The sequence below is a fragment of the Mytilus trossulus genome, chromosome 1 (genome assembly GCF_036588685.1).
Source record: "Mytilus trossulus isolate FHL-02 chromosome 1, PNRI_Mtr1.1.1.hap1, whole genome shotgun sequence".
NCBI classification, from domain to species: Eukaryota; Metazoa; Mollusca; class Bivalvia; order Mytilida; family Mytilidae; genus Mytilus; species Mytilus trossulus.
This window is the reverse complement of record NC_086373.1, coordinates 66,281,941-66,352,471: the sequence shown is the minus strand read 5'-3', so window position 1 is coordinate 66,352,471 and position 70,531 is coordinate 66,281,941. Positions and strand designations below refer to the sequence as shown.

The window sequence follows — 70,531 nt, the reverse complement described above, 5'->3', positions numbered from 1 at the left end:
GAAGGCAAACGTACCTGAACACTTGCAAACTACTGCTGTAACTTTACAACCGGAACATTTACATTCACCACAGCGACAACCGTCACCGCTGCAGCCAGTTTCACAGATACACACTTTTGCTAAAATAAAAAATTTATATTAAAATACAGTACATTTTGATATCTTTAATAATCATGAAAACAACAATTTAAACCAATTTAGTATTTGTTATAATAAACGGTATCAGCTGCATAGACCAAGGCATTATTGATCTTCTTTCATTTGGGGTTCCGTCATAATTCACAGTATTTCCCGTTAAATTACGTCATTTTAAAGAATTCTTTCCTTTCTAGTTACGTGTCAAAAAGAACGGCATCAGGTCCGTTCGCGCCCAATTCACTTTCGGACCCTACACGTTCGCCCCAATTTTAGTTCAAATTCCATGATTGTTGTTTTAAATTGCTTAGGTTTAAATACTGAATGTATTTATTTAGCTTGGTATGAGTAAAACATTGAAGATTTTTAATGAAAAACACAAAAAAAAATTAATTGTTTTTAACAGCTTGGTCCCTTTGATCTGAAACAATGAAACAATAAAACATAACCAAAATATGATAAAATTTATTCAACCCGTATAAACACGTAGAAAAAAACCGTGTAGTCAGAATCTCACTTTATTTTGAAACAAGTAAATGATTGAAACAAAGTTATAGCGATACACTATCAAAACATGATTAAGAGTTATTCTACACAAAATAAAACGTTGACAGAATCCCACTTTGTTTAGAAAGGATTGTTATTTTTTTTTATCAATACACTATACAAAACAAAAAAAGTCAGTATAGTAAATCGTTAAATGAAACATATAAACTAATCAGCATAAAGTATACATTAAAACATGTACTTACTTTCGATACAGTTACAAGGTGCAGGCATTTTTAATTCGTAGTGGTCTCAGTGGTCGTAGTATTCTCATAAGTTTAAATAATATTAATTGGCGCTTTCTGATTTATATGATGTGATCCGTGTGCAAAACATATGTTTGTTAATATGTTCGTGTGAAAATTCGTTCGTGTGAAAATCCGATCGTGTGCAAATCTGAGGTTCGCTATGTTGCGTCATAGCATCTCCCTGAAAATCCGATCGTGTGAAAAAATCTAATCGTGTGCAAATCTGCGCTCCGACATAATATTTTCGTCATAACATCATCTATACGACTATCCCATCTGGTGTTGTCATCTTTTGGTTTAATAAATCGGTCAAGGCATATTAATGATGCTAATGAAACATTGGCGGAACCAGGGGGAGTGTTCCGGGGTTAGAACTCCCCCTTTTTTCTGGACGATCAATGCATTTGAATGGGGACATATAGTTGGTGGAAGACCCACCCCTTTTCAAATGGCTGGATCCGCCCCTGTGAAACGCATGTATTATTATTTAATATAAGTAATGATTTCTCGTTAGGCAGCAACCATTTGATTTTCTAGGGGGAAAGGGATTTTTTTCTGGACGAAGTAATTATTTACTGTCAGTGTGGATGGTATAATGTATTGTAATGGTTATTTTAAACACCTTTAGTGAAAATAAATAATTGTGTCGATTCGTCCACATGTCAATTGAAAGTGTTATAACTTAACAATGTAAACTAAATACTGTATCTGACTTGCAACTCTGCTAAAAAAGGTGGAAACATGTAACATGTGCGACCTTTGAATATTTGGAACAGAATGAGGTAAATTCTGAGAGCGTAAAGCTTTTTTGTTTAATCGTGTTTTGGCAGTGCAAAAATTTTGTAGAAAGACACCAGTTCTTAGATTGTGAAACCTTGCTTAACAGAGTTTTTGTAATAATCTAAAAATACTTTGACGAAATCTTTTTAAATTTAAATGCGAAGGTCAAGCTCGGTTTTCACGTTGTTAGATTTTATTGTTGTTTAGATGTAGACCTTTAAGTATCAAAACGTGATACTTCTATTGGATTTTTCTTTTCTACTTCTGAACCCTACACAAAAATCATTTAGTTTTGGGTTTAATCTGAATTTGAATTTAATCTGACTTATCTCATATCAAGCATTTAGATTATTGAAAATGTTCAATAGATATAGGAAGATGTGGTGTGAGTGCCAATGAGACAACTCTCCATCCAAACAACAATTCAAAAATTAAACCATTATAGGTTAAAGTACGGCCTTCAACACGGAGCCTTGGCTCACACCGAACAACAAGCTATAAAGGGCCCCAAAATAACTAGTGTAAAACCATTCAAATGCATGTTTTTGCTGCATCATAGAGACAAACCAACAATATGTTAAAAAGTTAAAATGGTTGAAATGGCCCCCAAAAAATACATCAAACAGTATCATTTTCAGTAAGCAAAAAAAAAGTATTGTTGTAAAAACATACTATCTATGTGTTTGTTCAACAGCTAGAATGATAAAGAGTTACAATCTTATGAGTTTTGTCGGCAAAACCCTACTCAACATTATCTAGCAAACCGTAAAGAGCTTTAGGCACAGGAGACAACAATTAACACCAATACTCAATAGTGTTTCTTTTTCCTAGAAAAGTACAAAAACGTTCGAACATTACACTACCACTGAGGTTTTCCTAGAGACGTACAAAAACGTCCGAACATTACACTACCACTGAGGTTTTCCTAGAGACGTACAAAAACGTCCGAACATTACACTACCACTGAGGTTTTCCTAGAGACGTACAAAAACGTCCGAACATTACACTACCACTGAGGTTTTCCTAGAGACGTACAAAAACGTCCGAACATTACACTACCACTGAGGTTTTCCTAGGAACGTACAAAAACGTTCGAACATTACACTACCACTGAGGTTTTCCTAGAGACGTACAAAAACGTCCGAACATTACACTACCACTGAGGTTTTCCTAGAGACGTACAAAAACGTTCGAACATTACACTACCACTGAGGTTTTCCTAGGAACGTACAAAAACGTCCGAACATTACACTACCACTGAGGTTTTCCTAGAGACGTACAAAAACGTCCGAACATTACACTACCACTGAGGTTTTCCTAGAGACGTACAAAAACGTCCGAACATTACACTACCACTGAGGTTTTCCTAGAGACGTACAAAAACGTCCGAACATTACACTACCACTGAGGTTTTCCTAGAGACGTACAAAAACGTCCGAACATTACACTACCACTGAGGTTTTCCTAGGGACGTACAAAAACGTCCGAACATTACACTACCACTGAGGTTTTCCTAGGGACGTACAAAAACGTCCGAACATTACACTACCACTGAGGTTTTCCTAGAGACGTACAAAAACGTCCGAACATTACACTACCACTGAGGTTTTCCTAGAGACGTACAAAAACGTCCGAACATTACACTACCACTGAGGTTTTCCTAGGGACGTACAAAAACGTCCGAACATTACACTACCACTGAGGTTTTCCTAGGGACGTACAAAAAAAACGTCCGAACATTACACTACCACTGAGGTTTTCCTAGGGACGTACAAAAACGTCCGAACATTACACTACCACTGAGGTTTTCCTAGGGACGTACAAAAACGTCCGAACATTACACTACCACTGAGGTTTTCCTAGGGACGTACAAAAACGTCCGAACATTACACTACCACTGAGGTTTTCCTAGGGACGTACAAAAACGTCCGAACATTACACTACCACTGAGGTTTTCCTAGAGACGTACAAAAACGTCCGAACATTACACTACCACTGAGGTTTTCCTAGGAACGTACAAAAACGTCCGAACATTACACTACCACTGAGGTTTTCCTAGGGACGTACAAAAACGTCCGAACATTACACTACCACTGAGGTTTTCCTAGAGACGTACAAAAACGTCCGAACATTACACTACCACTGAGGTTTTCCTAGAGACGTACAAAAACGTTCGAACATTACACTACCACTGAGGTTTTCCTAGGAACGTACAAAAACGTCCGAACATTACACTACCACTGAGGTTTTCCTAGAGACGTACAAAAACGTCCGAACATTACACTACCACTGAGGTTTTCCTAGGGACGTACAAAAACGTCCGAACATTACACTACCACTGAGGTTTTCCTAGGGACGTACAAAAACGTCCGAACATTACACTACCACTGAGGTTTTCCTAGGGACGTACAAAAACGTCCGAACATTACACTACCACTGAGGTTTTCCTAGAGACGTACAAAAACGTCCGAACATTACACTACCACTGAGGTTTTCCTAGGGTCCGAACATTACACTACCACTGAGGTTTTCCTAGAGACGTACAAAAACGTCCGAACATTACACTACCACTGAGGTTTTCCTAGAGACGTACAAAAACGTCCGAACATTACACTACCACTGAGGTTTTCCTAGGGACGTACAAAAACGTCCGAACATTACACTACCACTGAGGTTTTCCTAGGGACGTACAAAAACGTCCGAACATTACACTACCACTGAGGTTTTCCTAGAAACGTACAAAAACGTTCGAACATTACACTACCACTGAGGTTTTCCTAGAGACGTACAAAAACGTCCGAACATTACACTACCACTGAGGTTTTCCTAGAGACGTACAAAAACGTCCGAACATTACACTACCACTGAGGTTTTCCTAGAGACGTACAAAAACGTCCGAACATTACACTACCACTGAGGCAGTATTCAATCTCTTCTCTGTTTGTCATCTTAATCAAATGAATGTTGTTTTTAATTGATTTTAATTCTTTGTTTTTCGCTGTAGTTTTTTACTATTATTTGGGTTTAGTTTTTGGTTTATTTTCATGTATAGTTGGATCAGTTTTATTTAATGTTTAAATTACCTTAATGGAGCTTGCATGATGACTTTGTTATGTGGGTTTCGTTTTGCTTGTTTTCGTTTATCGTTGAAGATTTTTATTTTAATTTTTATGTGTTTTGTCTTATTGTCTTTGTCAAATGGTTTTGTTTTGCTTTTTATTTTAACGTTCTACTTATTTCAAATTTGTATTTATTTTAATTAAAGTAATCCATTGGGGATTAAAGGAATTATTGATTAGATTTATACAGCTACAGAACTGTGAACACTAACGTTTTTGTGCATAAGAGGCCCATTCAGTCGACACGATTCCTGATGAAATCTTAAATATTTAATGAAAATAAAATATAATACATATTGGTGATGCCATGCATCATTTAAATAAGTTAGAAATTCTGTTTAGTGTCTGATCGGATTTCTTTGGTAGTTTACAAAACTAAAACATCATCACATGTTTTTAAGAAAAAAAACTTCCAATGTTTTTGTTGCTTTTTTTCGCTAATTTTATGAGTATTTCTGTAACAGCGAATTCTGAATACGACAATGCTCGAAATTTGCACGCATTTCTAATGACAAATTATTCCAGGATAGTGACACCACGTTGAAACCAAAGTGAGTCTGTCGACGTGGTCTTAGATTTGTTTCTTAAGTCCGTAATTAGTTTTCATCCTGTATCTGGAGTTATGACATTTAGTGCAGCCTTTATTATTAGATGGAGAGACGAAATTATTGAATCGAGATGGCGAAACTCCGGTTATGCAGATATAGATGTGACAAAGATAAGTATGCACAATGTATGGCTTCCGAAAATATATATTAGTAACATAGCAAATATTGGCTCTATATACCAGTTTCTTAGCACATTAGATAGTGAAATGTCATTTGTAACCTACGAACGTACCGGTGAAGCAATCATCTCGTGTTATGCAATATTACAGACCACTTGTAAGACGGATGTGACGTATTACCCATTAGATGTGCATACTTGTGATATTACTGTGGTTAACATTGATTGGTATCAAGGTATTGATTTACACACAAGTGGTGGAGACGTTGTGAATGAATATACTTATCCAAATTCGGAATGGATCCTAACATCTAAGATGACAGCAAGTTATGATTATGACTATACAGAGGTTCGTTTTGCCGTGATTTTGTCAAGAAAACCAATATTTTTTGTCACAAATTTGGTGTTCCCAATTATGATCATAACTGTGGTAAATGGACTTTCCTTTTTTGTACCTATTGAATCTGGTGAACGTCTGTCATTTGGAACAAGTCTTTTACTAATGTTCATGGTGTTTTTGACAACGGTTCTTGACGTTTTACCGTCAACAGATAATGAACTAACTTATTTTAATATATTTGTATTAATACAGTTGAATTATAGTTGCTTTATAGTTTTCGGTACAATAATCACACTATTTCTGTATCACCGTTCAACTACGCAGAAAGTTCCGTATTTGCTTAAAAAAATTACTTGGCTGGTGGTCAAAAGACACAAATCGCTTCCAATAAAAGTTGTTACCATTTCAAAACTGAACACACCAGCGAATACGAATAGTAATAACATGATGGACCTTCATGATCAAACTCACGATAACACTATTTCCGAAAACCAGACGGAAGCCGTAAACGATAATGATTTGACACATAGAGTTAATTGGAAAGATGTAAGCATTGCATTAGACATAGTTTTAAGAACTATAACAACCTTTTTTACAGTATGTTTACTGATCGTGTTTATTGTATTCTATGTCTGGGTTCGAAAAAGAACCGCAGAATGACAAACCAGCTTGCCGATTTGAATAGTCGCATATTTTTTGTACTGATAAAATTCGTATATTTTTCAAGTTTTGCTTGGATTTAAGTGAACAATTTTCTTTTCATCTGTGATATTTGTGATTACTGATACATTCTACACCTAAATATACCAAAATATGGAAGGATTAGCCATTATTGAGTTCGATCCATTGTGTACCGAGTCCGCAGAGTCCTATGTTGAGTCCGTTATGACACCAAACATCAACAAAGTTGCCACAGCAGAAATTGAAACTGCAGCGAATACTTCAGAGCTCGTAAGTAACTTTAATAAGGGTGCTAGTCTGAAGAGACCACTAGACTCAGATTCTTCTAATAAAGAAAGTGTCAAAAAGTTGAGATCAGACGATAGAATTCTATAGGTACTAAAGTTTGTAGTAATACAGATATGAGTGATTTAAAACATTTAGTATACAGTCTGACACAAGTATGAATACTATGCATATTTCACTAACAGAACGCATTGATACTTTGGAAAAGAACATGTCTAAAGACTTAGCACAGCTCATAGAACAAAAGGTGAAACATGAAGTCAGTCAGGCAAAGAAGGAGATTAACGGTACACTATCCAGCTTTAAAGATCAAGTTAATGTGCTGGAGGCTAGGGAAAAGTTAACAGTATGGAACAATCGTACGCCTCAGTAGTTAAACAACCGTCAGTAAATGATGAAAAGAAATTCAATATTGTCATTAAAGGTTTGCCCCATGGCTAAAACGAAGAGAATAATCCACAATGTACATTAAAACAAAGTAAATTCCTTAATAAGAGATGGATTAAAACTGTCGAACATCAAGTTTTTAAAGGCTGAGCGCAAAGTGTCACGTGATTCAAAACCTGGATTGATTATTGCAAAAGTACAATCTTTAGAAGACAAGAAGTCCATTATGAAGGCAAAATCCAAATTAAAGGGAAATAAATCACTCAGCAGCGTTTATATAAAAAACGATATCCCGTTGGAGGTGCGCTCTCAGCAAAATAATCTCCGCACGATTCTCAAAGAAATTGGAAAGTCCGATAAATATAGAGTGGTTGGATCTAAAATTGTACGTAATCAGCGTGACGGAACCGACGGAAAATAGGAATTTCTTCATCTAAGTTCTTGGAATGTAAATGGGTGGTCTATATATGACAATGATAATTCAGGGTTTAGGAAAAGCGTTCTTCTATGTGGCGATTATGATGTCATAGCTTTATGTGAAACATTCTTAAGAAATTCTGATACCATAAGCGTACCTGGATATAGATTTGTAGGGAAAAACCGTTCGGTGTTGCATCGCAATGCTAAGAAAGGCGCAGGCGGTGTATGTTTTCTTATCAAAGATAGCGTATATAAATTTTTCGATGTGACCTTGCTAGATTGTTCAAAAGAGGATATTCTGTGGTTTAAATTACAAGAAAAGGGATCAACTTTATGTTTCTGTTTGTGTGTCTGTTATTTACCACCGGAAGGTTCTTCAAGAAGGTGTGACCCGGAAACCTTTTTTGCCGACCTTCTCTATCAGGTTTATATGTATCAAAATGAAGGAACTGTGTGTATATCTGGCGACTTCAACTCACGTATCGGATATAATACTGACTTTATTGAAGGTGTTGATCGCATCCCTTCTCGTGAGGTAATCGATAAAACCGAGAATCACTATGGAGATTTGTTTGTGGATTTCTTAGTCGATAGTATTTTTTGTGTTTTGAACGGCCGTATAGGAAACGAAAACAATTATACATGCGTTTCAAAGAAAGGAAAGTCTGTTGTGGATTATGTTGTGGTACCGCATGAATCTATACCTTCAGTGAGCGATTTTAAAGTGAATACGATATCCGACCTGATTGACCGATACAACATGGACGTGCCAGATAAAACACCGGATCATTCGATTCTTGAATGGAAATTAGCTGTTATGAACGAACGTCCGAATGATGAACCAGCATTTGAAACACAATTCAAGGGAAATAAAAGATATGATACGTCAAGGTTAACAACAGAATTCTTGAATTCGGAAGATTGTGTTAAAAGAATCAGCGAAACTGTCAACCGTATTGAAAATGAACTTTCATCAAATTGATGTATTAACGAAGCATATGGGTCCTTCACTAACTTTTTAATGAACAAAATGGATCTAGCCGGCCTTACTGTAACCAGTCCTATCAAATATGAATGTAAATCGAAGCAAAGTAAGGCAAAGACTTTCTTAAAGCCTGATTGGAGTGACTTACTACAACAGAAGTGGGACGCAGCAAGCAAAAAGGAAAAGTTATGGCTTCAATGAAGTGACCACACAAACATTAAACGTAAATTAAAACAAGAGTATTGTGCTGCTCGAAACGATTTTGACAAACATTTACGGAAAGCAAAACGAACTTATCAAAATAAACTTCAAATGGATTTGATGACTTAACTTGAAAAACCGAACTCTCGAGATTTTTGGAAACATCTAGATTTGGAGATTGGTTTGAAGATTCGGGTGTATTGGTTGATGAACAATGTGGATTTCGAAGAAAGCGAAGCTGCCTAGATCAAATATATAGTCTGTACTCTATCATCAATGACCGTAAACTGTCACGTCTTTCAATCTTACCTGCTTTATTGACCTGAAGAAGGCGTTCGACAATATGAATCGGGACTGTTTATGGTTTAAATTACAAACGTTTGGTGTTAACGGAAAAATCTTGAATGCTGTTAAATCTTTGTATGACAACACAACATGTTCTGTACGTGTTAACAACGTTTTTACGTCAATGTTTCCGGTTTCATGTGGTGTGAAACAAGGGTGTCTGATTTCTCCGATACTTTTTGCTTTGTATATCAATGATTTAGCTACAGAAATTAAGTTTTTGAATAAGGGTATTGATATTGATAGTATAAATGTAAGCATCTTACTATATGCAGACGATATCGTCTTACTGGGTCCAAGTGAGGCAAGTTTACAATGTATGCTTGATTGTGTTAATGCTTGGTGCCATAAATGGAGATTAAGTATCAATTGTAGTAAATCAAATGTCATTCATTTTAGGCCTAGCTCTGTTGAACATTCTACTTTCAATTTTTTCTGTGGAAGTCATAGTTTAGTATATGTAGATTCATACAAATATTTAGGCATTTGGTTCAGTGAACATGTAACATGGAATAAAGCCGTCAAAGAACTCTCTAAATCTGCCAGCCGAGCTTTGAGCTGTTTGACTGTGAAATTTTACGCTTATGGTGGTATGACATATCAAGTGTTCACAAAACTGTATGAAAGTTTGGTACAACCAATATTGTTATATGGTGCATCGATATGGGGACTTACTGAACATAGACTCATTAATAACGTTCAAAATAGGGCTAGTAAAATATTCCTTGGAGTGACTAAATTGACTAGCAATACGGCAGTACAGGGTGATTTAGGATGGCTGCCATGTCATGCTAAACAAAGACTGGAAGTTTTGAGATTCTTTTATAAACTTGAAAATTCAGATAATTCTCGTACTTTCTATAAGATACATTTATGGTCGAAACGAAAACGTAGATCCTGGAACTGTAATGTGATTAAGTTATTTCGCAATATGTCTGTAGAACACTTAATGCAGCCCGGAATTAGCAAAGAACTATTTTTTAAAGTGATTAAAAGTAAATTACGAATACTAGATGAACAATTGTGGTTTACCAAACTTTGGAATGACAATTCGAATGTGAATGGAAACAAATTGAGGCTATATAGACGTTATAAGAAGGACCTTCAACCTGAACACTATGTTAATTACGCAATGCCACGCCATTTACGAATTAATTTATGTAAACTTAGATGTGGAACTTTACCTCTGTCTGTCGAGATTGGTCGTTATACGAAACCACCAATACCGTTAGAAGAAAGAATTTGTCCATTTTGAAATAATGCTGTAGAAGATGAAATATACTTTTTGATTAGTTGTGACATTTACAGTGACTTAAGGTTTAATTTGTTTCACAGAGCTATGGTCATGGATAATTCTTTTTGTACAAAGTCAGATTTTAATCAATTTGTATTTTTAATTCAAAATGCTGAATTACAATACGAGTTATCTTTCTTGGTGCATAATATGATAAGAAGACATCGCGCTCTGAAAAGTAATCTAGTCTTAATTGTATATTTTCGTAAAAGTCAAAGTTATATTTACTTTATTTATTTTTTGATTCATGATTGTATATTTGTGTAAAAGTCAAAGTTACAGTTATTTTCTTTTTCTATTTGTTTTTAATTCATTTCAATCATATTATTTTTATTGGCTATTTTACTGAGAGGGTTTTAATAAAACAAGATTCGTTTTATTCTTCACAATCTGTTTATATAACCTCTTTAAAATATATTCTTTTTATCACATATCATTAATTTTTTACGTCATACTTAATTTTGTCATATCTATTTTTAAAAGATATGTTTTTTTATGTTAATATATTTTTTTTTATGACGTGTAATATCCGGATAATTTTAAACATTTTTAACATTTTATTATGTTTTTATTTTGTATTTGTTAAATAGATATATATTTGTATATATAGTGTCTCATAAGCCTTTCTAGGCTGGGTATTTGTCTTATTTTATTATTGTGCAATGTATATTATGTAAACTGTATAAACAATCTGTAGACAAGTATGTGACACTTTAATAAAATAAATTATTATTATTATTATTATGTAATTCGTAATGACTGTAGGGACTGTAAAACTTACAATTATTTGTCTTATTTATAAGCATGTTCGCTCCTTTTGTTTTGTAGTTTTTGTCAATTATTCGGAATCCTCTGGTTTAACCATGCAGTTCGATTCAAAAATTGTGCACGCTAACGGCTTTTTTTCTTTTCATAATTTAAAAAAAAATGAATAAAGCCATATTTGAAATCTTATAAAATCTTTGTTATTTTTTTTTTATTGTTTTTGAAATAAAAGAGGTGCCTATATTTGAAGTACGAAAAACCTAGAGAAAATGATATCCCTGTAAGTTATCTTGATAACAAGCACACGGACCCTTCCTTTTTTCTGTTTTTTTAGTTCTATTATTAACAAACCTAAATTTTTAACAGTCTTTTAAAAAGCTTGTTATTTTAAAACAGAGTATCGAGCATCTTTAAACAAATATCAATATTTTGTTTTACTTCAAATTGATAGTTTCAATATTCAAAGTGCATCCATGTTATTTAAGTATCATTAATATTTACATGTGTGTTACTAAGTTTTAGATATATTTTAATATTTATTAGTTTATGAATTATTGCTTCAATATCAATTTGAGTAACATTGTTTTTTAATATTGAAAGTGTTAGTTTAAGAAATATTTAATATTTTTGATTTTCACCATGTACATATTAGTAAGAATTGACGATAAATTTTGAAGTTTCTGTGAACAAATAAATAACCTTTATATATATTATATAGCTGCTGTTATACCATCTACGCGTCTGGCGTATTTACTAAATTTAGTCCTGGTATCTATGATGAGTTTATTTACAATCACTGGGTCGATGTCACTGCTGGTGGAGATTTATTTCCCCGAGGGTATCAAAAGCCCAGTAGTCAGCACTTTTGTGCTGACATGTATTGTCATTGATATGGTTATATTTATAAATTGACTGTTTACAATTTTTTTTTTTTTTTAAATACTTAGGCTATTCTACCGCAGGCATATATTGACTTAGCTGTATTTGGCAAAACTTTTAGGAATTTAGGTTCTCAATGCTTTTCAACTTCGTACTTTATTTGGCATTTTAAACTTTTTTGGATTCGAGTCTTTAGTAGACGAAACGCGCGTCTGGCGTATATACTAAATTTAGTTCTGGTATCTATGATGAGTTTATTTACAACCACTGGGTCGATGCCACTGCTGGTGTAGATTTATTTCCCCGAGGATATCAAAAGCCCAGTAGTCAGCACTTTTTGTGCTGACATGAATTGTCATTGATATGGTTATATTTATAAATTGACTGTTTACAATTTTTACCATTTTTTGAAATACTAAGGCTTTTCTACTTCAGGCATAGATTAACTTAGCTGTATTTGGCAAAACGTTTAGGAATTTTGGTTCTCAATGCTCTTCAACTTCGTACTTTATTTGGCATTTTAAATTTTTTTGGATTCGAGCGTCACTGATGAGTCTTTAGTAGACGAAACGCGCGTCTGGCGTATATACTTAATTTAGTCCTGGTTTCTATGATGAGTTTGTCTATATCACCGAGTATTGTATCGGTTGAAATTGAGACATCTTGTCTGATGATGAGGCATATTTAATTAATCATGCCATGTTTTGTCTTAAACGCGAGTTTTGACTTCCGTTTAAACATTGTGTTGAATATGTTGTCCATGCATATTAATACAGATTGTATTTTGTTTGATTGGGATGACAGTTACGGTGACCGAGCAAGAAAAAGTCGCCTATTTAAAGAGTTTAATTGTCATTCGGACTATATGGCTAGGTTTCGGACCATATGAGTATTTGGACCATACGCGTATGGTCATGACCATATGGGTACTAGTATACTATACTTGTTCCGGACCATATGAGTATTTGGACCATACGCGTATGGTCATGACCATATGGGTATATACTCATATGGTCGGGTTAATTAACACTCTGTTACAGTTTACTTTTAATACTTCTAAATTCTTCACATGGTATGACCGTTTAATAAAAAGACGATATCACATCTGGTAATTTTATTTTTATATTAAGTTAAAAAGATAAACTAAATAAAAATAAGAAGTTTCACAAAGTTAATTTTACATTATTGTCAAATTTAGAGTTAACACATTTTATACCGATGGTCATTACCGATAGTAATAACCGCCGGTCATTACCGATTTTTTATAACAACTGAATGGCAATTAATATTTCGACTAAAAAAAAAAATTCCAAAAATTTCTTAATGAACTGTTAATCAAGAAGTCACTGGAAAGTAACATAGTTTATTTAAGTTGTCTTGTGAATATTGTGTATGGCAGTAATTTTACGATATTTGACATCTAGAGCTAGCTTCTCAAAAACACCGTAGATATCAGAATGGCCAAAGACCTCGGTAGAACTTTCCGCAGCTGTAAAAAGGCTAGCTTTTCACTCGCAAACAAAAGGTGTAAATAAAAAGGATCGTGCACAATTTCTTGCAAATGTAAAAAGCTATGATACCGTTTGAAAGTGAGTGTCACACCAAGCCTAAATGCAAGAATGTAACTAGCGATGAAAACTAACTATGCATGACATCAATACTTAATTTTTTACGTAGCTTTTGGATTATAAAATTGATAAATTGTCATGCAACCATCACTGATTTTTTAGATAAAGTTTTTGTATTATTGAAACGTTTATAATGTGAAAAAATTCTCTGTATGGTCCAAATACTCATATGGTCCGGCCCGTTAATAACCAAACGAGTATTATACTCATATGGTCCGACCATACGCGTATTTGAAGTTGAAAGGTTAAACTTAACATTTTGACTTGTCGTCAAAAAATCGTACGGTTGACTTTAATACTACTTTAAAGTCGTTTGAGTGACACACGTGTTTCAAGCATAGTTTCTACGTCTCACCTTTTTTCACTTACGATGGTCAAGAAAAGAAAACTGTCGTTATGAAGAAATACATCAAAAAGGTTGAGAACAACCCCTAGAATGAGAGTAACCCTTCTCTGTAATCTTTACACATGAAATGCGGGATCAATTTCATGCGATTAAAGCTTTTGTTTTGTTGTAAAAATCACTTCTTAGTAGAAAAGGGCACATCAGTATTTTTCTTTTTAAGAAACTTGCCCTACGAACTATACTGGTACATTGTATTATATGATAAAAACATTTCCATTAATTTGTTATATTCCAGGACTTATATCTTCTTTATTAATAAAAGAATAGTGGCACCTTTTGAGTTTGAGAGAATAATCATAGACACAATGGGAAAAAAAACATCTTAGTTAAGTGAGGGGGGTAGTAAAAAAAGTAAATTTTAAAACGAAAAATATATTTATGTTACTTGGCGAAAAAAATAAAGTGGCAAAAATTATATTGTTTTGGCGAAAGAGGTGGCGAAAAAAAATAATTGACCCAGGGGAAACCCTGGTCTTGTATGATTTTTAATTTTAGTTTCTGGTGTTTATTGCAGAGTTTAGTATGACGTCCATTGCCACTAAACAAGTATTCAGTTTTGTTTAAGGGCCGGCTGAAGCACGACTCCGTGTGCGGAGGATCGCACTAAATCGGGGACCCATTGGTGGTCGTCGGCTATTGTCTGGTCTTTGTCGGGTTGTAGTCTCTTTGACACATTCCCTATTTCCATTCTCATTTTAATTTGATTGATTTTCGAATCAAGATCGATAATGTTCATTTGATAAGTGATTGACTGTTTTAGTTGTGACTATTTCGATTTATCTGAATTTCGTATGTTTGTGTGATTTATTCTTATAATTTTGTATTTCTAACTACATGCAGTTCTTTACATAACGTAAATCAATCAGTTATATGATGAAGTATCGACTAGATTTGTTATGGAGCAGAACTATGGACAATATCGTCATTTTTTATGTCTATAAGAGATCCATTAAGTAAACATGATTCCTGATAAAATCGTATGTAAACAAAATCTAATAAATCCTGATGATGTCAAGCATCAGTTAGATAAATCAGAACGTCTGTTTTGTTTTCTGATTGTGTTTCGTGGAAGGTTTATCATTTAAAATGCCATCAAATACAGGTAGACCAAACATATTTTCGATACAAATGTTGCTGTTAGTAGCTACTACAATGATTATCGCTGGATCTACAAGTTCTGAATACGAAGATGCTCAAAATTTGCACGCATTTTTAATGGCAAATTATTCCAGGATACTGACACCACGTTTTAATCAAAGTGAATCTGTCGACGTTATCTTAAGTTTGTTTCTTAACTCTGTCATTGATTTTCATCCTGTATCTGGAGTTATGACATTTAGTGCAGCTTTTATTATTAAATGGAGAGATGAAATTATTGAAGATAGATGGCAAAACTCCGGTTATGTGGATATCAATGTGACAAAGATTGCTATGCATAATGTATGGCTCCCTAAAATTTATATTCGTAACATAGCAAATATTGGCTCTGTCTACCAGTTCTTAAGTACTGTGGATAGTGAAATGTCATTTGTAACATATACACGTACCGGTGAAGCAATAATGACGTGTTTAGCGGTTTTACAGACCATGTGTCAAACGGATGTGACGTTTTACCCAATAGATGAACATACCTGTGATATTACTATGATTACCATTAATGATTATCAGGCTATCAATTTACAAACAACTGATGAAGATGTTGTGAACGAGTTAACGTATCAGAATTCGGAATGGACTTTAACGTCAGTGGTTACAGCCAGTTGTTCTGATAAATTTTCCGAGGTTAATTTTGCTGTGAATTTGACAAGAAAACCAGTATTTTTTGTTACAAATTTGGTGTTCCCCATTATGATCATAACTGTGGTGAATGGACTGTCATTTTTTGTTCCTATTGAATCTGGTGAACGATTGTCATTTGGAACAAGTCTTTTACTAATGTTTATTGTGTTTTTGACAACAGTTATTGACGTTCTACCATCAACAGATAATGAACTGTCATATTTTAATATTTTCGTATTTATAGAGTTGAATTATAGTTGCTTCATAGTTTTCGGTATAATAAGTACACTCTTTCTGTATCATCGTTCAACTACAAAGAAAGTTCCGAAATTACTTAAAAGAATCACTTTGTATGTGTTAAAAATACACAAAACGCTTCCAGTAAATATTGATACCATTTCAAATATGAACACACCAAGCACAAATTGTACTAAACTGATGGACCTTCATGAACAAGGAGATGATAACCAGATCGAATCCGTGAACGATGAACATATGAAACCGAAAGTTAGCTGGAGAGATGTTAGCATAGCTTTAGATAAAGTTTTAAAAACTATAACAACGTTTTTTACGGTATGTTTGCTTCTTGTTTTTATTTTATTTCATATCTGGATAGAAATAAGAACTAAAAGATGAAAAACAGTATTCTCGATTCGAAATAAATGACAGGAATTTCGTTTTATCGTTAAATTTGAAGGGATAATTTCAATATGGCATCCACGCGCTACTTGTATGGTACATATACATCTATTTGTTGTACATTCTAGTTGTACTTGAAGTTTTGAATATGTTTGAGTATATAATGAGCTATTTATCTGTCTATAATTTATTGCTTCAATATATATTTTAGATTCGTACAAGTGTAAGTTTGAGAGAGATTTTTTTTATTGTTAATTTGTAAGATTCCCAAGATCGTCAGTTTTCTAGTTTTTGTGAACGAAGTGAACGTCTGTCTACTAATAAACGACGAAGCGTCTGTCATCTGCAGCATTCCGTATTGTTTCAGTTAACTAACAAATTGAATGTAATACTATTCTGAGATGAAGCATGTTTAACTTACTGTATTATTCAATGTTTTGGTTTTATTGACTACCAATCCAAGTGGGTAGCTTTGTTGTTCTTACTTGGATATGATGTTACTCATGACTTATTGATTGAATTCCTCACTTTGTGAAAATATTGGAATTTTAAATTTTTTTGTTAAAATCTACCTTTCAGTTAGATATCCGGTATTGTCATGATTTACAGCAAAGTATTCTTATTTCAATCGGTTGTCAGTTAATTAAATATAAAGAACCGTATGTTCTTACTCCCACAATAATAATTAACAAAACATGAATTCGATGGTCTCTTTTATCTGAATTATTGTAAACTATCACGTATTGAGGTATAACTAAAAAAAGGCGGGGAATAACACGACAGGAGCAAGGGTAATAATAAAAAAAAAAACGATAAAAATTGACTATGTCATGGCAAACACAGAAAACGACGAAGAGACGAACAATTAAAAAAAGAAAAAAACACTGCATAGATGAAAAAACACTAGATTCCTCTGTATTTAAAATGTACCAGTCGTGATACTCATAGTTAAACAAATTTAGAGATGATTTTCATTCGATAATGCTAAAATCGAGAATATGTGATGATATAAAGATGTTGCCAATTAACATCTGCATGGTCATATGATGATTTTCATTCGATTGTGGTAAAATCGAGAAGACGCGATGATATTAAGGTGTTGACAATTGTCATATTCGTGGTCATATGTGACACTGATGACATCCCAAACATTTTTGTAGAAGTTGTGTCAACTTTTCCACTGTATTCGATGCTTCATTGTAAGCCACAATTCTTCTTTTAAGAAAATCGTCATGGATACATAAGTTCCTTGTATATGTGTTCGCTATGTGCAGGTGTTGATTGAATGTTACAATATAGAAAGAGGAAAATTACAATTGGTTACATTTAATCTTCACTTCTGTTGCATAGTTTTATTTGCAACCGGCATTGATTGCCAATTACAAGAATTAAGACATGAGGCTCATAGTATTAAATGTATTAAGGGTTTTTGTGTTCTTGGCGAATTATTTCCAGAATAGTATTTTGAACATACCAAATTTTAAAAAAAGTTATTTTTATTCAATTACGAAGTACACAATTTCAATCCTGGTTTCTATGATTAGTTCATCTACACCAATTAAGAATATGACGTATTCAAGATATGAATATTTTTTTTCGAAAAAAAAATTTCCATATTACTGACAAGATGGTGAATCTGTTGATGTTTTTTTTTAAAATTTACTTTCTAATTTCTTATATAAAATTCATTTGAATAAAACTGTCCATTGTTTTTATCTTTTTTTTTTAGTATTAAAAAAGCACAAACAAAACAATACAAAACATACCAAGTTAGATCAAGTTATAATATGTAGGTTCTTCACAGTGTCATTTATCATAAAGAACAATGTAAATTCGTATTAACTTCGTTTTACGCTCTTATTATATAAAATTTTATCACTTTTAATTTCGATTAACCAATAACGCCAGGAAACACATATTGTTTAGCTTTAGTTAAAATACAGTAAACATGTGAAATTAATAACCCTAACAGATGGAAAGACTCGGGATTATCTCTTGCTGGGAAATATTAAAATTTGTTTATATTTATATCAATATCGTTAGCAAAAAAACATATATTTACCATTAATGAAATATACCATAAACCTGGCACGGTTGTGAATAAATGTTTGTGAAACACGCGATTCATTATCATATTATATTATATATTTTGTTTTAACTTATACAACATATTGGGAGTTGCTTACAAGATTTATTGACAGACGGATAGACAGATTTAACCACGTAATGTATCCACTTCGAATATACGTATGGGAAGTTTATTTTCTTTTTTAAGAGTAATAAATGTGTATTCAGTCAAATGTAAATATAAGTATATTTGCCAATTTGCCATTAAACATTCCTGAATATTATTTATACTTTTGGCTTTTTTTTCATTTACATTTAAAGCTGTTCATAACAAATATGCATAAACCGAGCACCCTTTTTGTATAAGCACTACATGTATTACATAATTATTTTCCTAAAAAAAATCATTCCTGGTATCTATGAAGAGTTTATTTAGTAGTCTTGATTTTTATTTTTGCTTAATATGTGCTTTGTTTATATGCTGTTTTAGTTTTCTTTGTTGACATCTTCCTTGGTTATTGTAGTGATTGGGATTGTGACACAATGTTGACTGCTGTACCCCTTTCCAAAAAAAAATTACCAATTATCTCTGTTTTTTTTCCTCAAAGTTGGTTTATTGTAATTTGACTGTCATTTAAGCAAGAGGTTTGGAAAACTATTAGCCAAGTTTGATCCATCATTTTTTCTGGTGAAATACCTGTGTCAAGTCGAGAGTATTAACGTTGTTTTTCATTCGTTTCATACTTTGAGCTTTTCACTTTTTGTTTTGCCATTTGATAAGGGACATTCCATTTGAATTTTGCATGGTGTTTTCTATAAGAAGGTGGTAAAGGGTTATTTTCGTGCAACTATTTTTGCAAATTTTTTTTCACGTGCAGCCGTAAAAAGGTTCTTTATTCATCGTGTTTCGCTAAATCGGGAAAAAAAGATCCACGGGCAAGAAATATTTAATTGATCGTTCATCGTGAAATGGCAACTTTATTTCGCTTTCTTCCGTGCATATACCACTCCCTTTACGCCTCTCCTATAAGATTACTTTATACTCAGGAGGATTTTTAAGAATATATTCCTTTTTTCTGTTTTATACTTTAAGTTATAGAAATTGTGCTGAATTGCTAAAGATTAGGGGGTCAATTGATCATTTCGGTCAAGTTGATTTATTTGTAAATCTTACTTTGCTAAACATTATTGCTGTTAACAGTTTATCTCTATCTATAATAATATTCCAGACAATAACCAAAAAACAGCAAAATTTCCTTAAAATTGGCAATTCAGAGGAAGTTACCCAAAAACGGACTGTCCATTTTATCTGAACATTTCAGGGCAGAAAGATCTTCACTTGATAAACAATTTTGACCACATCATATTTGCTCTAAATGCTTTAGTTTTTGAGTTATTAGCCAAAAACTGCATTTTACTCCGATGTTCTACTTTTAGTCGTGGCGGCCATCTTGGTTAGAGGGCCGGGTCACCGGACACATTTTTAAAACTAAATACCCCAATAATGATTGAGGCCAAGTTTGGTTTAATTTGGCCGAGTAGTTTCAGAGGAGAAGATTTTTGTAAAAGATTACTAAAATTTACGAAAAAGTGTTGAAAATTTACTATAAAGGGCAAGAACTCCTAAAGGGTCAACTGACCATTTTGGTCACGTTGACTTATTTGTAAATCTTACTTTGCTGATCATTCTTGCTGTCTACAGTTTATCTATAATAATATTCAAGGTAATAACTAAAAACAGCAAAATTTCCTTAATATTACCAATTCAGTGGCAGCAACCCAAAAACGGACTGTCCAATTTATCTGAACATTTCAGGGCAGAAAGATCTTCACTTGATAAACAATTTTGACCACATCATATTTGCTCTAAATGCTTTAGTTTTTGAGTTATTAACCAAAAACTGCATTTTACCCCAATGTTCTACTTTTAGTCGTGGCGGCCATCTTGGTTAGATGGCCGCCACGACTAAAAGTAGAACATTGGGGTAAAATGCAGTTTTTGGTTAATAACTCAAAAACTAAAGCATTTAGAGCAAATATGATGTGGTCAAAATTGTTTATCAAGTGAAGATCTTGGTTAGATGGCCGGGTCACCGGACACATTTTTAAAACTAAATACCCCAATAATGATTGAGGCCAAGTTTGGTTTAATTTGGCCGAGTAGTTTCAGAGGAGAAGATTTTTGTAAAAGATTACTAAAATTTACGAAAAAGTGTTGAAAATTTACTATAAAGGGCAATAACTCCTAAAGGGTCAACTGACTTCGCTGAACATTATTGCTGTTTACAGTTTATCTATAATAATATTCAAGATAATAACTAAAACAGCAAAATTTCCTTAAAATTACCAATTCAGTGGCAGCAACCCAACAACGAACTGTCAGATTCATGTCAAAATTTCAGGTCAGATAGATCCTGACCTGATAAACAATTTTATCACATGTCAGATTTGCTCTTAACGCTTTGGTTTTTTAGTTATAAGCCAAAAACTGCATTTTACCCCTATGTTCTATTTCCAACCATGGCGGTCATCTTGGTTGGTTGGCCGGGTCACCGGACACATTTTTGAAACAAGATACCCCAATGATGATTGAGGCCAAGTTTGGTGTAATTTGGCCTGGTATTGTCAGAGGAAAAGACTTTTGTAAAAGTTAACGACGACGGACGACGACGGATGACGGATGCAAAGTGATGGCAAAAGCTCACTTGGCCCTTTGGACCAGGTGAGTTAAAATAAGCTAGAAATTTGCTCATTTCAGCAGGTGTAAACTATATAAGCATTTATTATAATCTTCTAAGATGGTTCGATTGTATTTGTAAATTTTATGTGACACATTGTAGTTGTCGGTTTTTAGATCCAATATATCATTCACAGTCCTCATGTTTTCAAAGAATGACCGATGAAATACCTAGCAACAGACAATTTTGGCTAAATCAAATAATGCTTATTGTAGAAACACTTTCAGATGGCAAAATTTTATAGCTGACTATGCTGTATGGGCTTTTCTGATTGTTTAAGGACGTACGGTGACCTATAGTTGTTAATCTCTGTTTCATTTTAGTCTCTTATGCAGAATTCTCTCATTGGCAATCGCACAACATCTTCTTTTTTATATATAAAGTCTATATGTTTCATGATTACTTAGCAGTTTGTTTTTTAGTAATTGTCGCTTTATCACCCACCATAGGGTGCTTTGTATTGATATATGATACTATAAAAAAAAGAACAGTCATTTTGTTTTTTTAATCAAGTAATAAATTATCTCTTATACGTAACTAATTGGTGGAGATATATATATGCGTTGACTCTATGGTGCTGTTGTTTCGCAAGGAAAACTCTGAAATGTGAAATCATTAGAAATTGAATATTCTTTAAAACATTCAACCGGCAGTAAACTGTTCTATTGTTATATGTCAGATCTGTAAAGTCTATGTCCAACTGTAATTCCTTTTTGTTTCATACAATAAAAAAAATAATAACAAAAATTATCAATTAAAAAAATGACAAAAACAAACATACAACGTTATTAATGAACAGAACAAATACACAATGATTACCATATTCTTAATTTTTGTCAGTGAAAATCAAAGAAAATCAGATGTTTTAAATCTATTCTAAGTTTTTTTTTAAATGACTTTTTGAAGGTAAAACTACACATACCCTTTCACAAACACATTTCCCGCCAAATTCACAACTTCTAAAAACAAACTCTTGTTCATATCTAACACAGTCATATCTTGGACCATCACCTCCTACAAAAACAAAATGCATTACCTTGTATTCCGCTGAAGAGAACGAAACAATGCTGATATATCTAACCACATTTTGTGCTAAATTTGTTTTGTTTGCAAAAAAAACGTCAGCGCATATAAAACAAATTTCGTTGTAGAAGGGTCTAAATGCAGCACAAACAACATTTTCCAAAACAAACAAAAAAAGTGAAAAAAGTATATTTAAACAAAACGCATTTGACTAACAGGTCGAATAACTGATGTTCTTTAAAATATATATAGTTTGTTTTACATGAACACGTATAAAAATTGCGGTTTTTATCCAGTTTTCAATTTAGACTTTTTCGTTTGGGCTTGTATCATATTTTCCCTCCGCTTTATATGATCCGTTCATCCTATGAACTCTTAAAATTCAAGAGTCTATCTGAAATTGAGGGTAAATTAAATGGCCTTCCAAATACTGTTTCGATCCCTTAACATCACTGAAAAGACATATATTGTCGAAATCTAGATCTTGTTTACAAAAAAAATATTGACACCTTGTGTTTGTGGCATAACATCTTGGCCACAGGTTTATTGTTTTTATGTTTAATATTAAATTGATATTAAGATCCATTTTGTTACATCTCGTGATCAATTTTATTCGGCAATCGCCAATGGAAATCAGCAGGGTTTAAGACCATCAGTTGTTCGACCTGCTAGTCAAATGCGTTTTGTTTGAATATACTTTTTCACTGTTTTGGTCTTTTGGAAAATGTTGTTTGTGCTGTATTTAGACTCTTCTACAACGAAATTCGTTTTATATGCGGTTTTTATCCAACGCAATCATAGGTCTGAACGTAGTTTTCAATTAAGACTTATATATTATAATTAATTTTTATACGCGATTGCCAAATAAATTGACCACCAGATGTTGCGTTGATCTTAATAATTTATTTAAATACCAAACAGAAAATAATAAACTTGCGAAAAGATGGTAAATCGCAAACATGAGGTGCAAACAATTTTGATACACCATATTCGGATTTCGATAATTAATGTCCTTATAGCGATGTTAGAGATCGAAACATATATACATATCTGAAGAGACATTAATTGCTTCTTCCTATTGTGACTTTTCATAGAGACAATCCTAAATTGAGGTAAATCAAATGGCCTTCCAAATACTTTTCGATCACTGAAGAGACATTAATTGTCAAAATCCGGATATGGTGTAAAAAATTTAGCACCTCATGTTGTAATTACCATCACGACCATCTTTGCCGCAAGTTGACTGTTTTCTACTTGGTATTAAATTAATATAGAGCTCCGTTCTGTTACACATTGTGATCAATTTATTTGGCAATTGTCAATGGCGGTCTTTTGGAAAATCTTGTCTGTGCTGTAAGAAGACCCCTCTACAACGAAATTTGTTACACGCACACGTATATCCAACGCAATCATAGGTTTGAACGTTGTATTCAATTTAAACTTGTTAACTCATTATAGCTATCAGGACTTAAACTGTGTGCGCTAGACCCACTTTTTATCTACAAAAGAATAACCAGAAATGCCTGAATCAAACATGTTAAAAAGGACAAATAAAGTACAAAGTTGAAGAGCATTGATAACTCAAACTTCCAAATTAATCAATGAGACGCCACTTTGAATTCCAAGGAATGCAATTTTGCTCGATTTTTGTCGTAAGAATTACATGCCTCTGTCCATTAAACTCCACTTTTAACTGAGTACCTTTCATTCCAAACTCCGTCGCAAAGCTCACATCCGTTCCATATTTACTTCGTATAATTACACTGAAGGTAGCAATACACAGTTAGGAGTTTAGTTTCGCATTTTGGCCCCCTGTTGATTTTTCAAATATAGGAAAGTTATTGTGTAATAAAATTCCTTTTTAGACAGCTGAATCTAATTTAGCTTTCAAAGATGGTTTATAAGAGCATCATGATTGTTTTAAAAATGTTTCATGGGCTATTGTCTGTTTGACAATCCGTATTTTCATATCTTGACCGGCCATTAGTCCAGAAATTAATGTAATGTTTACAAACACTTTTTTCTACACGAAGTTTTGACGCAATTTTACAAGAAAAAATCAGATGAAAGATGTATGATTTTCATTGGATCTACTGAATGATATATGTACACAGTTTAAGAAAAGGTAATACTTCAAGCGATTGAAATTCTACTTAAAGCCAAATTTTGGGGAAATATGCGACATCTTTTCCTCCCTTTTTGCAATATTTTATAGCAAATAAGTGCAGATTGTTGCCATGGATACACCCGAAAGAAATTATATTTTACCATTTTATATACTGGATATAAAATCTACGGAAGATTATGATTACATACATATGCACATATATGAAACAAACAGTAAGCTTAGTATTGCAAGAAAGCGATGAAAAGGGGATGGTAAAATTTATGAGGGCAAATTTAATATTTTTCCGAACTGTTTAGTGCTACCGAATATGAAATAGTAATGTATTGTGCTGTTTAAACGGAACGGAAGCGAGCGCTGTTTGGCGATTGTTTCGGTCATATATTTACCACATGTCCTTATCATCACACATCACCAGGGAACTATATACTTTGATTTGTGATTCGGAATTTCTGATTTTATTCATGTAGTAAAATTAAAAAAATAACTCACTGGCTGATAGATTAAACGGAAGTCCAGAACCTTGTTCAAAAGTAGGTATGATATCTTCGTTAGCCTGATCAGAAGCACCTGTCCAAAACCAATCAACTGTAAAAGAACAGTTTAAGTAAATTCAGAAAAGATATATATTACTGAGAGCTCTCGAAAACGTAAAAATTAACAACATATTTACAGTCCTTGGATGGTGTAAACTTTCCACTAACACCATACACCAATTCACCAAACACTCTGTGCCATTACACTATATACATTACACCTTTGCACCACACAAAATTTTATAGATATGTTGTAGGCAAGAAAAGAAACATCTTGATAATGTCGGTTTCAGTAAATAAACTCATTAAAGATAACAGGATTAAAATTTTGTATTTCGGACGCCGGTTCGTTTGCAGAATGTCAATTTCTTCTGTACTCAAAGCACCCGTCGTGATCAAACCAGCTAAAGGTCGTATTCGTAGTTAGACATGAACGTGATTAGAACAAGATTACTGTAACGACTAATGCAAATCATGCGCAGTCGTCTGTGACACAATTCACCTTATATATATATATATCATCTTTAAGTCTTCTTAGATTAAACTTTTATTAAATCTTGAAATTTATACAATAAAAATGTCAAATCGAACATCAATTAAGACGCTTGCACCATTGTATAAAAATGTTAAACATGACATAGGGTATATGGCTTATTACAACAGAGAGCTAACACATATGCTTTAAGGGACGTTTGGGATTCCGTTTACATGTTTAACCCCGCCATATTATTTATGTATGTACCTGTCCCAAGTCAGGAGCCTGCAATTCAGTGGTTGTCATTTGTTTACGTGTTACATATTTGTTCTTCGTTCATTTTTTTTTACATAAATAAGGCCGTTAGTTTTCTCGTTTGATTTGTTTTACATTGTCTTATCGGGGCCTTTTATAGCTGACTATGCGGCATGGGCTTTGCTCATTGTTGAAGGCCATACGGTTACCTATAGTTCTAATGTTTGTGTCATTTAGGTCTGTTGTGGATAGTTGTCTCATTGGCAATCAATCCACATCTTCTTTTTTATATTTAAATACAAATAATAATGTGCGATTTGAACTAGCACAATTCTCAAACGTTATCGGGAACGACAATTATGATTATATAACATGTATAAGCACGATAACGTCTGTAAAATTATCAAATAGACCGCACTGAACGATCTAAATATTTGATATTGACAGAGTAAAGTAGCTTCAACAGAGTCTGAATATTTACCTTTTAATTATTTATAAATATTTCGGATAACAGATATCCTTCATGGGTATATATGATTGTGATGTTGAATGAATCAATTATCAGTCTACTTAGATTTAGCTGTTACAATCTTGAAATTTATTCAATAAAAATGTCAAATCGAACTTCAGGTAAGACGTTTGCACAATTCTAAAAAAAACACGACATAGGTTATGTGACTTATTACATCACAGAGTTCAAATATATGCTTTAAATTAAAGTAATAATGTGCGATATGAACTAGCACAGTTCTAAAGCTCTAACGGTGTCGACAATTATGATGTTACAAGAAAGAGTGCGTCAATAAGAATTCCAAATAAACAGCACTGAACGGTCTAAATTTGTAAATATTTCAGATTTAACAACGGTAGTGTAGTCTGCAATGTGTAAAACAAACGGCCGTTAAAAAATAATATTGAATTTTGCCTTAAGTAGACTAGTTGAACGTGGCTTGGAACTTATACATCCCTAAAAAAATTAAGCACTTTAATTGTTACATTCTACAGATTTATTTTAGAGATGAGTAAGGTAAAGAAATAGAAACTGAGACTGTAACAATAAGTAATATAACCCAGATGTGAAGCACTGCATGGTGTCGACTTACATTCTTCATTTATCCCATTTGGTGCCAAAGTTGTTAATTTTCTTATCCAAAGTCTTTCTCGAGTAAGTATATCATCCCTAGACCAAGCAGAGTTGTGGTCAATGATTGTTATGGTCAGTCAATTGATATCTGCCTTAGTGTGGCCAGGGGATCTCAAATGTTGACTAAGAGGGAGGTCTGGCTTGCATTGGTAGTCGCTACGATGGCCGTTTATTCGTTTGTGAAACGGCTGTTCTGACTCGCCAACATACTGTTAACCCCATTTACACTGTAGGAGATACACAACATTTGTAGTCTTGCAATTAACATTGCAAAATATGTTGTATTCTGTACCAGTGGAGTGACTGTTAAAAGTCTGGGTAATCAGTATTTGTTTGCAAGTCAGACATCGTTTGTTTGCACAACCATTTGAAGAGCCCACTGACGAAGAGCCTGCTTCAAAGGATAACTCAGCTCTCACCATCAAGTCTTTAAGGCTTTTTGGTCTACGGAAAGCAAGTACAGGTGGCTCGGGAAAGATCTTGGATAGTTTAGGATGTTTTTCGATATCTTTCCAACTTTTGCGGATAAGGTGAGATAAGTTTTTAAATTTTCGATGGTAAGTCAACACAAAAGGCACCCTCCTGTTGACCTTTTTGAATGTATATTGCAAAAGTTCATCTCAACTGATGTTGTTAGCACGAGAAAAACCTTTATCAATGTTTTTTCTTCAGAAGCCTTGATGTTTTAGTGGAATTAAATTTCAAAATACTCTGAAAGTCCTTTAATTTTCTACATTTTTTCTCCAACCGGTTTCACATCTTTGTGATAATCATGGATTATAATGAATGTAACTAACGGTAATAAGTCCGTAACAATACAATAAAGGGACGTAACCCTTACAAAAGAAGCGTCTTATCTGTTCAGACTTGGTTTGCACTTTTGTATAAACATCTTTTCCTTATTGATTCTCATTTCTTCGGTGAATTAGTCGTCACACTGGTAGAATAGGAAAACATAGTATTTGGGTAATTTATTGTTTGCTCATAAATCCTAGTGTTCACTAACGTTAATCATTTTAGTTTCTTTATGTCGGATTTGTTGACGATAAATCTTTTCCGTAAAGTGTTTCCTGTTTTGTGACCTTCTGTTGTTGTTTTATTATGGTCGGGTTGTTGTCTCTTTGATACATTCCCTATTTCCAGTGCCAAATTTATTGTCAAAAATAATCTTTTTGGCACCCATTACATTTAATTACATAGATTAAATTGCCCGATGCGCATGTTAAAGAGATCGTAATAGTGAAAATCTCTCCCGATTTATATTCATATGACTCTACTTCCATAACATTTTGACAAATACCACGTCCGCATTTTTTGACAGAAGGAATTGTATCATCTTTGTTTAATTTCGCACTGGTGATTAATTTCTTTAAAAATTTTTTACTGTCTTTTACTCTTAATAATTTTCTGTATTGCATGGGGTCTTTTCATTCTTTGATCTTTCACCAGTGTTGGTACATTTTGATATATAATGTTATACGCTTCTGTATTTCTCGGGTAGTACGATGAGACGTATGGTAAACCTTGATTCGTATTAATTACAGTGTTTTTCGGTTTTGTTAGTTCTTGAATATCTATAGCCGTTGCACGTTCCATTCCATTATTTATTAAAGTTTTTGGATACTGTCTTTCTAATAGTATTTCGTCTAATTCTTGAAATCTTTTATTTCTCATTTCAATACTGGATACAATAGTTCAAATTCTTCTCGCCAAATTGAACGGTATGTTTGTTCTTGTGTGTTTAGGATGACAAGAATTGAAAAGTACGTAATTGTTTAGAGTATGTCGGTTTGAAGTAAATATTGGTTTCAATTTCAGTGTCTTTTGTTATTTTCTCTTGAATATAAAAGTAAATTACTTCCGTTTCCTAGTAGCTCTCTTATAACATCATTTGCTTCTTCACTAGTATTTGGTTCCCAGAGGTATGCATCCTTTCCTTTGCATTTTAGCTGTAAAAACAATCAAGAATAAAAAAAAACCGCAATGATATTGATTAAGGAGGTATCAAACGCTTGTTTAAAATAGTATGGCTCGTTTGAAAATTTAAAATGTCGTTTAAAATGTAGAAAATGTGTCTTATTTGACACGCTGACAAAAATGTAAAAATAAAAATAAAAATGAATCTAACAATTTCTAGAGTTATTTTATTTGATAATTAGTATTTTGACAATCATTGAGAAGCATGATTTTTCTGAACTTATATGAAGTATACAACTGATGTTTTAATACTTAACTAAGGTGTTACATACCCTATCAATTTGCTCTTAATAGCTTGCTAATCGGTGTTTAAATGTGCCAAACAGAAGTATTGGTAAATAGGGAAATTTCTTGTTACATATGTTAAATTCGTCGACATAACCAAAATAATTGAAATACCTCGCCTTAAATACATAATACACTCGTCGTCTGGAAAATTTTACGATCTCGGTATTCTGGAACAACATAAATAACTAATAGGAAAACTTTTAAAATCAATAGTGAACGTACGTCCACCGATTTAACAACAATGTACAGTTCAACTCGAAAACATCTGGCTTCAAGATAATAAAAGTCAAATAACACTTAAAAGCCAAGTCATTTATCAATCAAAAATAAAAAAAATCGCGATGATATTGATTAAGGAGGTATCAAACGCTTGTTTAAAATAGTATGGCTCGTTTGATCTGCTTAAAATGTAGAAAATATGTCTTATTTGACACGCTGACAAAAATGTAAAAATTAAAAAAAAAATAATCTAACAATTTCTGGAGTTATTTTATTTGATAATTAGTATTTTGACAATCATTGAGAAGCTTGATTTTTCTCGAACTTATAAGAAGTGATTACAATATACAACTGATTTTTTAATACTTAACTAAGTTGTTATATACCCTCTTAATTTGCCCTTAATAGCTTGCTGATCGGTGTTTAAATGTGCAAAAATATTGGTAAATAGGGAAATTTCTTGTTTCATATGTTAAACTCGTCGACATAACCAAATAATTGAAATACCTCGCCTTAAATACATAATACACTCGTCGTCTGGAAATTTTACGATCTCGGTATTCTGGAACAACACAAATAACTAATAGGAAAACTTTTAATATCAATAGTGAACGTACGTCCACCGATTTAACAACAATGTACAGTTCAACTCGAAAACATCTGGCTTCAAGATAATCAAAGTCAAATAACACTTAAAAAAGCCAAGTCGGATAATTGTCCAAAATCATAAAACAACTTACTTTTGAAATGTACTCCTTTTAAATTTTAATGATAACTTTGGTAAAATTTGATTACCATATCTTTGCGTTCTCAATTTGCAAGTAGAAAATAAATCATGCAAACTGTAGTTAATGCACGATACGTGAAACATATCTTCAATCTGACGGTAAAAGTTTTGTTAATGTTACTATCGAACGGATTGACCAAAAAATACTATAATACGGACAGTTATGAAGTGTGTATGAATAACTATACCTGTGCTCGTTGCCAATTCGTAAATAAGTCACCTTTGAAATAACAATTGCCACTATCCGCTGGTATCCTTGTAAACCCAGAAGGACAACCACAAACAACTGAAAGAATATCAAATGTATCGTTTTCATAATATGTATACAGAAAATAATGGACTCATCCTAAACAGTATGAATCGACAGTACTGTTTTTTTTTCTTCTATTCAGTTAGGTAATGCTAGCTCGAAATAACCGCGATTCGTAAATACATAGTTTAGTTCCCTGGCACTACAGATTAATAGCAATAAAATCATATGTAAACTGTTCAAGAATTGAATATTCAAAGGCATCTACATTACATCTCCTATACTCTTCGTGACAGGGTAAACCAAACTGATTTAAAAGAAAAAGGTAAATCGTTCTTTTTGGCTTAATATCCTGACAGTTAATCATTAATAGGCTTATTTAGTTGAAGGAAAAATCGTTACATCAGTTTCAGCATTCCCCATATCGAGATACCGGTTACTAAATAAAGGCAACAATAGCATATGCTAAATAAGGTGCAAAATATTCTAAATCTGCGGCCATAGTGTTAATCCGATGATCGGAATAAGTCAAGAATCAGTGTTTTGGGCTTTGCGAACTTTTAGTATAACAATTTACGATTTGCATGATTTATATGTTTACTTACATTTACAACATGGCCTTCTATCACAACATTTTCCTTTATCTTTCCATCCTTCACCGAACGCATCTTCGCAAGTAGAATCTTTTCGTCCACAGGTTCCATTGGAAGCCAGACAATTTCTAGTGAGTCCTAAAGTGTATAGTTCTTAAATACAATTTGACACTATGAGTTCAAACTCTGCATTATACACCAAATAGTTAAAGTTTTTTTTAGGAAAATAACCTGTTTTAAGTCATAATCTAAAAGTTAAACTTGCAGTAATAAGTTAATGGAAGAAAAGGTTCATTTCGATTGAAAACCAAACCTCTCATTATAACCGCCCGTTTTCATATAAATTAAAGGTGATTTCTTCATATGAACAGCTTTTCTCTGACAGATTTAATGGACAGAAACACTGAATTTAGTGTTTTATATTGTTTCCTCGAATTTAGTTGAAGGAAAAATCGTTAAATCAGTTTCATAATTTCACTACGCAAAAAAAAATCCAGATATCAAATTTAAACCCATGTAAACACATCAACTATGAAAGAAAAAAAATCCAGAAACAGCAGTATCACTGAACTATAAACAAAAGCAAGCGTCAACCTACATAGAAACGAACTATTTGATACAACTGCTATATTCCTGACTTGGGAGATGACATTTAAAGACAAAATGGTAGGTAGAACCTGGTTTTATGGATCTTCAAACCATGTTGGCGAAATTTCGCTAATTGACAACACTACGAGACAGGACACACAAACACAAGAACACTCAGCATATCGAAATATATGAATAAATAATATAATAGTAAATTTCAATTAATTAGTCTTATATTAGTTTCTTGTGTACAATTTGGAAATTAGTATGTGTTCATTATCACTGAACTAGTATATATTTGTTTAGGGGTCCAGCTGAAGGACGCTTCCGGGTGCAGGAATTTCTCGCTGCATTGAAGACCCGTTGGTGACTTTCTGCTGTTGTTTCTTCTCGGGTCGGGTTGTTGTCTCTTTGAAGACAGCACACCAGGACACCAAAACTAAATATAAACTGTTAGTTTAAACTAAAGTTACGGTTTTGACATTTTCATATTGTGTCTTTCAAACATCAACATCTGTCGACTTTGGTTTTAATTCCACTTTAAATGTCTCCTAACCTATATTGTATACATTCGTTGTACACTTTGACATGTTATAAGTTTAATTTATTTATTTAAAGTGGTCTTGCTTGTAAATACAAATATGTATTGATGGGAAATCAGGTTCAAACTTATCGTTTATGCGGCTCTGGAATTGACTTTCGACGTATTCCCAGTTGTGAACCACTCACATAATAACCTTTTTAGCAGTCAAAAAAAGCAGTCCAAAAACATCTTGTTTAGTCATTTAGAGCACATGGTGTATAAGTAGTGACAGCACCTACCTGTATACGATAAACATAAAGAATACTTACTTGCGCCATAAGAAACACGTATTGTGCTGAGGATGATTACAATTGAACAACCAACGTTCATCATGATACTGTAATACTATAAAGAAATTTTGTAAACATCAATTATATTCAAGGTTATTCAGATGGGAATCGCCACTCATTAGCAGGCGCGTTTGTACTTGTGTTTATTAAAAGACAAATTGTGATTGTTCGCTTCAAGCTTCTCAAATATGATCATACAAAAGTTCGAAGTTACCACCAACAACCGGACAGACAGGTTGGATTTTCTGTAAGGCAACTTATGCCTGAGGGTGTTTTTTTTTCAGAATATGCACTATTTTCTAGGATGCCAACAACAGTGCTATATGTTGTAGAAAAGTGAATTTGACTTTCCGTACAACGACATATCACTCAATGCTAAAAATATCATTGCAATATCTTTTTTTTTGTCCGACATTCAAATGTCTGTATGTGGTTCTATTAAGAAAAAGAAATCCGATTTACTTAGTAATTTGGAAGAATTATTAAAGAATCACATTTCCTGCGTTCTCTTTCTACTCGTGTTCATTTATTTAAACCATAGAGTATTTTATTCTTATGAGAAATAGAATTCTAATGTATTTGACTTATTTTCAGGTCGGGTTCTCATGTAGCCGATTATACGGTATGGATTTTTCTCGTTGTTGAAGGCAGTTTTGTTGTCTATAATTGCATACGTCCACTTAATTGAACTTTGGTGGATATATGTCTAAATGGCAATCATACCACATCTCCTTGTTTTTATATAAATAGTTTAAAACAATCACAAAGCCAATTGAACGTTCAGAAAATAATGCATCGTCTTCGAGGGTAAGCAAAGAGAGAGAAAAACTACCAAGTCAGCTTTCCATTTAAACCAATAAAAAAAGATAAAATCAGTACATAAACAAAAAAGCAACGAAAGTACAAAAAACAGAAATTTTAAAAACTTAACATAGGACAAAAGTAAATTAAAAGGTTATGTAAAGTATAAATTTTGTCAATCAACTTACGTTCTTTGAGAAATGTGATATTTTTGTTTTGAGTGTCTTAATATTTTAGCCAACACTTACCAAAGTGTGTTATATCAGACCTGATGATGAAAAGATTTTTTTTTAAATGAAGGGGCTACTTAAATAGCATGTGCAGTTAAATACTCGAGGAATGTTGTGGGTGTAAAATCATTATTACATTATTACATATGATTTCTTTGTTAATTTTTACTAAATATGTAAAATGGCTTGAGTGTGCAACATCTTTCATCATTTGTACTTCCTCATAGATATTTTACATTAGCATTTTTTACTTGTACTTGTAGTCTTTAAAACAGAAATGACGATATTAAATTATGTATTAACTTAATATCCACAATATGTGAAAACATTCGTGAACGTTGAATAATAAACGTTAAACTCTCTACATAATTTGATTGATTAATTTATTGTTATTCGTCTACATTTTGCGCACTATTTTGTTATTTCGTGACTGTCAACCATCCAACCCTCCAACCATCCAACCCTCCAACCATCCAAGTCTTATAAGGGAAGGATTCAAACTCACAACGTGAACTTCAGTGTTGGTAGGCAATAACTACACTACGTAGACCACTTGACAAATGTCGACTCCAACAAAAAAAAAATACGTGAAAATTGAATATGATTTTCTCCCTTTGACAGGCAAAACTTAAAAAAAATTAGTTTGATTATAATTTTGTAAAATGTTTATTTTATCATCAAACTTACTGTCAATAAAAGTTTAAATGGTAAGACTTAAAAGAGGGACGAAAGATACTAAAGGGACAGTCAAACTCATAAACTTTGTTGCATTTTTTTCCATCTCAATATTGTCACAAAATTGAAGAAATTCATTTTTTCTAAGCCGAAAAACTGGTTCATGTTTAGAATACTGCATTACTCATTACAGATATAAGGTCCAGAGGAAATATTCTGTGTGAAGTCTTATTCTACTATGGTGTGCATATTCACAAAGTTTTGTGAAGATTTGAAGACCCCTCATGTGTCACTTAATGGTTTTATGGTGGATTGGGTGTAAAATACGGTTAGACTAGGTAAATTCTAGTTATGATGCTCATATATCAAGACAGTTGTATATTTTTTCAATGGAGTTCATTGTAAACAAATATGAATTTCTTACGTTTTTTTTGTTGCGTATCAGTGTTTCTGTTGTGTCGGGGTTTTTTTTCTTTTAATATGTGTTGTGTTTCCCTCGGTTTTGGTGTGTAACTGAGATTTTTTTCTCTCATTCAATTTATTTTTGACTTTTGAACAGTGTAAGACTACTGTTGCCTTTATTAAAATGTATGATACAGTAATATTTCTTTAAACTAACATTCATTAAGATACAGACTAACAATAATACATACAAGTACGCTGCGGTTTGCACGGGTGAAGATAGAAAGCTATGAGAGTCTCCCAATAGATCAACAAACGTGTTTTGTTTGTGACGATCACATTGAAACGAAGGAGCATGTATTGATATGTTTATCCGTAGCTCGGCGATCTTAGAAACAAGCTATATAAGATTTTTAACTTTGAAAACAAATATATTGGTCTTTGACCGAATTATTTTAGCGAATGACAAAATAATCACTAGTTATGTGATAAAAAATGTGCCAAAACCTGCAAACTTATTTTGGACCGGGGAGACGTATTTTATACCGATACTAGATGTAAATATAATCTATGATTTTACTTTTGTTTAGGTTTTTGAGAATGTGTAAATATAACTTATTTTTGAATCCGTCTCTCATAGTTCTTTTTATAACGGCATGAATATGTTTTTTAAAGTTTAGTTTTACAATGTGAAATGTGTATTTTGTAATATTGATATTGAAACGTTAGTAAATTGTTATTGTGTAAAACAAAGATATTGTCAATAATACTAACAAGTTATGCAAAAAAATGATTACGCATATTTTGTACTTTTTTATGTCGCAATTTTAACATCTGGCACATATTATGCATACATTCTTAATTACTTCTTCATCAACATATTTGTTGTGATGTTATCAGAAATATTGTACATGTCTGTTTTTAAGAGTACCAGTAAATAGAATAAATGTATATGTAAAGTGCAATGATATATTTGTATTTGGAATAGACCATACAATTCTCAAGTCGTGAGCTTTGGAAATTTCATAATTCATTAATTTTTGCATTAATCATTATAATTGTCTCTACATCCATTGATAGAAAATATGGTTTACACAAGTTGTGATCATTCGTCTTACATATTTCATCATTGGTACAAATATAGTTGCCAGATCGTTACATGATATAGATATAAAGTTTTGTTTTCAGAAACCGTGATCTTTCCTTTCTTCATTAATTTAATATGTTGCCCAAACGTTGATAGGTATGTGGTTTACATAATTTGTTATCATTCTTTTGTTATATTTAAGCAAATATTTATACAAATAGTTATTCTTGATATAGACGAATTATACCCAGAAAAATGACGCAGAGATTTAGGAGAACTGTGATTAAAAAGCCGTCTCAAGCAAAATATGAAATATGGTCCAGAAACAGTATCAAAGAAATTGTATATTTGATATGTTTCGAGAATCTGTACACCAAGAGGATATAAAGAATTCCATTTTTTTTCTGAAGTGTTGGTTCTATTTCAAGAGACAAACAATGGACATCGAGTCAATAAAAAATATCAAATTACTTAATGTCCATGGCTCCATATGGTTGTCTGTTTATACTGAACACAGAGTTTAAAACATACAAAATATATATATATATATATATATATTACGAGTCTAAATTGAAAACTACGTTCAAACCTATGATTGCGTTGGATAAAAACCGCAATTTTTATACGTGTGCATGTCAAACAAATTTCGTTGTAGAAGGATCTAAAAACAGCACAAACAACATTTTCCAAAAGACCAAAAACGTGAAAAAGTATATTTAAACAAAACGCATTTGACTAACAGGTCGAACAACTGATGTTCTTTAACCCTGCTGACTGCCATTGACGATTGCCAAATAAAATTGATCACAAGATGTAACAAAATGGATCTGAATATGAATTTAATACGTCACAGAAAAAAAAATTGTTAACTAGTGGCTACGATGTTGTGCCACAAACATTCGGTATCAATATTTCTTTAGTACACCAGATCTAGATTTCGACAAAATATGTCTCTTCAGTGATGTTAGGGATCAAAACGGTATTTGGAAGGCCGGTATTTGGAAAGTATATATATATAATTTTAAAGGGGATGATAATCAATGATATTGATTCAACAAAAATCCCCTCATGAAATGGTTTTTTTCAACACCATATATATCATTTCCGTGAAAATCCAGTGTTATTGAAAGTCCAAAGATGACATTGTTCAATAAAGGGTACTATGAATCGAGGATAATTCTATGCATTAAATTTTATCACATGTAGGACAGTTCGAAAAATAAGATATAATATAAAAAATTAACCGTTGGCCAATACTTTTGCCATATTAATAATTGTGTTAAAAAAGTGCGATTTTTCAAAAATTCAAATGTTTCATAATTTCACCTGCTAAAGTTATTTTTACTCTTTTATGCTTTAGTTTCTCTAGAAACAAAATTATTTTAAATTAGCAATCATTGATTTTGTATTTGTTAAGCATTTTTAACGGTTCTCTTGGATTGATTTATCTGCCCCTTTCCCTATAAATCTCCAGTGTGTAGCCTGTAGATCCATATACTTAGGAGGGAAAACCCAATCAGCAGATGACATGTAGAAATGTATGGAGACCAACTCATCTTTCAAATTTATCCTGTTTTAAGCCGTATTACCCATGACTATCTCAATATATGGTTTCTATGGAAGAATATGTATTACAGCTTTTCATGTACTTGCATATAAAACGAAATTAAGGATGTACTAAGGTGAGGTTTTGGAATTTTTGTCAGATGTCCGGACTCCTTGGTTGTTTTTCTATACTATAAAAGGTAAAAAAAAATTCCCAATAACATCCATTCATCTTTTCAGATAAGACTAAATAACTCATAATAGTTATAAAAGGTAGCAGGATTATAATTTAGTACGCCAGACGCGCGTTTCGTCTACATAAGACTCATATTAGTGACCAAAATATAAGCAGATTCTTGATTTCTTTTCTTTTGATTTAAGACCAAAAACATTACGAGGTAAAAGTCCAAGTCAGCCTTTTCCCGCCATATTTAAAATATCAAATATCTTGAAAAAGAGCTCCATGACGTATCACTATTTTAGGCTTATTGTGTTCCTCAATTAATGCTCTTCGACTGCTAGAATTCTAGATTTATTTAATTTCACCTTAGTATATCATATCTCCTTAGTCATAATAGATCATAATAACATTCCATCATTACCGAACTGAACAAAAAAATAACACCAGGGTGCCGTATACGGCGAAGGAAATGTTTACACTTCCGAAGCACCTGATTTCACACCCGGTTTTTGGTGAAGTTCGTGTTGTTTCTTATTTATTGCTTATAACTGTTGATGTAAATGTCCTTTTGTTTTGTGAGTCTTTGTTTACTCCTTGGTGTTGATAGTTATTGTCATCTTCATATCTAGACTAACATCTAGAAATTGACAACGAGGGTCGGTTAAAAACAAAACTTAACGACAAAAGAGATGATTTCATCTTTCCAATTGTGAACTTTCCATTTCTAAGTAGCAACATTCCAGCAGCACCTGCATACGGTGTATATATCTCCCAATTCATACGACATTCCCGTGCTTGCATTTCCTAGCATGATTTTCTTGATAGAGAGTTGCTGCTCACCAGAAAGCCATTAAACCAAGAGTTCCAAATTGGGAAGTTGAAATCATCACTTCGTTAATTTTACGGACGTCATTATGAATTGGTTGACCGTTATGGAATGACCGTTTCACAAATGATATCGGATATGGTCCGTACGTCTTAACTATCACCCCCTTTCCTTTCATAAATGTGACCTACCAAATAAGACCGGATTTGTTATCACATAAGCAACACGACGGGTGCAACATGTGGAGCAGGATATGCTTACTATACCGGAGAGCCTGAGATCATCCCTAGTTTTCTGTGGGGTTCGTGTTGTTTATTCTTCAGTTTTCAATGGGGTTTGTCTTTTTGTCTTTTTTATTTTTAGCTATGGCGCTGTCAGTTTATTTTCTATTTATGATAAAAATGTAATGGAAATTGGGAATGTGTCAAAGAGACAACAACCCGATCATAAAAAAGACAACAGCAGAAGTTCACCAACAGGTCTTCAATGTAGCGAGAAATTTCCGCACCCGGAGGCGTCCTTCAGCTGACCCCTAAACAAATATATACTAATTCAGTGATAGTGAACGCCATACTAAACTCCAAATTGTACACAAGAAACTTAAATCAAAAATGATACAAGATTAACAAAGGCTAAGTTTGAGTTTCACTGTCCCTCTGGTATCTTCGTCCCTTTTTTAGTGCATCTTTAAATTACCTCAACAACAACGGCAATGTATGCAACAATGATCTGTAGCACTTTATGTATGTAAAATTGATTATTCCAAAGTATGTACTTCTTGACGTTGTAATTGTTACATCTGTTCAATAATATGTAACTTTCCTTAATTACTTCTTGATCAATATAATCATTATGATTTCATCAGCAAATTTTCATTAGTTTCTTAAAAAGAGCACAAAAATTAATAAATAAATATGTATAGTGCAATGTTTTAGTCTATGGTGGTTTTATAATAAAATTAAAGTTATAAGTGAACTTGTATTTCTCTAAACTCTACATTAAAGACTACAAACCCGACCAAAAAACAGAAAACAGCCGAAGTCCACAAACAACCACACAAAAGAGCAGACAACAACTGAAGCCCATCAATGAGTCTTAAACGTAGCGAGAAAATCCCGCACCAGAAAGTGGTTCTCAGCTAGCCATTAATAAAATTGAGTACTAGTTCCGTGAAAATGGACATAACATTAAACTCCAACCGTTTAATTGAACTACAGATGGGTGCGGTTGACAAAAGTTAACTTGGAGTAAACTTTTTGACTGCTTTCTAAGTTAACTTGAGAATTTTTAAGCAGCCAAGCAAGTTAACTTCGTCGTTTGTGGACCAGACCTACTGTCTGGTTTTTTTAGGACTCCTGCAGACCTATCGACAGGTCTGCTCCAGACCAGACCTGTGGACAAGTCTGCTTTTAACCAGTCCTGAGGACAGGTCTGCCCCAGGTATACATATTAACTGAAACATATTAATTTGTAAATGAACAAGAATTAAAAACAAATAAAAGACTAACAAAGGCCAGCGGATCCTGACTTGTGCAAGGCGCTAAACAGCAGCGGGGTTAAACATGTTTTATGAGATCTCTACCCTTCCCTATAGCCAATGTAGAATAGAAACACATAGCAAAATGAACAGTAAAAACCAGAAAAAAGACAAACGTAAAAAAAGAAACTAAGCATCTATATAGGATATGTTATAAAATGTATAAGATCTCTTATAAAATATATAAAATATCTTATTAATTGTTTAAGACATCTCATTTAGTATATAAGATATCTTACAATTTTTTTTAAAGATATCTTCAAGTTAGATTTAAAAATAGTAAAACGGCTTGTCATATCGAAAGAATAATCGGATTGATTTATGTGACCCAAAGGGTCAGGTTCTGTAGCACTAGTCACATTACGGTTTTTTTACGTAACCCTTAAATTCTAATCACAGTATTATAGATGTGTTGGTATTCTTGTTGAACTATTGTTTTGTACTGTAATATATGAGTCAATCAAATTTTATCATGACGCCGAAAGACAGTTATCCGACACTCGTTAGCTTATTTGTTAGTTTGTTCTCGATTTACACAACTGTTCATATTTCTGCTAACAATTAGACATACAACTTGTTCTAACGTTTTGAAATAATCAAATACTTAACAGGGAAAGAATATTTGATGATGGTGTTAGCGTCGGTAAGATTTAATACGGTCGGAATATTTAGTTTTAAAAAGTTGCAGATTAGAAACTTAATTTCAACCACAGAAAAGCAAAATTCTTGATTTTTTTGTACCAAAAAGTATACATGGGGATAAGAAAAATATTGTAGGAAGCTAAACCAAAATATCAACGTTATTTCAATTTAAAAAAATGTTTATGAAAAATATGCCACTGGAGTTTAATCAATAAATGTACTTTTTCTTGTAAATTCGACCTGTTGATACTGTTTATAATGTTTTTTTGTTATTTTTTATTTATATGGATCTTGTCTGTACACCAGCTTTGATTATTTGCAATATCTTCAATTTGTCACTTATTCTTACTCCATTTGTATAAACTTCAAGATTATAATTAATTTTTTTTAAACCGGTTTATTTCTAAAGTGAATTTTGATTGGTTAAATATTTCTCAGTGATGTCCTGCCATGGCTGTGTTTGAATTTGTTGGTCATGAATGTTTGTCTCTAATATTTAATTAACTGTGCATTTGTATTCAGATATCGCAGATCAAATTTATTCGTTCATTTTGTAATCTACGTTTTTTGATTGAGTTAAGTCTGCCAATTGATATTTTATCGTGTGTTTTTCTATGTTGTGATGTTATGCTATTGTTTCAGAAAAAGAGAGAAGGTTTGGATCCATTAAAACGTTTAATCCCGCTGCAAATGTTTGCACCTGTTCTAAGTCAGAAATCTGATGTACAGTAGTTGTCGTTTGTTTATGTAATATATACGTTTTTCTCGTTTCTCGTTTTGTTTATATAGATTAGACCGTTGGTTTTCCCGTTTGAATGGTTTTACACTAGTCATTTTGGGGCCCTTTATAGCTTGTTGTTCGGTGTGAGCCAAGGCTCCGTGTTGAAGGCCGTACTTTAACCTATAATGGTTTACTTTTTAAATTGTTACTTGGATGGAGAGTTGTCTCATTGGCACTCACACCACATCTTCCTGTATCTATTTGCAAGAACAATGAAAATTCCTGAGAATAAAAATATAAATAGAACTCCCGGAGGATTCTGTCTCTCACACTTTTACAATGTCATGTTTGCAAAGAATGTTTATAAAAGAAAACCACAGAGTTTGTCCAAATTTTGCAATAATTCAAATTTTTAAGTTCACATGCTTAGAGAGATACAGAACAATTGACAGCAAAACTAAAATTGCTAAAATTATGCGGAATGATTCATGTCTTCATGTTTGAAAATGCCAAGACACACAATGTTTTAAGATTTAAAGTAACTTGGGTATCAAATATTTAGTTCAAATACAACTATTTTGTAAATCTAATAAATATTCATTTTTTTTCTGGTCCGTATCACCTTTCCTGTATCGCATATCCGTATTGCAAAGCTTAACCCGTAATGCATACCTGGCCGCGTGACGTCATAAATGATTAGAAATCAAATGACGTCAACGTTTATCATATGACACCCAGTTGCTGTATTTCCTGGCAGAAGAAAAAAGTGTGTTTCCACACAAGAAATATCCTATCATTTCAAATTATATCGATATATTTCAAAACAATATTACCCAGTAACTTTATGAGCGATGTTCCCAAAATATATACAATAATTATTTTAGTGGTAACTAACTTTTGTCCAATAAATGTGTAACTATATAGGAATCCCCTGTTTGTCTCTTAATATTATAATCTTTGAATAGATAATACTTGGTAACATTGTGGTCCATGTCCATGTATACAAATGAGCTCAGATTGAAGTATTATGATTAAACTAAACAAATATTGGGTAGTTGGGTTGTAGTCTACAGGAGAGAACAGTCAGCTGAAAAAACATGTTCTTTTCTTGGTTTTACTTATGGACGACTTAAAAAAGGGAATCACATGAATATGATTCTATTTAAATATATGATAAACAGAATATTAAAGACAAAATCAGGCCCTCGGACTAATATTGGTGTTTAGTGGTTATACAGCATGGGATACGGATTTTTCCATGTATTATTCTATATATACCAGCTATTATGTTCAATGATTAGCCTTAAAACGATATAATATCTCATTTAAATATTTAAAAAAAACTAATACATCGTTTTCTTTATGAAAAAGAATACATAATCTGATTACTCGGTTGTTGTAATCCATTGAATACTATTCGTAACATAAGAGTTAAGAATTAAATAATTTAACACATAAGATGTATCATTTTTTTTTAAATAATTTTACAGATTGTCAGAATTTTTTTTTTCTCGAATCAAGTTATTCTAAGATTATGTGCCAAAACCTGTATTTTTTTTTCTAAAAATAAGGCGAGAAGTTTTATATTGTAAATTTTAATTATATAATCATGTTGTATAATTTTACCACTCATGATTTTAATATTTATTTATGTAAATACAAGTCATGTTGTTTGAGTTGTTATCGTCTCTCATAACGCATGACTTATGTATACAAAACTTATCTTCAATCAATATAATGTGTAATTTTATACATAAGGTGAGATGTACAATAAGATATTAAATTAAATTGAATTGTTACAATTGTCATCGAAAATTGTTTTATACTGTCAAGTTACCATCTGTCGGTAGATTAAAGATCAGATAATATAATGGAAACTTGTCATAGTCAATCATTAATTTATTGAAATGGATGGTGGCAGACATTTTAGCACATTAATCGGACATTTGAGCGAAAAAAATAGGACGTTTTAGCGCCAAAGAAGAACCCATTTAAGCGCAAGATGTTTAACTCATTTGAGCGAAAATTTAAATTGTCAATGCCCATTTTAGCGAAATATTTTAAATCCATTATGATAAATAATACATAAAAAATAAAAAATAAAAATAATAGACTCATGACAGCACAATATAAAAAATATCATGTCTATTAAAGTACAACACTTAAAGTCTTAAAGATTAAATAGTATGTAAAAAGTCTGTTTTAGTATCCTTTATCGGTATCCATCACAAATTACACTTTTCTTTCCTCTTTTCGTTTCAACAAGTTGTATTACCATAATGAACATATAAACAACTTTAACATTTACTGATCATGGTTATACATTTTTGTAGCAAAATGAGTATTATTCAACCAGGTAAGTTTTCGCTTAATGGGCTATAGAAAATATAGATTATTTTGATTTATCGCACGTTTAAATGGGCTCTAATGTCGGCGCTAAAATGTCCCCTTGTAATTATATGTTTTCTTCGCTATAATGTCCAGCGGTCATGGATTGAGAGTTGTCTCGTATCTTCATATTTATATTGTAGTACCCGGGGAACAGTTGTTACAGTCGTTTAAAACTTACCTGACATATGATTATGCAAGTCTTTATAGTCATATGTGAAACTTCAAAAAAAAATAAAAAATGATACATATTTTTTTTATAACTAAAGGGCTAGATTTTGTTGTTAAACTCATATACAAAAGTCATATACTTTTTTTCTGGAGAAAATCTTTGATTTTTCCAAAGGACGTTTACTTTTTTTTATTGTTAGCTTCCAGCCAACAATGTTTTTTCGTATGCGGTGACCTCAGCGTGACTTTTCTCGTAAAAATCCGGAAATTGCAACACGCAAGTTCGAATTGGCAGAGAGAGTAAACAAATGTAAACATCGCTCCGTCTGCCAATTTAACTGTATATAATGTAATTGTTCATGTTATAAACATGTACATGTTATAAACATGTAAACTTTAATATAATGTTTTTGTAGATTGTTTACAAAGGTGACAATCGGTAAACGAAGTGATCGTGTTTTTCAAAGAAAAACTACCGATGCTTACGATGTATTTCAAATTAGCAAAGATCACCAAAGCGATACCAATTATGAATATTTCGATATTGTCTACCATATGATCCACAAATATATTGTCCATTTCCAATTAATTTTGTGTGTAGAAAAATTTCATTCTTAAATGTCTGTAATCAGAATCTGTTTTACCTTATTCATAAAATCAACGGTACCAATTCTGTTGCACCATGTTATTATTTATTTTGTAAACAATTATTCTTTTTTTTTTAGCACCCCGGCTTATTATTCTCTTTTACATGTTTTTTCCCTATTATTCTCTATTTTATCCACATCCTTGTACATTCAGTCACAAAAACAATTAATAATTAAAAGTCAATTGTTCATAAACAATTGATAGGTCTTTCCTTTTTTCTTTTATTAATTGCCTTCTTAGTTAAAAAATATATGGTTTCTAAGGACTTTTATGTTCATAACAAGTGGTTGCTAAGGACAAAAATCATTCATAAGGATAAACATATTACTGTTAGTATTAAAAATGTCATATGTACTATTCATAGTATTTAAAGTTAAAAAAATAAGTGATTGTTAAGGACTTATATGTCGTTGCTAGGGACAAAAATGTCATTTCCAGTATTAAAAATTTCATATTTATATTATCCATAGCCTTCTAAGTTCAAACATATATGGTTGCTAAGGTGTTTCATGTCGTTGATAGGGACTTGACCTCTGACCTTGACCTAACTTTGTAGATCTTATTATGCTGATCATTATTGCAATTCAAAGTTTCTTTCTATCTCTAACCACTTTTGGGTTATAAGCAAACAATCATCATTTCGGACCCCAAAAACAGTTTTGGTGCCCTAGATCCATAACAGTTGGTCCAGTGATTTTAAACCCAACATAACAAATGTAGATCTCAACAAGACACACATTTCCTCCGTTACATTTTATCAGCCATCTTTTACGGTTATTTAGGAAATCCGATAACAAGCTAAGGTCAAAATCTAGGTCATGACCTTGACCTTTGACCTTAGGTCAATTTTCATGTCCATGTCAATTAATGATCATTGGTGATGATCCTAGGTGGCTACAATTTACAGTTTCTGAGTTTCAGTGGCCAACCGAAATTTGTTAATTTTCAAAGGGGCATAACCCTACCAATGAGTCGTTGAATCTTTTCGATTCAAATGTAGCGAAGCACAAGGGTCTGTTCCTGAACAAATTCCACCCTTTGTTTTTTTTCTACCTATTATGGTTATGGAGTTAGAATGATAACAAGGTTTTTGGTGTTAGGGGAGATAACTCCTATAAAGGAAATGTTACGGGGTCGTGCCCTCACCACAAGATAGCTTTTGGTCAACCGATACTAAATACCTAATATCATTTCAACATGTCGCGTACTTTTTTTGGGAAATTTCGTTAAAGTTTGGCGGAAAGAATAATAATAATAATAATAATAATAATAATAATAATAATAATCAGAAGAAATACAGTAAGGTCTTTCCTTATAGAAAAAGGAAAGACCTTAACTAGCTATTGCACTGTTGTCTTTGTATTATAACATTCACAATCAAACCCCCTGTAAACTTTGACGAATCGCGCTTTCAAGTCTGAAAGGGAAAACAGCTATTGTAAATTATCACCACCGCAATTAACCCTCTTGCTGCGTCATATTGAAGAGCAGGCATCATCATTCGTCGAGTTATATAAAAATATTTAAAATGAAAATCTAAGTTTAAGTGTTTTATTGTATATAGTTTACGTAACATTTTAATAAAAAGGAATAATATAAAGCCAATATTTTTTTTCAACAATTTGAAATTGAAAGAAGTGGGACGAAAGTAATTTTCAAAATAAATCCTGATTTTGTTTGAAAAAAACTAGTTAAAAAACGAAAAAAGAATCAGATCTTTTTGTGAACAAAACATTTGTGATTGCAATGTATTGTAAGTATTTTTTTTGTATTACTCAATGATTATGGAAATGTCCATCTTATCTGTAATGAAGTGGAATGTTTATTTAAAACAATTCCTAAATATCAACGCCGAAAATTCCAAATCAAAACGCAAAATCAATAGCTCAAACACATCTAAAAAAAAAAAAGATAAAAACCGTCATATTCTTAAGTCAAACTACGTACAGATAAAGTACAATATCAAAAAAGATTAAGAAGAATACAAAACTCTGCCATAACACAATGACCAGATTCGTAAGTACCAAGCAACTACAAATGGATGTTACCAAAACTATACTAAACAGTAAAAGTAAAACAGTAAAAGTAAAATATTATTAAGACAAATTGTCTCTACATTGAAAGGGAGGCAAATTAAATTTACAAAATATTCATCAACAAGGTTTTGGTATCTACCAATGAAACTTTTTAGATATAGGACGAGACTTTCTTAGACATACCTCTGGTTCATCAATTTTCTGCTCAGATAGTGGTGACGTTGGCAGTTTGAGTAGCAGTTGCTAGCTCTGGAATACCGAATGACTCTACGAAATGTATATCCAATATGCAGGTGAAGTTGTATATTGCTACTAAGATGTTGGAAAGTGATAATTTCGAAATTAAAATACTTTCGTTTGTGATAGATTATGATACTAAGATTACCGATTATGTCGATTTCGAGGTATATATCTAAAAATGAGGCGGAGGATGCTGCATCTGTTGTTTCTTTTTTTTCTTCTTCAGAGGGATACCATAACAGAAAGAACATCATTAACATATCTGAATTTAAAATAAATGATCTCTTTAGTTTCTTTGATCTCCTTAGTTTTTACAAGTGTATAAAGTCCTATAACATGTATAAAGGAACTCCAACTTATATGAAAATAAAAAAAAACGTCGACAAGGGGAGGTGCACATTTTCAAAAGAATGCAGACAACTAGTGCAAAAGACAACGTTCAAATTCAACATTTTTTTTGTCAATAAGAAACTCCGGTACCAGCATACAGTTATTTCTTTATTAATCTTTTTACAATAACACATAATAGTATAGTTCTTAAACAATAACACACAGTGATGTGATAAGAATTCGCAGATGCAATACAATTAAATATTTTTCTTCCAGTCTGAAAATTACAATACAGATATTTCTAACGTCGATAAATAACTGAAAACGCGTTTAGTTTTTACACCAATTAATTCCTTTTAAACGTGGTTTATTGCAATAATGATTATATCAGTTTTATTTGGTTTTAATAAATAATTTATGTTATCGTACAAACTGATTATACTTAAGACAAAAATTGTTGTGAAGAAAATATAGCAAATATAATTATCAAAGGTACAAGGCTTATAATTTAATACGCCAGACGCGCGTTTCGTCTACACAAGACACATCAGTGACGCTCATATCAAAATAGCTAAACAAGTACAAACATGACGAGCATTGAAAAATAAGGTCATCTATGCCTGGAACAAGAAAATCCTTAGTATTCTGAAGAAGAAAAGCATACTTTTAATTTGTAAATATAAAATTTAAAAAAACAAATATGACGATATAATTGATAATCATGTCAACACCGAAGTGCTGAATACTGTGCTAGTGTTACTATCGGGAACGAAACGGCCAGCAGCAGTGGCATTGACCCATTGGTGTAAATAGTTATCCAAAGAACCAGATTTATAATTTAATACGCCAGAACATATCAGTATATAGTTAAAATTGAGAATGAAAAAAAGGGGACGTGTCAAGGAAACAACAACCCGACCGAAGAGAGGGCAACAGCCAAATCCCACCAATGGGTCTATTTCAATAGAAGATAATAATTTCAACAATTGTTTAAAATATTTTTTTTTTTTTTTAGATAATACAAAATGTCATTGACACATTTTTTGACTTCCAAAATATACATTAACATATAAGGGGTTAATGTACTTTTTTAAATATTATTTGGATCCCTTAAATCTGAATATGGGATGAATATTCTGATACTTTTTACACTAAAGATGATCAACAATATATGATCTTAACAAGGGGGACAAAAGATACCAGTTGGGATGTAGAACTCATAGATCAAAACCATTAAATTCTCCCTCGCCATGCTCGTCCGAATTTTAAACATTTCTTTACTAAATCTTTAGTATAATAAATAAAACAAAACTCTAGATTTAGGTTTAGTTGCTCGCAGTAACATCGTTTTTCTTTTCTAGTAAGCAATGTTTAATAACATTTTAAACCAACATATTATAAATATAAACACATTTGTCCAATACATTTAAATGGACTATAATTAAACAATTCATAATCGTAAACTGCAAAAACTGCCGTAGTTACTGTGAGCGAGCACTTTCGATAAATGACACTCGCAAAATTTTCTTTATATAATATAACGGGACCCCACCTTTAAATCGCCAAAGTATTTCACGAACATATTTTACCTATCTATATTTATAACCAAAACAAGAACTTGTTATACAACTACTCTCACTAAACAACATTGAACTTATAAATAGTATAACAGGGGGAAAACCCCAAGTCTCAACCAAAAGAAATTTAAAAATGACAACGCCATGGAAAACAAAGAAAAAGACAAAGAGGCACATAAAATTACACCAGACATAACATTGAAAACTAAAAACTAACCAAGAAGAACCCCCAAAAAATCTCCGATTTGATCTCAGGTGCTCCAAAAGGGTAAACAGATGTGGTCACGTCGTGCAGCTTAATGTATGACTGAGACTAAACTGATACATATTACACTATCATTGATCATTCAAATCATTTATATGTTCCTAGTTTCATATTTATGAGGGACTATTTAAAAAAAACCTTTAAAATTAGAGACAAATGAGTTGAGTTCCTGCCAATCCAGGATGAGATAGGGGCAATACAGCTTTGACAAAGGAAGAACTTTGACATTTAGTAACCACATAATACTAAGCACATAACTCTGTTTCATGTTCAGTAATTTATATTTAAGACTACTTCTTTTTTTTAATAAGACTCTGAACAAGCTTTTAGTAATTGCAAGTACTTTAAGATCGACAATTTGTCTCCTTGAATTTTCCTTAGTGCCTGTCTTAGTCAGAATACTTCTTTGTAGTTGTTGTTGTTGGTAACTGTCAGCTATGGCCAATAGAACCATAGTGGTTTCGGTTAAAATTTAAGCGCAAATTATGCTGTTTGTTTTTTTCTTTCAATGGTTTATCACATTCCGTTATGCGTGGTACTTTTATCCCTTTATGCATGCGGTGTGATATTGTGCTCATTCGTAAGGGCCGTAGGTTGACTTGTATTTGTTTACACTGATGATTCGTGTGTAGACGACATGCACGAATGGTGTATTACATAATAAGCCTGTTACCTCTGATAACAATTAGCAGATAGAAATGTCCTATTGTAATGTTTATTTGTGTATTTCTTTGTCCTAAATGTTCTTGTATTTATTTGTACTGTAGTCCTGTCATGCAAAACTAGGTTCAACCTACCATTTTTCTCTTTAAAGTCCTGTACCAAGTCAGGAAAATTGCCATTGTTATATAATAAATAGTTCGTTTTTCTGTGTGTTACATTAATTTTAGTGTGGTGTGTCTGTTGTGTCGTGGTTCTCCTCTGATATTTTAAGTGTTTCCCTCAGTTTTAGTTTGTTACCCGGACTTTTTTTTTTTTTCTTAATCGATTTACAAATATCGAACAGCAGTATACTACTGTTGCCTTTATTTACATGTTCGTCTGGAGAGTTGTTTCCTTGTCAATGCTATTACATCCTTCTCTATATTCTTTATAAAGTGTTCCTTCGATATTGTAACATAATTTCTAGCAAATTATCACATGTATTGTTTTGAGTATTCGTGTATACATTTGTTATAACAATAACGCGAAAAAAATTAAATAAGATTTTTCTTGTCTTAAAGGAAATAACTATGCATGGATAAGCATAAATCCAACATAATGTGCAACACAGTGTGCAAAGTTGGAACCTTTGTAAAATGTAAGACCCGATGACAATTAAAACAATGCTAGTACACATAATGTGTTCTATTTTTACTAGGACAGGCACATTCAACATATTATAGATGCTTTTTGTATTATTTCTTTGTTTTGAGAATGTGACAAAGTGATGACTACTGTACCCGTATTTTTACTTTTTTACATGTTGTGTCTATTTTGTTTTTGCATCGTTGTAGATGTGATGTAATTTGATGCGACTGTCATACAACTGGGAGGTTTAGCCTATAAAACCAGGTTCAATCCACCATGTTCTACATTTGAAAATGCCTGTACCAAGTCAAGAATATAACAGTTGTTGTCCATTCGTTTGATGTGTTTTATCATTTGATTTTGCCATTTGATTAGGGACTTTTCGTTTTGAATTTTCCTCGGAGTTAAGTATTTTTAAGGCAAAACATACGTACATGTACGTGATGTGCGTTTTCCTTTATATTGTGTGCAAACTGTATCTGATGTGTTTTTTTGCACTGTAATATGTGCTTGTTATCTTATATGATGTGGTTCAGTTTACTTCAATATATGAAGATAAAACGTCAATGAAAAAACCACATCAGATAAAGGTGTTTGCACATAATATGAGTGAAAATGCATAACATATAAGGATATTTGCACATCAGAAAAGTATGTTTGTACATTACAAAATGATGTTTGCACATTATATAATGATGTGTGTACTTCATATGAGGGTATTTGCACATTATATAAGGATGTTTGAACACCGTATAAAGGTATTTGCAAATCATATAAGAATTATTGCAGATCATATAAGGATGTTTGCTTATCATGTTAGGAAATTTGCACACCATTTAGGTATGTTTGCACATATAATGTTGCACTTTGTAAATACAGCTGTTTTTCAAACCCCGCCTCGTTTGGGGAGATTTAGAATATACATAGAAAATTAAATGTGTTTACATACTGGTTCCCAGTTCTGATCTGTATGTTGCATCTCATAGAGACATAACTTGGGGATGTTACCAGTAAATGTGAATATTCTTTATATTGAAAGATGTGGTAACCCTACAGTCGAGGTAGGGGTAGTTAAGAAACTTCGTCTTAGTTTACACTCTTACAAGTTTATATACAAATATAGATGTTGAAATATGCCGCACAGACGTTTATTTTGACCTTTGAAAACAATAGTAGTGCATATGAACTTTCCTTTCGAGGATAAGATTTTTTCAAAAACTTCATAATAAAAGTGGTACAGTTTTAGGCCGTACAGGGAGTTCCTATTGGAAAATGCATTGTCAATATTAACAGAAAAGTGACCATCATATAAGGATATTGGTACATCATATAAAGGTGTTTGCGCATCATAAAACGACAAGTGCACATCATATAAAGGTTAATGCACATTGTGTAATGAAAATTGGCACAAGACAGTTTTTGCGTTCCATACACATTGACTCGTTACAAGTTTTACTGTTACAATTATTCTCTATTCTATCCACATCCTTGTACATTCAGTCACAAAAACAATTAATAACAAGCTATTGCACTGTTGTCTCTGTATTATAACATTCACAATCAAACCCCCTGTAGACTTTGACGAATCGCGCTTTCAAGTCTGAAAGGGAAAACAGCTATTGTAAATTATCATCACCGCAATTAACCCTCTTGCTGCGTCATATTGAAGAGCAGGCATCATCTTTCGTCGAGTTATATAAAAATATTTAAAATGAAAATCTAAGTTCAAGTGTTTTATTGTATATAGTTTACGTAACATTTTAATAAAAAGGAGATAATATAAAGCCAATATTTGTTTTAACAATTTGAAAGTGAAAGAAGTGGGACGAAAGTAATTTTCAAAATAAATCCTGATTTTGTTTGAAAAAAACTAGTTAAAAAACGAAAAAGAATCAGATCTTTTTGTGAACAAAACATTTGTGATTGCAATGGATTGTAAGTATTTTTTTGTATTACTCAATGATTATGGAAATGTACATCTTATCTGTAATGAAGTGGAATGTTTATTTAAAGCAATTCCTAAATATCAAAGCCGAAAATTCCAAATTAAAACGCAAAATCAATAGCTCAAACACATCTAAAAAAAAAGAAGATAAAAACCGTCATATTCTTAAGTCAAACTACGTACAGATAAAGTACAATATCAAAAAAGATAAAGAAGAATACAAAACTCTGCCATAACACCATGACGGGATTCGTAAGTACCAAGCAACTACAAATGGATGTTACCAAAACTATACTAAACAGTAAAAGTAAAACAGTAAAAGTAAATTATTATTAAGACAAATTGTCTCTACATTGAAAGGGAGGCAAATTAAATTTACAAAATATTCATCAACAAGGTTTTGGTATCTACCAATGAAACTTTTTAGATATAGGACTAGACTTCCTTGGACATACCTCTGGTTCATCAATTTTCTGCTCAGATAGTGGTGACGTTGGCAGTTTGAGTAGCAGTTGCTAGCTCTGGAATACCGAATGACTCTACGAAATGTATATCCAATATGCAGGTGAAGTTGTATATTGCTACTAAGATGTTGGAAAGTGATAATTTCGAAATTAAAATACTTTCGTTTGTGATAGATTATGATACTAAGATTACCGATTATGTCGATTTCGAGGTATATATCTAAAAATGAGGCGGAGGATGCTGCATCTGTTGTTTCTTTTTTTTTCTTCTTCAGAGGGATACCATAACAGTAAGAACATCATTAACATGAATTTAAAATAAATGATCTCTTTAGTTTCTTTGATCTCCTTAGTTTTTACAAGTGTATAAAGTCCTATAACATGTATAAAGGAACTCCAACTTATATAAAAATAAAAAAAACGTCGACAAGGGGAGGTGCACATTTTCAAAAGAATGCAGACAACTAGTGGAAAAGACAACGTTCAAATTCAACATTTTTTTTGTCAATAAGAAACACCGGTACCAGCATACAGTTATTTTTCTATAAATCTTTTTACAATAACACATACATGTATAGTTCTTAAACAATAACACACAGTGATGTGATAAGAATTCGCAGATGCAATACAATTAAATATTTTTCTTCCAGTCTGAAAATTACAATACAGATATTTCTAACGTCGATAAATAACTGAAAACGCGTTTAGTTTTTACACCAATTAATTCCTTTAAAACGTGGTTTATTTCAATAATGATTATATCAGTTTTATTTGGTTTTAATAAATAATTTATGTTATCGTACAAACTGATTATACTTAAGACAAAAATTGTTGTGAAGAAAATATAGCAAATATAATTATCAAAGGTACAAGGCTTATAATTTAATACGCCAGACGCGCGTTTCGTCTACACAAGACACATCAGTGACGCTCATATCAAAATAGCTAAACAAGTACAAAGATGACGAGCATTGAAAAATAAGGTCATCTATGCCTGGAACAAGAAAATCCTTAGTATTCTGAAGAAGAAAAACATACTTTTAATTTGTAAATATAAAATTTTAAAAAACAAATATGACGATATAATTGATAACAACACCGAAGTGCTGAATACTTGGCTAGTGTTACTATCGGGGACGAAACGGCCAGCAGCAGTGCCATTGACCCATTGGTGTAAATAGTTATCCAAAGAACCAGATTTATAATTTAATACGCCAGAACATATCAGTATATAGTTAAAATTGAGAATGAAAAAAAGGGGACGTGTCAAGGAAACAACAACCCGACCGAAGAGAGGGCAACAGCCAAAGCCCACCAATGGGTCTATTTCAATAGTAGATAATAATTTCAACAGTTGTTTAAAATAAAAAAATAAAACTTTTATTAGATAATACAAAATGTCATTGACACATTTTTTGACTTCCAAAATATACATTAACATATAAGGGGTTAATGTACTTTTTTAAATATTATTTAGATCCCTTAAATCTGAATATGGGATGAATATTCTGATACTTTTTACACTAAAGATGATCAACAATATATGATCTTAACAAGGGGGACAAAAGATACCAGTTGGGATGTATAACTCATAGATCAAAACCATTAAATTCTCCCTCGCCATGCTCGTCCGAATTTAAAATATTTCTTTACTAAATCTTTGGTATAATAAATAAAACAAAACTCTAGATTTAGGTTTAGTTGCTCGCAGTAACTTCGTTTTCTTTTCTAGTAAGCAATGTTTAATAACATTATAAACCAACATATTATAAATACAAACACATTTGTCCAATACATTTAAATGGACTTTAATTAAACAATTCATAATCGTAAACTGCAAAAACTGCCGTTGTTACTGTGAGCGAGCACTTTCGATAAATGACACTCGCAAAATGTTCTTTATATAATATAACGGGACCCCACCTTTAAACCGCCAAAGTATTTCACGAGCATATATTACCTATCTTTATTTATAACCAAAACAAGAACTTGTTATACAACTACTCTCACTAAACAACATTGAACTTATAAATAGTAAAACAGGGGGAAAACCCCAAGTCTCAACCAAAAGAAATTTAAAAATGACAACGCCAAGGAAAACAAAGAAAAAGACAAAGAGGCACATAAAATTACACCAGACATAACATTGAAAACTAAAAACTAAGCAAGAAGAACCCCCAAAAAAATCTCCGATTTGATCTCAGGTGCTCCAAAAGGGTAAACAGATGTGGTCACGTCGTGCAGCTTAATGTATGACTGAGACTAAACTGATACATATTACACTATCATTGATGATTCAAACCATTTATATGTTCCTAGTTTCATATTTATGAGGGACTATTTAAAAAAAAACTTTAAAATTAGAGACAAATGAGTTGAGTTCCTGCCAATCCAGGATGAGACAGGGGCAATACAGCTTTGACAAAGGAAGAACTTTGGCATTTAGTAACCACACAATACTGAGCACATAACTCATGTTTCATGTTCAGTAATTGATATTTAAGACTACTTCTTTTTTTTAATAAGACTCTGAACTAGCTTTTAGTAATTGCAAGTACTTTAAGATCGACAATTTGTCTCCTTGAAGTTTCCTTAGTGCCTGTCTTAGTCAGAATACTTCTTTGTAGTTGTTGTTGTTGGTTAATGTCAGCTATGGCCAATAGAACCATAGTGGTTTCGGTTAAAATTTAAGCGCAAATTATGCCGTTTGTTTTTTTCTTTCAATGGTTTATCACATTCCGTTATGCTTGGTACTTTTATCCCTTTATGCATGCGGTGTGATATTTTGCTCATTCGTAAGGGCCGTAGGTTGACTTGTATTTGTTTACATTGATGATTCGTGTGTAGACGACATGCACGAATGGTGTATTACATAATAAGCCTGTTACCTCTGATAACAATTAGCAGATAGAAATGTCCTATTGTAATGTTTATTTGTGTATTTCTTTGTCCTAAATGTTCTTGTATTTATTTGTACTGTAGTCCTGTCATGCAAAACCAGGTTCAACCCACCATTTTTCTCTTTAAAGTCTTGTACCAAATCTGGAAAATTGCCATTGTTATATAATAAATAGTTCGTTTTTCTGTGTGTTACATTAATTTTAGTGTGGTGTGTCTGTTGTGTCGTAGTTCTCCTCCTATATTTTAAGTGTTTCCCTCAGTTTTAGTTTGTTACCCGGACTTTTTTTTTTCTTTCTTCTTAATCGATTTACAAATATCGAACAGGAGTATACTACTGTTGCCTTTATTTACATGTTCGTCTGGAGAGTTGTTTCCTTGTCAATGCTATTACATCCTTCTCTATATTCTTTATAAAGTGTTCATTCGATATTGTTACATAATTTCTAGCAAATTATCACATGTATTGTTTTGAGTATTCGTGTATACATTTGTTATAACAATAACGCGAAAAAAATTAAATAAGATTTTTCTTGTCTTTAAGGAAATAACTATGCATGGATAAGCATAAATCCAACATAATGTGCAACACAGTGTGCAAAGTTGAAACCTTTGTAAAATGTAAGACCCGATGACAATTAAAACAATGTTAGTACACATAATGTGTTCTATTTTTACTAGGACAGGCACATTCAACATATTATAGATGCTTTTTGTATTATTTCTTTGTTTTGAGAATGTGAAAAAGTGATGACTACTGTACCCGTATTTTTACTTTTTTACATGTTGTGTCTATTTTGTTTTTGCATTGTTGTAGATGTAATGTAATTTGATGCGACTGTCATACAACTGGGAGGTTTAGCCTATAAAACCAGGTGCAATCCACCATGTTCTACATTTGAAAATGCCTGTACCAAGTCAAGAATATAACAGTTGTTGTCCATTCGTTTGATGTGTTTTATCATTTGTTTTTGCCATTTGATTATGGACTTTTCGTTTTGAATTTTCCTCGGAGTTAAGTATTTTTAAGGCAAAATATACGTACATGTATATGATGTGCATTTTCCTTTATATTGTGTGCAAACTGTATCTGATGTGTTTTTTTGCACTGTAATATGTGCTTGTTATCTTATATGATGTGGTTCAGTTTACTTCAATATATGAAGTTAAAACGTCAATGAAAAAAACACATCAGATAAAGGTGTTTGCACATAATATGAGTGAAAATGCATAACATATAAGGATATTTGCACATCAGAAAAGTATGTTTGTAAATTACAAAATGATGTGTGTTCTTCATATAAGGGTATTTGCACATTATATAAGGATTTTGGAACACCGTATAAAGGTATTTGCAAATCATATAAGAATTATTGCAGATCATATAAGGATGTTTGCTTTTCATTTTAGGATATTTGCACCCCATTTAGGTATGTTTGCACATCATATAATGTTGCACTTTGTAAATACATCTGTTTTTCAAACCCCGCCTCTTTTGGGGAGATTTAGAATATACATAGAAAATTAATTGTGTTTACATACTGGTTCCCAATTCTGATCTGTAGGTTGCATCTCATAGAGACACAACTTGGGGATGTTACCAGTAAATGTGAATATTCTTTATATTGAAAGATGTGGTAACCCTACAGTCGAGGTAGGGGTAGTTAAGAAACTTCGTGTTAGTTTACACTCTTACAAGTTTGGGGCATATAGACGTTGAAATATGCCGCACAGACCTTTGTTTTGACCTTTGAAAAAAATAGTAGTGCATATGAACTTTCCTTTCGAGGATAAGATTTTTTCAAAAACTTCATAATAAAAGTGGTACAGTTTTAAGCCGTACAGGGAGTTTGTTCCTATTGGAAAATGCATTGTCAATATCAACAGAAAAGTGACCATCATATAAGGATATTGGTACATCATATAAAGGTGTTTGCACATCATAAAACGACAAGTGCACATCATATAATGCATATTGTGTAATGAAAATTGGCGTTCCATACACATTGACTCGTTACAAGTTTTGCAGTTACAATATATATGGTTGCAAAATATTTTTTTGTGGTCATATATCTCAAGATATTTATTGAAGTAACCTTATTTCATTGTAAACATATTTTGCCCTTTTTCATATCGAATCATTTTGATCAAGTATAGATTCGAAATGTGTATGCAAAGTATGATACCCATTTACCTGTTGATTAATTGGGCCGTCGCCTTTAACATATCATGCGATTCATTACGTTTTTATAAGTTCATCTGTATATTCAAAATTGATTTGCAAGATTTGAGCATCGGCAAACTACTGACAACTTCTTTTGAGTCTTGTGTTTATTGTAATTAGCCCTAGATATGTGAGTGTTAATAAGGAATAATCTGTTAACCTTTTGTTACATATTGTACTTGCTGATTTCTACTTCCGATATGTTATGTAGACCAATGATAAACCTAGTAACAGACAATTGGGGGTCAATCAAATAATGCTTATTGTAGAAAGATTTTGAAATGAAAAACATAAGAATATGCATTCCATAATTATCTTAACTGTTTATACTTTTAGTAAATACAGTTTTACTAACCATCATAGGGTGCTTTGTATTGATTTACAATACCATAAGAAATAAAAAAAGTCATTTTGATTTTTAATCCATTCACAGCATATTTGTAATATGTAACTACTTGATGCAGAAATATGCATGAAAAAGAAAGTTTGCGCTATGGTGCTGTTTCCTCTTTCATGTTGTCGGTGTTGTACAGAAATTCTGAAATATGAAATCATTAAAAATTAAATATTTTTCAAAATATCGGACCTGAAATAAAATGTTTCTATTTTGAGGAAGTTTGGTTATATGTCAGATCTGTTAAAAGTACTTGTTGTATGGTGAGACAACTGATTATTATAGGCGTGACTACTCAAGCGCGAGCACTGATATGACAAACGGTCATGAAATAAGCAGCTTTAGAAGATATATCAAATAATCTTTTAACAGCCTATTTTTTGCCAACTTAAATATTCACAATGTACAACAAAATGATAAGTTAAGAAAATGTCATTCTTATTTGTCTCATACCATCACAAAGATAATTCAAAAAATTTCAATAAAACATGACAAAACCAAACACTCAACTTTATCAATGAAATGAACAAATGAACAGCAATAATCATATTCTGACTTTGTTCGGACGTGTTCTGAAGAAAGAGAAAGGTTAAATAAAGGCAACAGTAGTATACCGTTGTTCAAAACTCATAAATCGATAGACAAGAACAAATCCGGGTCATAAACCAAAACCGAAGGAAACGCATTAAATACAAGAACATGACGACACAACAATAAAATGTAACACACAAAAAAACGAACTAAGCATTAGACAAAATCCGATGCGAATAACAAATATAACATCAAAACTAAATACATGAATTTGGGATAGAAAAGTACAGGGAAACTTCTTATAATAATGGTTTTCCAACTAGCTAAACATACCACTTTTATTAAAGTAGATAACAATTCTTTCTAATTTTTAATCCTTTCACATTATACAAACTCGAAGGGTGTGCTTCTTACACAAAAACGGCAAAAACAAAATTTGGAGACGAACATTTTATTTTTCTGAGAAAAGGAGGATTCTAAAAATTAATAACTTTGTCTCGCAATAATTGAACATATAAACTTTGACCATAAAAAAAGGGATGAAACTGAATATTCTGCAACACCAAACATAAGAAATAATTGTGTACAAATACATAAGCATGAGTAACGATAGCTGAAAAATAAAAGTCAACTGCAATACTGCGATTTTGTCCTCTTATGGATTTTGACATTTTGGATTTTTTTTTTTGACTCTTTTTACCTTGATTCATACCTTAATGGGTCATACGATTTTACCTCGGTCAACTACTGTTACATCGAAAAAAATCACATTAATATTAAACATTTAAAGTGTGGTGACATCAACAATGAAGTTCCTTAAAAACCATGCATGTGTGCAAATGTAGCACAATTATATGTGTCGTTTTAAACGGACCAAGTACTTGTGTGTTTACTGATAAATAAGATGCGTATTGAATGCACAAAAGAGATTCAAACGAATTATTGAAAACCAGACTTTGCCATTACTGATAGCATACCGACAACATATAAATCTCCTTTAAAGCTAAGTTTATGCTAAGTTTTTAAAATGACTGTTGGAGGCTTAACTATTCGTACCCTTTCACAAATACATTTTCTTGCAGTAAAACATGTTCTGTAGATAAAGTTAGTTGGTTCATATGCAACACAGTCAGAGTTTGGACCATCACTGCCTACAAAAAATAAAATAGGAGCTCAGTTCTAAACCATAATAAAATTGTGTTCTGCTGAAAAGAAAGAAACTAGACCAAATATTGTGATACATCCAACCATTTGTCGTTATAATTTCTTTTTCAACAACAGCTTCATAGACAAAAGATAACAATGTGAGTAGGATATAACAAAATATAGATATTTTAAATGATGAAAAGTACACAAAAATGCATATTTATATAAAATATTATTAATCAATTATTCAAATGATATCTTTGTCTACCTCAATGGGTAATTATGTCTAAAAATCTATCTTTTTTCGTTTTTGTATTAAAGTGTTTTTCTAGTGACAACAAGAAATATTACCAGAACACTTATAACTGTACTATAAATTTAACATGTATGAGTTATGCTGCTTTGTCCGGAGAACATTATTTTTAAGCAACTAAAACATTTAAAAAAAATGAAATATATGTAGATATTGTCTATCTGATCATTTCTGTTTATTTAAATTTCTATCTCTCTATCTATCCGTCTATTAATTATAGGTTTGCCGGATTTAGGCAAGTAAGACAAAAATTGGCAAAAAGAATCGTGATCGTACGCAAAGATGCATTCAATTTCTTATTAATATTTATACACTCATAATAGATATCAAGACTAAAAGTATGTGCGCCAGACCCGCTTTTCGTCTACAAAAGAACAATCAGTTAAGTTCGATTCAATTATGTTAAAAAAGACAAATAAAGTACAAAGTTGAATAGCATTGATAACTCAAACTTCCAAATTAATTAATGAGTCACCCCTTCGTAGTCACTGTAATAAAATTTTGCTCGAACAATTTTTGTATGTACAAATTCCTTGTCTTTGTCCTTAAAACGAGATTTTACTGTTAACTAAGCACTTTGCAGTCAAATCGCCGGCGCAGAGCTCACATCCGTTCCGTACTTACTTCGTATCACTACACTGCATATGACATTGTAGTGTACTTTACTGAGTTTACGGAACGGAAACGAGCGCTGTACTTAAGATTATTTTCAGTCATATATTTATCATATGTCCTCATCATAATTTATCACTAGGGGACTAAACATTTTAATTACTGATTCGGAATCTCTGATTTTTATCCATCTAGTAAAGAAAAAATCTCACCAGCCGTTTGAGTAAACGAAAGTCCAGAACCAAGTACAAAAGAAGGCATATCTTCGTTTCCCTGATCAGTAGCACCTGTCCAAAATCTATCACCTGTAAAAGCATAAACAAAGTAAATTCACAAAAAGATATATATTATTGAGTGTTCTCGAAAAGACATCGAAATAAACGTAAAAATCACTAGCATATTAGGATCATAGGTTATTGTTTTTAATGGAATTAGTTATTAAAAGTTACATCAGAAACGTTTCTATGGATATTTTGGTACTTTTAAAATAAGCAACATAAATTTGACAGCAGAAATCGAAGTTATAATTGAAATCCAACAGAAACCAAAATCTCAACTGGTATTTTTTCCCAGAAATATTTGGTTTATTTAAATCTATTTTGGATAGGTTTTTGGTTATACTAAAGTGGATGACACACAAAGATATTCTAACTGATAAGTAGATAACAAGCTGACAGCGACATGCCAAAGAAAGTTTAAACAACCCAAAAGACAAACAACAGTATATACAAAACACAATATAGCAAAATGTACACAGATTAACAAGAACCCATCAAGTAACCGGGGATGTTCTCAGATGCCTAGAGTGGGTAATTAGATGCTGCTTCCTTTGTTGCAACTGTTTTGCTGCTCATGTAAATGCAAAACTTGGTATTATGTGATACCATATATATGATGACGAGAGGTTGATTGTGGTAAAGACAACTGGAACCCTACTACCTTCATCTGTAAAACAGACATTAAATAACAGCCAACAAACTCGAGATGGAATCAATTTAAATTTCCATTTAAAGAAGGGATGAAATCAACCTCACTAACTTGGAACCCTAGATTTAATAGTTTCCATTTTATCAGCCAATATCTATCAAGGATATCACCTCTTGACTATCGTATCAACTGTCAACATCAAGACATATATTTCATATGAAGTGATGATGAAATGTTGTGACCTTATATGGTCACTTCCTTCTTCCGCAAAGTTTTGGTTTTCATCCTACCCTCATTGACGATTTAAGAACGCTGATCAAGATATGAAGTTGACATAACTGTATACGTCGAATCCTAAAATTTTATTTTGAATCCGATGATATAAGACGTTTATAAGTATATATGATAATGTTACCAAAACTTCCAATTATTTAGATAGAAAACACCATCTTCATAGCATAACGTAAAATACATGGTTATCGAAAGTGCAATCATCTTTTTATTCTTGAAAAGACGCTAACGTACGTATTAAATATGTCCTACATGAATAACAGAACAAGTCAGCAAAAAGAGAAACAAATAAAATCACATGGGGAATCCGATTTACAGTAGGAAAACACGTCATGAAAATAAAATAGATATGTTGTAGGCAATAAAAGAAACATCTTAAGAATCTCAGTTTCGGTAAATAAACTTATCATACATATCAGAATGAAAATTTTGAACGCTTGACGCGCGCTTTTCACAATATGAATTTCTTCTGTACTCATATCAACGGCTATATAATTGAATTTTTCTCTCTCTTAGTGTAAATATGTCCATTAGGAAAGCCAAATACATGATTTACTGTTTTAAAAAGTCTTCAGCCAGGCGTAACGTAATACGCATCCGTCGAAAACACAAAATCCCAATTCAAATGTTTAAAAAACGAAAATTAGAAGCGAAGCTACAAATACTTGACTGTACGTTCTTTTCATATTAATCTTAATTACCACTGCTATCTAGTAGCGCTGTTGCAACAGCACTTACTTCCTCCGCCGTATTTGGTTCCCAGAGATATGCACCCCTCCCTCTGCATGCTAGCTGTAAATATATATTTATTCGATGAACTTTGACAAAGGAGGTACCCAACAGTTGTTTAAAATAGTATGGCTCAAAATTTCTTCATAAAATGTAGAAAATATGTCTTATTTGACACGCTGCCAAAAATACCAAAAATATCAAAAAATAAACTTTGGTTTTATATACCGCTGAATGGTTTGTTCACATTTTTTCATTGCAATATTTTCAAAATGGAGAGTTCCGATGAATAATCGTGTTTAAATGTTTCAAATTCTGAATATTGTTAAACAGATGAGTTTATTGTTTCATCTGTACAATTCGATGGTTAAACGATCTCGGAGTTCTAGAATGTCATGAATAACGAATACGAAAACTGTTTTAAGATCAACATGGAAAGAACATCCACCAACTTGAAAACAATGTATAATTTAATTTTTTAAAAAAACATATGGTTTCTAATAGTTGGTCAATGACGCATTGCACATGAAAGCCAATTCGGAAATTTTTCCAAATCAAAAGACAGCTAACTTTGAACTTCTTTGATTAATAATGTAAAATTCGAGTAAACTTCATCTTTGCGTTCTCAAATTTCAAGTAGATATATAAATTAAGCAAACTTATGTAAAGTTAGCGTGCTGTATGGGAAAAATTTCTTCAATCTCAAGGTAAATTCTTTTGACATGTTTCTATCGAACAAACTAAAAAAATTAAAAAGGTTTCTACCGGATTGAATATCAATACGAGTTTCATGAATTTAAGTATTATATAGTTTATGTACGGCGTTTGATCGAACGAATTGACAAATGAAAACTATGATACGAATATCCATACCACTGCTCCAAGCCAATCAGAATTTGAGTCACATGTGAAATAACAATTGCCATTATCCGCCATCCTTGTAAACCCCGAAGGACAACCACAGATAGCTGAAATAGTATCAAATGTATCATAAAATAATAGCTATACAGAAAATATATGCAGTAATACTAAACAATATGCAATTGCTAGTACCGTTCTTGTATTCAGTTAGGTAATGCTAGCTCCAAATGTGTGCGATTCGTAAACATATAGTATAGTTCCCTCGCACTATAGATTAATAGCTAAAAAAAAAAAAAAAGAATTAAACTGTTGATAAATTGTTCATCCAATGGCATCTACATTTCATCTCCAATATTCTCCGGGACTAGTTAAAAAAAAATGATTTTAAAAATAAAGAATTGCAAGTCTTTCATTTTTTTGGCTTAATATGCTGACAGTTCATATTTCATAGTCTTATTTAAAATCAAATATTATGGATTTATTGATTTTCGTACCTTTGTACTATACAAATAAAGGATGCCAGATAACATAAAGTGATAGGTTATCGTATAATATTTGTTAATAGATACCCCGCTTCTTTCGTGAGCAAATGGTTTTATTCAAATTATCAAATGTACATCGTAGGAAAAATTGGAGGAATTTTGGAACGTATCAAGGGAAAAAATCGACGAGCGTCGATTTATCTCTGTTTTAACACTAGTAAACGAAACTTATTCTGAAATAGTCATTTTGCTCTCAACAATTTGATATGTTTATCAATTCCAACAGCTATGTAACGTTTTCATCAAGTTAATCGAAGGAAGCTTTAAAGTTGTAACAGTATGGTGCAAAATATATTGAAACTGCGGGTAGTGTTATTCAGATGCTCGAATTAAGTAGGCAAAAAGTTGCTTGGGCTTTGCGATGTCTGATCTTTAAGAATTTTGTTCAGTCAATTATCGTTTTAGTTATCGAACTTTTAACATTTCCGATTTCCTTTTATATGCCAACACTACTGGTAAGTTTTAAGGAAATCAAATCACGAATAGTGAATGTGATTTGTATAAATTAAAGAGATTTGAGCTATCGAACGAAGTATGTGTTTACCAAAAAAACGTTCCGTCAGCAACGGGCGTAAAAAATAAACAAAAGTCAGTGTTTCAATTGTAGTTTAACGTTATTTACTTGGTGGCAGGGCTGGAGATGTTGCTGCAATCGTTGACATTACTTGTGGCTCTGTACCCAGTGGTACTGTACTTTCGGTCACCAAATTGGTCGAGCTAACAGTATTTCTCGTCTGACCAGTTGCCACTAATTTACAATCTGACATCTGCGTAGGCGCTGTTAATAGTCCAAGTAGAAAACCTACCAAGGCTTGGGTAAATAAAAAGATATCGTTATTGGATGATGGAAGAACATATATACATGTATATACAAGTAACACAATCCACGATGTGAATAATTACAGGTCATCGTTAACTCGAACAATGTGGTAAGCTGTATATGCTCACAGGGTTGGCTTATTCAAAATACCTCAAAACAGAAAACTAACAGCCTTATTAATTCTACAACAATACTCATTACAAAGATAATTGTGATAGACAACCACCAATGTCATCCACTGATTTAAAAGCACATGGCTAAAAAAAGTCGATCTCAGACAAAACAAAGTAAGACGCAACTATCCGTTTGTATTAAAACCATACTCCTGTACAATACTATTCGATCTCTATTTTACTCTGTTTTTGCCCTTTTGGACTTTTTAGATTAAAGCTCTTAATTTTTTATATAAGCTTCGGATTTCAAATATTCATGCCACGAGCATCACTGAAGCGATATGCATTGTCGAAATTCGCATCTGGTGCAGGAAAATTGTTACCGTTTATGTTATTACTTACTGTGTCTATCTTAATACAAGCTTCACTGAATATATAAATATATATGTATGGCAGTGATAAGAGGATCAATATAACTTGTTATAAAATAATGATAGAAATATAAGTTTAAGCTTTTGATGAAAACAATCAATGACAATAGAAAAAGAGGTCCATACTGGTTAATTAATATAGTAATATGTCCTATATTGCCAAGCATCTTTAAGCACAATATTTTTGAAAATTCCTATTAAATATAAAAAATTATGACCTTTTTCTATAAACCTATACAAATTCAATTGTAAATATTTATCCAATAATACAACAACATGAAATAACCAAAAAAAATTGATCTGCACCAGGTAAGTATCATTAATTACACTTATATAAATATGCAAAGAACATGTACCTCCGATTCCTGATGGTGCTTCGCGATCGGCTTCTTGGGTCAGTAACAAAAGAATATCTGGTTGGACAATTCCACTAGCAATATTCAATCCAATGAGGAATACAACAGAAACAATTAGAAGCCTTATCTGTAATAAACAGTAAAAGACCGTTTTAGTTCTTAAATGTGCAGAATACTTTCAACATTTAAAGCTGAGTCATTTCCATCTTGGATCGTAAAAAGCAGTTCACAATATGTTTAGGTCTTTGCCCTTGTTTGAAAGTTTTAAGACAGATTGTAAATTGATGTGAAACATTGAGAGTGTTATATGAATTAACAAGTGGTTTATAGTATTACATTCCATATGTATTATTAAAACTTTTTCAACATATACCAACTGTTTGCGTTTTTTTTAATTTCATTTTTCAACTTATGTAAGAAGAGACAATAATTTGTTTACAAAGGAATGTATTGAAATTCGAGTTTTAACTTGTAGCAAAACACAAGATCAGATACCCATACTTTTCATTATGTTAAGCATGATAAAATCTACAATTTGGCAACGTATTAAAACAATTATATCTGAGGAAATACATAGCGATGTCTATAAGCTACAATTTAGACAAAAAGATAATATACGTTTATTATTTTCAAATATAAATAAAAGCGAAATTTAAAATAATCTTTCGTTATAATCAGTTAGTTTAGCCCAAATTTGTCAAAATGAGCTAAAGTATCACTTATTTATTATTGATTGTCAAGTCAATAATCAAAGCTCTTTTTGAATCTGCATTCAATTGATCTCCTTAGCTCCTGATAGGTTACGTATGTACGTACTAGGTATGTTCGGCTATTCAAAAGTACAGTATGTAAACTTTGAAAGTATAACTAGGGTAAAACATTTTGTTGACGGATTCGATCCTCAAAAACAAGTCAAACATTTGGTATCATACTTTTCAATCTATAACAAGAAATCAGAAATCAAACGGACATAGAAAATCAAATTGCACGCTATCTATTTGAAGTGTTTAAAGAGTTATATGACCGTCGGTAGTCTTTTGTTGTCACCCAATTTTTAGCAAGATACATATTATCGAGTCCATGCATTTTTTATTGTTTATTTCAGACTTTTGTAATGTTTATATACGTTTTTTTTTATTAATCTAAATCAAATCGGTTTTGTTCAATCAATAATGAAAGTGAAGTAATGAAATAATAATTCGCTGTTAGCAGCCAAAATGGTTCAATTTTGTCAAATTAAGCGAAGAATCATTGATAATTACTTATTCACTTACAAGTGAATAACTCGACCTCATTTAATCCGTATTCATGTGAACTTCAATCTAACCCCTCGCTAGAGATTGACAACGCATGCAATGTACGAGTACTGGTTATTTAATGAAAATGATTGTCAATAATGAAAGTGAAACTACGCTAAATAAAGGCAACAGTAGTATACCGCTGTTCAAAACTCGCAAATCTATGGACAAAAACCTAAATTGGGGTAACAAACTAAAACTGACGGAAACGCATTAAATACAAGAGTCGAACAACGACACAACATTAAAATGTAACACACACAGAAACGGACTAAGCATTAGACAAAATCTGATGAGAATAACAAATATAACATCAAAACCAAATACATGAATTTGAGATAGAAAAGTACCGTGACACGTCTTATAGTAATGTGAAATCATTTGATTACTGATTTGATCCATAGAAAATCATTCTTATACGATTTGAAACAATGAGAAGCATATATCTTTAATATATTAAATAAAATCAAACAGACCTATACAAATCCAATTGTACGTGTTGGTTTAATCTATTCATATCTTTATTTTTGTTTACCCGTTTATTTGGTCATATGAGGTCAAATCGATAGTTAACTAGATGGCGTCTGGACTAAAATACACATGAAACGAACCAAAATATTATCTTCCCCCATGCTCTGTAAACTGTTTATTTTAGACTTTTGGTGGTTTGAATAAATGTTTTACATTGGTATCAATCAAATATGATAATTTGAGTCAAATGAGTGACCATGGATTTGACACCTAGTGCCCCTTTAACACCAATTTGACAGAGTATATCCCTTTAACTGATAAATAAAGTACGCAAAAGGAGTCATTACAACCGTTAACACAGTTAAACCAGGAAGTCGAGATTCAAAAACAAACCCTGTCACAAATTTGACTTATGAAGTAGCCTTTTTTTCGTACAAAATGAAAACATATAGAATTAGAAATTATAAGCCGTATGTCTATTGAAAAAGATAAGAAAAAAAGCCAAGAATAAACCTCTCTCATAAAAGACAAGGCAGCACGAACCAATATTAAAAACCTTGTTTGAACTCGTATGTTCCGGATAAAGGTATTAAGGATTTCCCCGAAAAGCCTGACGGTGTAAAAAAAAGAGTTTACAAATGTTTCTGGTCTAAAATGAGTTATCATTATGAACAGTTTTAATTTCTCTTTAATTTTTTGTCTTAGTTTATTGGCACCATACTAGGTATTTAGTTTAAAACAAGTACAATCGAATATAACAAATTTGCATACAGAATATCTTTTTTTTATTTTTAATGGTTACTTAGTAAATTACCTGCTCCATGTATCATAAACACAAATCAAAAGATAGGAAATGGAAACAACATGAGTATCGTTTTATTTTTAATGTTACTCAGTCAATTACCTGCTCCATTTATCCCTAGGAAAATTCAATAATAGGAAAATATATCGCAAGTTTTGGTTTTGTAAAGATACAAAACAATGAACATAAATTACACTTTATGGTTTGAATTTTCATTGTTTTTTTGTCATTAGCATGAAATAAGAAGTAATTTGGAGTCTCCTTTATATCTTTATTTAATTACATCCTTTGAGATTTCATTGGGTAATTATGTGTTGTTTCCTTTACAGCGAGCATATGACTCTCTAAAACATATGACAACACATTTGATGCTGTTTCCCAACATATGTGGCTGTGTACTTATATATCCAAGAGGATTTAATGTTTGAACACGCGAAAACAACATAATTTTGTAGTACAGGTTATCTTCCGGGATTTTTTTTCTTGACAAGTATTTATCATGTTTCGAAGTCAAAAATAAACAACTCATCATGCATAGACAATATGTATCAGAATTTCGTGTGTATTTTAGTCTAAGCGTAATCTAATTATATTCATAATCTCATATAAAGTACGCAGTTTTGCCATAATAATACTTTCACAATATTTGTTGAAAACTATGTGTTCTCTATGATGATAACAGGCGCGGTCGACTCTTAATAAAATCTCAAAGTAATAAAACTATCTGCTTTAAAATAGACAACAGCACTAAAAGTGTCATTATACACGAATCTATCTATCAATTTAGATCACCGAAGGGTTAAAGTTCTCGTAAAATGTTAAAATATTTTTCATATTTTTTTTTATTTTTTTTTAAGTTCTTTGAAGGGACACTAGCTGTCAAATACATGTTCACCGATTTGACTCAAATTCTCATATTTTATTTATCACATACTTAAACATGCTACAACGTATACCCTAATTACAAAAAGTTTAAATAAATAATTAACAATGCATGGACTTCATGTATTAACATTTCCTGTGTATTTTTGTCAAGATTTCATCTCATTTACCATCGAAATTACCTCCGATGACTGCCAACGGTCATATAACTCGATATAAAGATACAATAGAAATAGAAATAGAAAGCGAACACATATTATTGGATTTTTCTAGGGTTGTTTGATGTTGTTTGATGTTTTTGCCTGGATAAGAATGATTTATGTGGATCGAATCAGTAAACCGAATTGGTTCATTCTTGTTTCAATTTCAATATTGACATTCTTTCCCTTTTAATAGCCGAATTCCTGCGTAACCCATCTCCTGCTTATAGTTTAAATTTACATGAATACGGATTCAATGAGATCGAAGTATTCAATTGCTCGTGAATAACTCATCAGCCATGTTTGTTAGATTATTTTGACAAAATTGATCAAAATTGGCTGCTACAGAAAATTTATAATTTTCATTAATAATTGTACCAAACTAAAAGATTATTTTGATTTTATATATATATATATATATATATATATATATATCTCGTGGTTAATTCCCCTTTAATACACTGGTACTGAAAAAGGTGGAGAAGAAGTTTGAACTCAACAGTTTGAAACCAAACTTGACAACAATGTTCATCGGTTAATCGATGAAACTAGTTTGATACTTTTGAGGTTATCATTATATCTCCGTAAACTAAACATGTAAAGAGACGTTTTCATTGCTACAACATGCTGCACATAAGGTTTATGCAACGGCCGCGTTATCGTTTCGGAACTAAGTTTGAACTTTGATTTTTTTGTTTTATTTTATCTAGCTATTCAGAAGTTGTCATTTTGAAGAAAAAAATATGTCGAGGTTTACTATTTATTATGCACTTTAAGTAATTGACTGTGAAAAAGAGCTGATTACATTGATAAATTCGAGAACAAATTTGTTTTCACTTATGAGTATTTGACTTACTCAGAAATGATACAAAAAATATTTTAAATGCTTCTGATCATGTCGATGAAGATGTTATTTGCGATTTTTTTAGGACAATATGTCGATTTTAAAGTTTTAAGCTAAACAGATGAACGTTTTATTGTGTTTTTCACCCAAAATGAAGAATAATGCCCCAAAAATAATTTCCCTCCTTTCTTAAATAATTCAAATTACATGAAGAACATGAACATTATTAACCAAATTAACTCTGTCAATGTAGGAATCATTTAAGTTTAAGAAAATCTTTATTTTATTAAAATCCATCAACAACTTTTAAAGTTTTAAG

General features: G+C 32.1%; 1 protein-coding gene and 2 long non-coding RNA genes across 3 annotated transcripts; 1 reads left to right on the top strand and 2 right to left on the bottom strand.

Moving 5' to 3' along the window:
* The first annotated feature begins 15,256 nt into the window (after positions 1–15,256).
* On the top strand, positions 15,257–16,585 carry LOC134690202 (acetylcholine receptor subunit alpha-type unc-38-like). The gene has a single exon (XM_063550211.1). The coding sequence runs from the start codon at positions 15,257–15,259 to the stop codon at positions 16,583–16,585; it is 1,329 nt and encodes a 442-aa protein (XP_063406281.1).
* Positions 16,586–21,914: 5,329 nt separating this feature from the next.
* LOC134709602 (uncharacterized) lies at positions 21,915–30,508 on the bottom strand. Its single transcript, XR_010105998.1, has 5 exons — positions 30,411–30,508; positions 28,810–28,900; positions 25,034–25,129; positions 22,316–22,407; positions 21,915–21,992 (listed from the first exon to the last, which is right to left on the bottom strand). It is a non-coding gene; the product is annotated as an uncharacterized LOC134709602 (long non-coding RNA).
* Positions 30,509–59,661: 29,153 nt separating this feature from the next.
* LOC134709594 (uncharacterized) lies at positions 59,662–62,637 on the bottom strand. The gene is made up of 3 exons (XR_010105994.1): positions 62,565–62,637; positions 60,858–60,950; positions 59,662–59,725 (listed from the first exon to the last, which is right to left on the bottom strand). It is a non-coding gene; the product is annotated as an uncharacterized LOC134709594 (long non-coding RNA).
* Positions 62,638–70,531: the final 7,894 nt, after the last annotated feature.

Bases quoted from the DNA above. Each gene is read 5' to 3' on its own strand.
- LOC134690202 (XM_063550211.1), top strand. From the start codon at position 15,257: ATGCCATCAAATACAGGTAGACCAAACATATTTTCGATACAAATGTTG.